At 44.6% G+C, this 53,977-nt stretch overlaps 2 protein-coding genes across 3 annotated transcripts; one reads left to right on the top strand and one right to left on the bottom strand.

Moving 5' to 3' along the window:
- The first annotated feature begins 949 nt into the window (after window positions 1-949).
- On the top strand, window positions 950-15,978 carry ZPBP2 (zona pellucida binding protein 2). The gene is made up of 8 exons (XM_025181832.2): window positions 950-1,195; window positions 1,870-1,950; window positions 4,023-4,148; window positions 6,081-6,242; window positions 7,792-8,010; window positions 11,556-11,641; window positions 13,110-13,287; window positions 15,348-15,978. The coding sequence occupies exons 1-8, from the start codon at window positions 1,099-1,101 to the stop codon at window positions 15,443-15,445; spliced, it is 1,047 nt and encodes a 348-aa protein (XP_025037617.2). The 5' UTR covers window positions 950-1,098; the 3' UTR covers window positions 15,446-15,978.
- An 8,641-nt stretch (window positions 15,979-24,619) lies between these two features.
- Window positions 24,620-52,097, bottom strand: LOC102454609 (gasdermin-D). Of its 2 annotated transcripts, none has more exons than XM_075911293.1 (11): window positions 51,939-52,097; window positions 49,316-49,582; window positions 47,520-47,694; window positions 46,367-46,535; window positions 44,006-44,108; window positions 42,048-42,095; window positions 38,494-38,526; window positions 36,784-36,923; window positions 34,324-34,501; window positions 33,173-33,246; window positions 24,620-27,712 (listed from the first exon to the last, which is right to left on the bottom strand). In XM_075911293.1, exons 2-11 carry the CDS (start codon window positions 49,527-49,529, stop codon window positions 27,482-27,484), a joined length of 1,365 nt encoding a protein of 454 aa, XP_075767408.1. In that variant the 5' UTR covers window positions 49,530-49,582; window positions 51,939-52,097; the 3' UTR covers window positions 24,620-27,481. The 2 variants fall into 2 exon arrangements, with proteins under 2 accessions (XP_075767408.1, XP_025037620.2); XM_025181835.2 differs by having other exon boundaries at window positions 51,995-52,092.
- Window positions 52,098-53,977: the final 1,880 nt, after the last annotated feature.

Below are 53,977 nucleotides of genomic sequence, written 5' to 3'. Positions count from 1 at the left end.
GAGGAATGGGGACAGAGACCAGGCCATGGTTTCTAAACACAGTTTTTGTGTTGTTTCTAGGGTTGCCAGGTGTCCGGTTTTGAACCGGACAGTCCAGTATTTGAGCTTTCTGTTCGGGAAAAAAATTGAGAATATATAAATGTCGGGTATTTTCTAAAGAAGATGTAATGTAAATTGTGATGTAAGGTCAAGTGTGTCTGGTATGTTTGTTGAAACCATCTGGCAATCCTAGTTGTTTCTAGCTGTGCGAAGCAGGGGCACACACCGGCTCTGGCAAGGTCCCTGAACATATTTCTAGCCTTTTGGCTAGCAGTGCCAACAGGACAAAAAGCACTGCACTGGGGTACTTGGAAATCACTCCTGGGCACAGTTAAAAGGAAGTGTGTAGGGATGTGGGGCACAGGGTGAGGGGGACGGTGACCTACGGGCGGGGCGGCCAGTCAATCCCAAGGAAGGAGTGCCTTGCTTGGGTGATCAGTTTTTGCAGGTTGCAACTTGGCTTGTGTGTGTATGGGGGGGAGGTGCAGCAAGGGACCCCCCCCCCCAGTTTTATTAAAGGGGGCAATGATACCCTAGCCAGGCAAAACTGTCACGGACCTCCCCCCCCCCCCATCCTCATCAGCCCTTCCACGGGGGCAGCTGAGGGAAGGAGGGAATGGAGGGGGGGGCGCCTCGCGGGAGAACTGAGGTATGGGAAAGAGCCGGCGGGAAAAAAAAGGCGGGAAAAGTGTTTGAGCCTCGCGCTGGGGACTAGACGGGCGGGGGAAAAAGGCGGGAAAAGCGTTTGAGCCTCGCGCTGGGGACGAGACGGGGGGGGGGGAAAGGCGGGAAAAGCGTTTGAACCTCGCGCTGGGGACGAGACGGGCGGGGGGGGGGGAGGGAGGGGAAAAAGGCGGGAAGAGCGTTTGAGCCTCGCGCGGCAGGCAAAAAAAAAAAAAAAAAGGGCGGTTGGGCTCGCGCTGCGGTCCCGACAAGCGGGAAAGAGGCGGTTGGGCTGGCTCGGCGGCGGTTGGAAGGCCGCGGGTGGGGGGAGGGGGGCGGCCAAGGGATGCGGAGGACCGTGCCCCGCCCCCTCTCTCTCCTGGGCAGGGAGCCGGGATGGCGGGGGCCGGCTGGGGGCGGGGCTCGCGGCCCTGCAGCGCCTCCCGCCTGGCCTTGGCGGTTGTGTTGAATGCCCTGTGGGCTTTGACCCAAGGTAGCCGGTGTCCTCAGGGGCCCGGCTCACCCCGGAGCAGGCCTGCTCGCTGTGGCCCTGACAGGGCCATTGTGCTCTCCCAGAGCCCCTTGTTCCCTGAGCCTTAGGGCCCCTCTGGCCAGGAGCCATCAAGGCTTTCATCTTCCTCAGGCCACCTCTGCTATCTCGTGGCCTGGCCCTTGAGGAAGCCACACACCCTCCAGGGGCAGCCCGGCGGCCTCCAGGGAAACCCTGGGGCAGGAGTCATGGGGGGGGGCGGCAAATACTGGCACAGCCGGCTTCGCCCCCATTGGGGATGAAGAATCCCGTTTCGTCAGTTAACCGATTAAACGTTATGTGTAACCCCTTCACCATTTAAACGGGAGCCCTGCGGGTGGGGAGTTGGGTAACCAATAAGCATCACCCGGGAACGGTTAACCGGTGACATTCCTAGCCGTGGGCAACAGGTAACGTAGGCAAGGGAAGGTATTGCCTTCCCAAGCTGCCTGGGCAGCAAGGATTGGGCATCCAGGCAGGGCGGGGCTTGGCTTTATCTGGAGGGGAGATTGCTGAAGGGGCGGGATCTCAGGCAAAAGGGGTGGGGCCTTGGGCTGAGAAACAAACTGAGTTCAGATTTGATTTGATTTGATTTTTTTTTTTCAAAAAAATTATGCCTTACTGTGTTTTCTGTACAGTGGAAGCGGCAGTTGATGAAGAACAATATTCTGTTAAATTAATTAAAAAGAATTACATTTATGGCAACACCAAACATCAAGGTGATTATTATTTTTATAGTTAAGAGCTCAGTAAGCATTTTAGTGCAATATTAATAAAACATAAAAAAAGGATATAAACAAATGTACGTATGTAAATGACTGTTGCTGTGTTATATCAAGAATATTAAATCTTATATAGAATATAATATAATTCTTCAAGTATATAAACAGGACATTAGATATAATATTAGATATTATATTATTAGACATAATAAAAAGGTAACTAAATTTTTATGTCAAATTATTACCAACAACTGGAACAATTCAATTACCATAATCTGAAAGCTGTCAACAAAGCATAACCACTGTGAAATAAAGGACACTGTAAATAGAAAAATATTCAAATTAAACCATTGCATGATTCAGTAGAAGGTGCACTTACACCTTTTTAAATTTTATATAAAAACTCATTGGCAAAATGTGCAAATTTGATAGTTCATTCCTCAGACTATATTGGAGAGTCTGTTTTCAGTAAGGACTGTTAACAACAGGTCTATATTAGACCCAGAAGTTAAGCTTAAGAAACACAACTCCAGCTATGTTAATAATGTGTCTGGAGTCCACATACCTAAAGCCAAGCTTGGTGCTGTCTCCACAGCAGGAGGTCGATGGGAACAAACACTTCCATTGGCTTCCCTTACTCCTCACAAATAGAGGAGTATTCTCACTGACTGCGGGTGACCTCAGTGTTTGATTTATTGGGTCCTTACTAGACCTACTAAATCGAATGCCAGAAGATTGATCTCCAGCACAATAAGTATAGATGTGGCCCAAGTCAGTTATTCAGAACTGTGTTTTGGCCTAGACTATAATGTTTTAAACTAAGTCACAGTAATTAAAGATGAAAAAGAACAGTTATGCATTTGTTATCAAAGAAGGGCATCTGCATTAGACATGGTTTTGGTGTGAATTCCTAAATTAAGGTCCTATTCTGCCAGACATGAAGGTGGGTTGGAAAACAAACTTCTTTTGAGGTAAGCAGTGTTTAAAAAGCCTTTGTGCCAAGGTTCAGAGAGTTCAAACTGCTTCCTGAATACCTGTTTGCTACTACATGGTGGCTATCTCAGAATGGCAGACTATTTGGGGATGAAGCATAGTCCTGCCTGGTGGGAGACAAGTGCAGTTACTGGCATAGTAGCGTTGATGGAAACCTGTTACACATCCAATAGCAGTGAAAAACATATTTATTCCATACCCAATGTAACAGATCTCATAAATTGTGTACTTAGGTATAGAGCAGGGTTATATCTTGTTCATCCTCATATGGCTCCAGTCTGAACGTGTTTTTTTCTTCTTTGTTCAGATACATTATGGGGCCAATCTGGTAAATGTTTGGTCAGCAGTTAATTGAACTGATAGATTTATTCTGCGTCTTTACAATTACTTACTAAAGTTACAGTGGAAATGGCTTTAGAAAAACTATGAAGAACTTTAATTTGTGTGGGAGGAGAGCCAAAGTCAATGGGAGCACAATTATTTATTTAGAAATTAAATAGATCGTTTTAGAAAAATACCGTTAAATCTTTATATTTTTCAGAGGCACAAAATCTTAAGTGCTGGCAGTGGTCAATTTATTGTATTTTAACAGTAGCCTTTATTGCATGAAAGTGCCAACCTTTATCAGGATACACTAGGAGACACCATGTGCTGCTGAAGCTACTGGTGATTCCTACAGTACTGTGTTCCCATGATGTAGAGCTGTGGTTCAACAAATACTTTTCCCTGAGCTGTTGCTATGGAAATTTGTAAGCATTCAATGACAGATTAAGAGTTTAGGTGCTTCTTTTTCTCTCACCATCTCATCTGTAAAATGGACATCTGATATTCTTTGGCTGTCAAAACTTTGGGATTCAGACCATGTTTTCCAGTATGTTTGGATAGTACAAATCACATTTTGGACAGTTCCACAGTACATAATAATAATACATAAAGACCATCTGGAGATTAATTTTACACTCAACTAATTTTGCAAGTTGGGCAAAAAAATATATAATATATATGTAAGTATAAACTGATATTTAGTAATTTCATTGTTTTAGCATTGTTGTTTAATTCATTCTCTTATATTGCAGTGAACATTTATGTTAAAGTGTATACAAATAGTCCATTCCTAGTATGCATGGATTTGGCACTTTCTCAAAAAGAAGTTATAGATCCAAGCTACTTATGGATTGGACCAGATGGAAAGAATCTCAAAGGCAAGTTGCTTTCTCTTTACTGCTTTATTTCCAGTCTTACAGGTTCCATGTCTATTCTGTCACCCACTAACCCACAGAATCTGATTTTTATGAATATTGCATAACTAGAAGCAATCCATATGTGATGGAAAACATGAAACATTCTTAGGCTTTCTTTTCTGTTTCTCTTCTCTTTTACAAAAAAAAATTAACTCAGTCACTAAAGGTTGAGTAGAATTCTGTATGTGCAAACTTTCTCAATATATAGAAGATTATCTATATCTATATTTTAGAGTACAAATGTGTGTCTCTGAGTCCATTAGTTCAAGAGCTCCTCCTAAACCCATGGTGTCCAGCCAGTTCTGAAGCAGTAGCCAAGGGGTCAGCAACCTATGGTACGCATGCCATATGTGGCACGCAAGCCAATTTTGAGTGGCACACAAGGGAGCACAACTCCCCCTCCTTCCTCCCTCTCCCTGCTCCTCCTCCCCTGCACACAGCAAGGAGCTTGCACTGCTGTTGGAGCCTTCCCCCTTCCTCTGCAGCAGGTTAGGCTGCACTGTGACCAGTGACAATGGAAGGAGGCAGCGCTGTGGCTGAGGTGGCTGGGGCTGAGGCAGCAGCTTCTCCGACATCCAGGACCAGCCTGAGACTGCATGGGTATGGCAGTGGTGCCTCCGGGGCCTACCTGAAACCACGTGGCCACGGCAGCAGCACCTCTGGCCTCCAGGGCCAGCCCAGGACGTGTGGCCGTGGCAGTGGCTCCTCTGGCAGCCAGGGCCGCCACCCAGGACAGCTGGGAAGTCATTACATGGCCATGGCCCCAGCTTCAGTCCTGGAGAAGAGCTGGAGCTTGGTTAGGGGTGTGTGGTAGCTGCTCCTGGGGCAGGCCGTGGAGCGGCTGCTGGGGCTGAACCTGGGGCTGCAGTGTGGCATGGGAGTGCCAGGGAGCTGCAGTGGCTGCTGCTACAGCGGGGGATCAGGCTGCCGTTCTTCTGCTATCATCACTAGCAGAGCAGCGTTGGAGACAGAGGCTTGTGAACTGCTTAAAATATCAAACTATGAGCCTGAGATTGGAGGACTCAGCAAGGGAAAGCAAGGCCAAGTATCACACTAAATGGTAAGATCTGCATCTGATTTTATTTATTAATGAAGGTACTAAAATGTAACTGAGACTATTAGGATATGTCTACACTGCCACCCTAGTTCGAACTAGGGTGGCTAATGTAGGCATTCGAAGTTGCAAATGAAGCCAGGGATTTAAATATCCCGGGCTTCATTTGCATCTTGCCGGGCGCCGCCATTTTTAAATCTCCCTTAGTGCGGACTCCGTGCCCGTGGCTACACGCGGCATGGAGTAGGTAGTTCGAATTAGGCTCTCTAATTCGAACTACCGGTACACCTCGTTCCACGAGGAGCCCGGGATATTTAAATCCCGGGCTTCATTTGCAACTTCGAATGCCTACATTAGTCACCCTAGTTCGAACTAAGGTGGCAGTGTAATCATACCCTTATTGATTTTAAAAGTATCAATCACACTCAGCCTTGTAAATAGCAGTGAATAAGTTAAATTTCTGCATGTCACTTCTGAAAGGTTGCCAACCCCTACAGTGGCCACTATAGTGGCTACTGCTGTAGCAAACTATAGCATTCAACAGGTCAAATAGCCACATTGTTCAAACCAACTAGCCACACTCAACCGGCCAAATAGCCACTTGTGGGTAGTGGCTAGCGTGTTGGACACTATGGTCCTAAACGGTAAGAGCTAGGGAAAATAAGCTTAGCAACAAGGCCAGAAGGGCATTAGATTCAGTCTATTTCAGACCAATACATATAAATACATTGATACAACGATGTAAAGGTAAATAATATATCTTATCTGTTAGCATACTACATAAATTATGTGTCAGTGTTTTTCAGTATTAATCAGATAGTTTCCTGTTTCCATTTTAGGACAAAGTTACATCAATCTCACTGAAACAGGAAAGTTGATGGTGAGAGGTTTTCAGGAGTCTATGTCTGGATCTTATACTTGCACTCTTTCTTATAAAACCATCAAAAGTGACATACAAGAAGAGAGAGAGAGATTTAAGACATACAAATTTATGGTATATGGTAAGACTGTACAAATTTGCTGATTAACTAGGGCATGTGACTTTTTTGAATATTGTTTTATTAAACACAATTAGCACCATACTCTACAATATAAATACATTTTCAAGCACCTTGATGATAAACATCTGGGCTACGTCTACACTGGCCCCTTTTCCGGAAGGGGCATGTTAATTTCAGAAGCCGTAATAGGGAAATCCGCGGGGGATTTAAATATCCCCCGCGGCATTTAAATAAAAATGTCCGCCGCTTTTTTCCGGCTTTTAAAAAAGCCGGAAAAGAGCGTCTACACTGGCCCCGATCCTCCGGAAAAAAAGCCCTTTTCCGGAGGATCTTATTCCTACTTAAGATCCTCCGGAAAAGGGCTTTTTTTCCGGAGGATCGGGGCCAGTGTAGACGCTCTTTTCCGGCTTTTTTAAAAGCCGGAAAAAAGCGGCGGACATTTTTATTTAAATGCCGCGGGGGATATTTAAATCCCCCGCGGATTTCCCTATTACGGCTTCTGAAATTAACATGCCCCTTCCGGAAAAGGGGCCAGTGTAGACGTAGCCCTTTAGTACAATAAGTCCGTTCAATTCAACTTTAATTTCAGTCATATCAATATAACTACCAAGAGTATGTGGTGACCATCCTTGAGAATTAAATAATCTTTATCTTTGGGGAAAATAGATATGTTCATTGCCTTCCTGCCATCCAGGTCAGAAAAGAGGCTCTGACATGGCTATGAACTTGTTTTAAAGAGGAGTCAAAGCTAGGATAATGTCCTGGTATAGAAAGAGTCTTCTAATCTTAGTTGATGACTATGAGTGGTGGAAGGATGACAGATTGTGCACTTCAACAATCCAATCATTCTCCCAAAACAATTTTTAAAAAATAAATAAAAGGAGAAAGAAACAGATGTAATTTATTTTTCCAATCAGATTTACAAACTTTCCACCCTAAAATGCAGATACATGAAATACTTTCTTTAACAACTTCTCATCACATTTCAGCTATGTTTACTTATTAAGCAAGTGCACAGGCTCAAAAATGGTCATGTTATTTCTGTAGCTGTTTTGACATATAACATTTCTCCATATTTGGTATTTAATGTATAGTTTTACAAAAATGTATACATAGGAAAATTCTTGTGTATATCAAACTAAATTAACAGTGTAACCCCATTTAAATCAGGGAAACTATAACAAGGATGAATTTGGCCCATTATGCTTAAGAAGTATAACAAATTAGTTTACTTCTAAAGTCTATTTAAGATATAAGGTACAAAGAATAGGACTACATAGGGCAGTGTTTCTTAAACTTTTTGAGACCATGGAACACCAAACAATAATATTTTTTATGCAGAACACCTATGAAAATTTTCTTTAAAAAAAATTTGCTGTCAGACAAAAAAAACAACAAAAACAAAGAAGAGGTCACAGCACACCTGCAAGTTGTTCATGGAACACCAGTGTTCCGCAGAACATAGTTTAAGAAACACTGACATAGAGAATATAGTATGTGTAGGACAAATGTATTGCATGTATTTATGTGCATACTTATTTTTCTTAAGCATATAGGGAACCTGACTATACATACCAGATATCTGTTCGGTTTACTACAAAAGAGTGCAGACTAGCAGCTAATGGTCAATTCTTTGAGGAGCTGAAGAAAATCTTGAACGATTTAATCTCTGATTTGACATGTCATGTCATAGAACCATCATATAAATGTCATGTCATCAAGATACCAAAACATGGCCTCCTGGATGAGCTATTTGTTACTTTTCAAGGTAATAGATTTAAGCATCTGTTTAAGAGGTAGTGTCATACTGATACCTTATTAACAAAAGAGCTAAATTAAGGACAATAGAAGTAACATTTGCAGTTATATCAGAGGCATACATTCCTTAACATGTTGATTCTCTGCTTTTATTCAGAGTATCTGTATTTTTTCTTGCTTTAGAGGGGTAGCCGAGTTAGTCTGTAACAGGAAAAACTTAAAAAACAAATAGTTTAGTAGCACCTTAAAGACTAACAAAACATGTAGATGGTATGAGCTTTCGTGGGCGCAACCCACTTCAGACATGTATTTTTTCTTGTTAGCCCACAGATGGAGCTATAATGCAGTTTATGAGTTAGTTGATTTATAGTACTGTAAATTTAACAATCCTACTGGAAAGGTTATTTTCAAGCAGAGGTGTAGTTTGTAAAGGGCTTTGGGAAATATAAGAATGGCATACTGAGTCAGACCAAAGTTCCATGTAGATCAGTATCCTGCCTTCTGATAGTAGCCAGTCCCAGGTGCTTCAGAGGGAATGAACGGAACAGGTAATCATGATGTGGTCCATCCCCTGTCACCCATTCTCAAAAGATCATTAGTTCAGACATAGATCATTTATGATTCTTCATTAATATTGTAATTTTACCAAATGATCAGATTTATTTTTCTTACTATTTTCTTCGTGTTATTCCTTGCCACATCCTTATTCAGGGTTGGCAACTTCTATAGTTTTTTTCAGAAATTCATTATTGTACATCTGGTTGACATGCAAATTGGTCTTTTTAATGTCCATTGATAACCAGTCCATATAACAAGTCTTTTGCCTTCCCCTTAGTTGTCTTCCATCCATAATCATTACAAGACCCAGACTATCAATATAATTCTCAGGTCTCCATTGGACATGTCTTACCAGCAGAGTCTAGCCTCCCTCAATTTATCTTCATTTGAGGTGGCCCACATTATGCCACTCACATATTCATTTTCTTTCCCATCATGGAGTGTGCAACTATTTTACTATCTCAATATCTGCATTTTCATGGTGGAGAGCCTACAGATTAATTTTCTTGTACTTTACCAAGTCCCTGTTCTGTGCATTTGGACTCTTTCAGTTGTTTAGGCTGTCTGCCTATAATTTCCTTTCTGGTATGTCCTCCTTCCTCAGTTATACCTTCAGTTTTGCTTACCTTCACTCTGAGTCCTACCTGCTCAAAACTGTGTTGCTACTGTTCAGAGTTGAATTGTAGGGTCTCACAAACTTTCACACATATCCCAGAGTATTCAACAAACAGCATGTTCTTAGTTCCTCTGTGAGTTTGCAATTGAAACAGTCTCCTGAGTTAACAGCTGTCCTTAAGCTTTTTTTTTTAAGCTTCAAATGTTATGACAGGTCCTTAGAACACTAAATGTATGTGTTCTTAAAACTTCTACAGTTACTCTCATCTTCCCTTCTTCCACTGTCATTTTGATGTAGATCTGATTCCAAGTTACTAAAAAAGCTAAGACTGACTATATATTGGAGTAAGCCCCACTGAAAAAAATATAGAATGGGGTTCCTTTGGGAAAGCTGAATTATGCTGAAGTAAAATAGGGAATAGTCTTATGCTAGTACCATTATGTGCTGTGAACATGATGTAAGAAAATAAGAAAAAGACTCTCTGTGGTAACTGGCAACTCTAGAGTCACTTTCAAGTGATGTTCCTGTGGGTGCTCCACTCAGGTGTTGGTGCGCCATCGCACCAGCAATCAGAGGTTTTTCCCATAGCAGTGCCTTCCCCGCAATGTGCATGTGCAGCCACTGCCTCATGCTGCTGTGTCCATTGTCTGCATGAGTGGTGTGGACCCCTCAGTTCCTTTTCTGCTGTCCTCTGCAGAAGACAGAACTCCTTAGCAGTGCATCCTTTTTCATAGAATCATAGAATCATAGGACTGGAAGGGACCTCGAGAGGTCATCGAGTCCAGCCCTCCACCCTCAAGGCAGGACCAAGCTCCGTCTACACCATCCCTTCAACAGACCAAAATTTACTTCATTTTACTCGTTTCTGTCATCTTTTACCTTCATTTCATATTTAGAATCCATTTATCAAAAAAATACAAACCTTCCCTTTTTTCTTCAACGTTTTTCCTGGCCTTTTTTTTCCCTATCATATTGGGTTCACCCCGATTTAAGAAGTGTGATTCCTGAAGGCATACAATGCCCGTATCAGATGGACACACTTCCTGCATTAGATGCCTGGGGGAGGGCAATGTCTCCCAGAAATGCTAACACTGCCAGAACATTACACTGAGAGCAAGGCGAGACAGGGAGATGTAACTGAAGAATATTCTGTGGGAGACATCCCTCCAGCCTGGGACAAAACCCACCACATATTGTACTCAAAAAAGTCTGCCTCTATGGAGCCCTCAGCTCCAAGGAAGAGGCCACTTTCATCTCTCCCCTGGGACTCCTGTAAGTCCAGGGCATCCCCGGCATGGTTACTGCCAGTGGTGCAACATCAGCCTGAACGACCCATTCGCCATTCAGCATCCTCTGGCACTGCTGAAAAGCAGAAGGTGGCACCACTGAAGCGTGCTGAATTGGAGCTGAAGCACAAATCATTCTCCTCGGTACCATTCCCTCAGGCAACACACCTGGCACCAAAGGCTAAGCTGGATAGGCCATTTCTTCTGGCACCAGTAGACAGTGCCACACCATTGCGGGCTTTGGTACCAGCATCCAAACAACAGTCAGCACTGGACATGGGATCCGACAAGTCCCTGGAGAAATCTGAGCTCCAGCACTGTGAGACACACACACAACCCTACAACACTCCCTGATATCAGAAATGAGTCACCTCTGCATTCCCCAACTCTCGGGAAACATAGCTTGCACTGGCACGGAGCAGAGGAAACTTCATTCTCCCCAACACCATCTTCTCCCTGCACTGATGTGGCACTGAACATGGAAGTATATTCTTCTCCCAACATTCTTCTCCCACCTACTCTGCATCGTCCTGGTGTTCCATCAGAAAGAAGACCATCCAGTAACCACCACAGTACCCATGATTCAATCACCCGTGGCTATATCCACCTCTCCTATCCTCCATGGGGACCCATGGTCGCAGTACCACCATCAACAACAACAACACAGCGCCTTCTACACCAGCTCATCTAGCCAGTCAATCGCCTTTACTTCTGATTATTCATTTCTCTTCATTTTTATTATTAAAAATTCAGTTAAGTGTCTTAGATCACAAGAATGGTTTTGAAATTGAAACAGTACCTTGATCACAGAAACAAATGGAATAAAATGACTATTCCTCACAAATTTAAGGCAAAATAGAGAGTGCCTCCGCTCTTGAGTTGTATTTGCAATGGGATACAATTAATATAGTATAAAAATAAGTAGCAGCAATAGTATGATAACTGGCATTTGCCTGGCAATTCTTTGTAAAAATAAATTTCTAAATGAAAGATACTAATTTTAAGATGCTTCATTGTTATGCATTCTTCAAGGTATATGTGAGGAGAAATTACGAAGCAGTTTTGCTTTTAACTTCTTTCTCCTTTTCTTTATAGTAAATCCTTTTGCTCCAGGGTGGGAAGCAGTTTGCCAACAGATTTCTTACGACTGTGAAGATGTAACCAACCAAAGAGTTCAGGAGGTAGGATTTTTTTAATGCAAGCATACTAATGAGGAAAGGAGTGGCTTTGAGAAAGTGTTTATAAAATATGAACCACGGAGTTAGTTAAAGGTGAAATTTCCTTTTCTCTGTACCAACCTTAGATAATTGGGATTAGAGCAAGCACAGCATGGAGAAAGAATCTATTTAATCAGTCCACAAGCAGACAATGGTGCTTTGGCACTGCTATTTTATATGGCTGTGTCTAGACTGCATCCCTTTTCCGTAAATGGGATGCAAATTAGACATATCGCAATTGCAAATGAAGCGGGGATTTAAATCCCCCCCGCTTCATTAGCATAAAAATGGCTGCCGCTTTTTTCCGGCTCGGAGCTTTGCCAGAAAAAAGCGCCAGTCTAGACGCGGATCTTTCGGAAAATAAAGCCTTTATCGGGATAAGGGATCTTTCCGAAAAGGCTTTATTTTCTGAAAGATCCGCATCTAGACTGGCGCTTTTTTCCAGCAAAGCTCCGAGCCGGAAAAAAGCGGCAGCCATTTTTATGCTAATGAAGCGGGGGCGATTTAAATCTCCGCTTCATTTGCAATTGCGATATGTCTAATTTGCATCCCTTTTAAGGAAAAGGGATGCAGTCTAATCACAGCCTATATGTTAGGGAATATTAGCCACTGCTGTTCCATGTTTCCTATGCAGATATTTTACCTCAGTGGATTCATATAAATGTGGCCATACCCAGTGATCCCTTATGTAACCAATTTGTGGAATGTCCTCCCTTTATGATATAGGATATGTAGATTTTCCACAGATATCCATGTATATGTGCCACTCTTAAGTAGTTTTCTTTGTATTCAGTGCAAACGGTCCACAATTGTACTCAGTGGATCAGTAAAGTTTAAGTGTTATAGAAGGCTTTTATAGTCTCTTCATGCTGCAGTGAAATTCACCGTTTGTATCTACAGATTTTGAGTGGTTGCAGTCCACCCTGTACAAAGAGCAGGAATGTGTATGTGATGTCTGTATTCTAAATAATTCAACTTAAGATAGAAAACTGTATTTAAATATCATATTTATCCAAAATTTGCTGAAGCCAATACTAATGTTTCTGATATATTTACTTTCTAAAATATGAAATTATTAAAATTAGCAGTACATGAACATGTACTATATTTTTATTTCAATTTTCCTAGAATGTCACCTTTGGATTATGATATGGTAGCTGTAATATAGTTTAAAGAAACAATCAAGTGTTCTGTTTTATATATATAGTTCATTTAGCTTTATAGTGATTGTTTATAACATACATTATATTTCATATTGGCCCTGATCCTAGGAAAGACTCTGTATCAGGATGCAGAGCAGTGAGTGCAGGATCAGGCCCATATTGCATGTCATATACATATTAGGACAAAATATATTTATTGGTATATCTAATCTATATAAAAACCAAAATCCCACATTCATAGTTATTATTTAATTGTTCCTAAATTTTAGGCAAGAGATCTCATTGAAGAATTTTTCCATAAACAAACATATGTTCTGAAACACGAATTTCGGAATGTACCTGCAATACACTATATAGACCACAGTTTTGAAGTTACTCGCATTGACAGCTGTCGACCAGGTTTTGGAAAAAATGATGACACCCACAATGACTGTGCTAGTTGCTGTGGTAATTATAGAACAATAAAGTATCTGTATTTTAGCAAGCAATATAAAGATTGTATAGTATCCCGGTTTACAGTTTTTCTGTGAGATATATATATATATATATATTGGTGAGAGAAGTAAGTGTACTGCTGTTTACATGTTGGAGGGGCATTAAGATTCTAGATTTTAAAGCTGGCAGAAATGGAAATAGCCTGGAAAAAGGTGCTGGTAAAATTTGATGTTTATCATACCGTAATACAGATGTGATGACACTGTCCCTCCAGGAAATATGGCCGACTTTCTCCTCTTGCTCTTAGATCAAGTATAGTATTCAGGGCATAGGATAAATAAGAAATGGTCATTTTCATAGTACTGCCATCTGTCTATATATTTTAGAAATCTGCATCTGTCTGTCTGTCCATCTGTGAGTCTTTTTGTTCAAGAACTCCTCCTAAACAGTAAGAGCTAGGACTACCAAATTTGGTATGCAGTTTCCTCTTATCCTAACTTAAAGCAAGGTCAGGGTTTCGTTGTGCCAAGAAAAAAGTGTTGGGAGTGGAACTGTTTTCTATAACATGAAACGGGAGGGGTACAGAGAGGAGGGATATGATACTGAAATTAGCCACTGGGGGCAGAGAGTGCAATGTGCAAGTTGCCACTGGGGACAGCCACACCACCAAAAGAATGGCCATCTGGGCTGGCACTCACTATTGTGCCGTCCAGCAGACTGGGTAAGTAGCCCTCCTGCCCCAAACCCTTCCCCCACCCCCAGCTGTTAGCCGCAGAGCTGGAGGTTGGTGGGAGAAAAGGCCCGTGGTGGCTAGAGGTGGGATGCAGAGAGAGAGAAGGCTCCTGGAGGCTGAAGGGGCTGGGGTCACACCCCCAGCCTCCTGCATTGCCCTTCTTACATCCCCAAGGCCGTGCCCTGGTTCCTGCACCCCCCCACACCACCAGCCCGCTGCCCTGAAGGACCCAGGCAATACCAGATACGCCTTCAGTTTTAAAATAAATGCTCAGGTGTTCTTGGAATTCTCCTGATTTTTCGGACTAGTTCTCCACTTTGTCAAGGTTGTCTTGTATTCTAATACTTGACCCAAAGAGCTGGTATCCCCTCCCGACCTGATGTCATCTGCAGATTTAATAAGCATATTCTCCCAAGTCATTAATGAGAATGTTCTACTATTTACACCTCCCCCATAATTGGATAGCAAACCATTGATAGCTACTGAATGAGTATGGTCTTTCAACCAGTTTTGCAGCCATCTTATTGTAATTTCATTGAGAATATATGTCTCTAGATTTCATATGAGAATGTCATATGGGACTGTATTGTTCTTTACTAAAATCAAGATATATCACATCTGTAGTTTCACTCCTATCTAGTAGGTTGGTATTGGTTTTTTAGAAAGCTTGTAATTTGAATAGGTTTTTTTTTTAATTTTGAGTTTACCTAAAGCTAAATATGTTTTATACCTTAAAAAGGTAAATGTAAATATATGTTTTATACCTAAAAATCAATAGTCAACCCTTTAAAAAATCTTTTCAGGAAAGTAAGACAGGAGTATTTACATGTCACTAGACATTTCCAAAAGCTACATCTTTTGCTTATGGCAACTGAAATTTGCAAGACAGCCACCTAGAGTCAATGTAAAACAAAGTTAAGCAAAGTTAATGTGTATTGATGGATCAGCCAAAGTGCTCATCACCTGGATTGAGCCCTTAATGTCTGATCTGACTTTTGGTTAGACTACTGTGCTATGAAGTGAAACTTAGTGTGTTGATCTCAGAGAAACTGAAAAAGGTATACTATAATACAAGTAGATTTATCCTACAGGGTATTGTTGGAATGGAGCATTAAATACTAAATGAAAAGTAACTAATATAAAATATATTAAAATTAAGCATGTAGTTTCCCTCCATATGTTCACTTAGCTCCATATTCAGCATAAAAAATATAACCTGGAGCTAGTATAGTAATCTGCTGAATGTCCCTTATATAAGCTTGAAAATTCTATAATGTGTATAATCCATCCCAAAGTGGAAGGCATCTGACTGAAATACTGTATGTTTGTTTGGTTGCAGTGGTTTGTGACCCTGGAACTTACAGTCCTAACAATGAAGTGAGATGTCGGATTTGTACAAGCATTCGAATCAAATACTATGGAGCAAAATCTTGCTAATAAACTTAAAATAGAAATTGGAAAACTGAAGAAAAGTTGTGAAAGCATTATTATTCTTTTGTGATGTCCCTTTTTTTTACCTCCAATCCTGGGGATATTTGTTGTTAAACAATAGTCAATCCTTCTAAGATCTATAAGCTTTACATTTTCTTTATTCAGGAGCCATCTGTGGATAGAGATTCTAAAAATGTCTAGTATAAAATGTTCATATAGGGGAGAGTAAATCAATGGAAAGCAAAAATGCAAAGAAAATTATGAGTATTGATATGTGTTTTTTGAAGAAAAGTCTCTGGTTTGTAATATTGACACTGATTGCAGGATAGCACTGTATTTTAAATACATGAAGGATTCATAAACAATTAATGGAGAAGTGATGTATATTGTAGTGGAATGATTGTAGAAGCATTATATTGTGTTATAATGCTTTAAGTAGAAGTCCATACATGTACGTTAATGCTTGCTAGAAATTACTCTTGTAGGCTAGAAATACATATTTAAACTCTATAATGTAAAAAATAAAACTGTTTATTGTATTTCCTTTTGCTTTTTGTCCCTTTTTGGAAAAAAACATGTTACAAGTTCTCTTTTTCAAGTCAGAGAGGTTGAAATCACTGATATTTATATACTTACTGATTGCGCTATGAAATATAATGCACCAATATTTATTACCCATGCAAGCTAAAAGAGCATATTGTTGGAACTCATTTATAAACCCCTTTAAACAGGGAATCTACAATGAAAACTATGGCAGATTCTGTGCAGCTAAAATATTAATTTATTATACTGAAAATTTCACAGTGGTATGCAGAAAGGGCTTCCAAACCATATCTAAGAAACTTAAAAAAAAATCCAGAAAGAACTGCCTGTTTTCATCAGCAGTTTGAAAAAGTCGCCTGGCAATCACAGTACAAAATTCAAGGAGAGATATCTACATTCTTCATTTTTCTGAGACAGACAAATTACGTTTTGTTAGACATTTAGTGGTCATGTCTTTTTGAGGAGATCCTAAAAAACAAAGTTTTCTGTAGATATTAAATATCCAGTCACACTTTTTGTGAGAGTAGGGTTTTGCCAAAAATAAAAGTGGTTATTTTCTTCTAACAAATTTGTTGTAGAAAGTTCCACCATATTTCTTTCTGTTATCAAAGTGAAATCTTAGCATTTATATCGTGCTTGAAATCTTTTCATTTCAGCCTACTCTGTCCAAAGTTAAGCAGAATGATGGTAAAAACACTAGTGGCTACTTGAGTTTTCACCATTGCCATAGTCAGTGGGAGTTGTATGGTAGTGCAACAAAATGTGGAAGTTAAAAAAAAAAGTTTAATGTAGAGTAGGCCAATGAATGCTGAATGGGCTCAGACTACAGTCTGCTTGGTTTTTTTTAAGAAAAGAGTAAATTCCAGATTACATATTTTAGGCAAGATATGCTAGCAAATTTCACAGTCCTGGAATCAGGAAACATAAGGGGCTGCATATATGATTTTTATGTTGTCTGCTTCTTCCATCAGACTTTTAGAAACTATAACCAAACAAAAGGCGTTGAGTATTTTGATCTCCATCTGCTTGCTTTGGTAGCTATTTCTTCTCTGTGTATCACATGTGACATGTGCTTGGGGGAGGGGTGGTCCCAGGTGCCATGCTGTATGAACAGAAGTTTATTCTCCTCACAGCCATCTTGAATGCTTCATGATTTTACTGCATCAGTAAACAAGACCAGGAACAAATTTTGAAAATATTAAGTGGAAGTATTTATTCCCAGAAGGAATCTAACCTTTCAAAAGTAAAGCAAATTTGGTAATCTGCAATGATATCTACAATGATAGAATTTCTTGCCTATAAATTAGAAACTGTGGTTAATATTGCACTATTGTAATACAAGTACTTTCAAGTAACATTGGTCTTTAGTAAGTTCATAATACAGGGCGTCCCCGGTATACATCCGTTCCACACTAACATCATTGACGCTTCTAGGAACTGATGCATTATCAGTCCTCCCGTTTCCCACTCTTAAGTCACACAATCCCCCCCTCCCTCCAATTTGTGCAAATGGAAGTCAGCTGTGGGAAAAAAATTCCCCGCTTTAAGTTGTTTTGCTATAAGTCCAAGGTTTTTGGAACATATCTTGAACTTATAGAAAAGATGGTCTGTACACAATTATATATACCTTGCAAGCCTGTGAAAAAGTTGGCCCGGTGTATTTCTTGAGTCCAAAGAGGGCTAGCTATCTCTCTATATATTTTAAAAACTTTTTGCTGCATCCCACCTGCCTCCTCCCTCCTTTCTCCCTCCCCTTTCCTCATTACTCGACAGCCTCACGGGGCCTGGAGAGGGCCCCCGTCCCCAGTGTTGGGAGGGACGGAAGCCGTGTGTCCCCCTGGCAGCTGGAGGGAGAGAGCCGGGCCGGCCTCAGCCCAACCACCCGGCGGCCAAGGGGAGAGCCGGGGCTGCCTATCCCCGGAGAGGAGGGTTGGTGAGTGTAGTGAGTGTAGCACTGCCCCCTCATGTTTATTTAAAATGATTTGGTTTGTAAACCAAGTAATCTTACTAGAAGCAGTTCTTTTTCTAAAACACATAAGAACAGTTTTCCTCTGACTTACTAAACAAAGTGACTACAAGGGGTCAGGAAGGTAGTTTTACATTTCGTTCAAAATACTGTGAACCTGATTAACCACTGCTTTGCACCTTTATGTAGTCATCTGCAGAAAATGGATGTGAAACACTATTCTGACTCAGTACTGTTCTACAGCAACCATGTGAATGTGTAAAGATGCAAGGCAATGGAAAACCAGGCCTAGCATCTCTTCTGCTGCACAAATACCGGTACTTCTCTTATTGTGCTCGGGCATTGGCTCAATATTAATTTAGGGAAAAGTGTGGCACCTACTGAACAACCACCATTTCTTACAGCATATAGAATTTCCTTGGTGGGCACCCATGCAAGAACTGGTTATGATTAACCCAGTTTAGTTTATGCACTTTGACAGTATTGCAGCAGGAAGTGGTATGGGTAGAAACCATATTTCATCCTTTTCATATTCATTATTTATTAAACACTGATGAATAAAATCTACTTTAACAAGAGAATTTAAATTGCCTGTAGGCAGATTGGACAGCTTGTGCACTGATCAGATTTATACAGATTAAAAGACAGGGCATTCTGAGACTGCACAGTACATTTCTTGGCCTAATTCATAGCAGAGTTTCTCAGAGAACTGCAGCATACATAAATTAGTTGGGAAAATGCAATAAATAGACATTAGTGAGGCAGTTATGTGCAGCAGTCTGTTTTTATTTTTTATTACTATTTCAATGGGGTCATAACTAGTTCTTGATTAGTCCCATGAGTTTTTCAAGTTAGCCTTAACAAAATTAAACATCACCACCACAGGTCAAATGTATCCCTGGTCTAATTGCATTGACTTCAGTAGAATTATATTATGCATTACTTTAGCCCATAAACTTTTTCTATATAATCTGTATAAAATAATGTGGCATAGAAGTACTTCACTTTGCTCCTCTGACCTTTTTTATATATTCACACTGCTCCCCCAGTCTAGTTACTTATGTGTGCAATTACTCTTTTATTTACACTAAATTTTTAAAATTCTTTCTCCTTCTTCCAAGTCACTGAGTTGTAACTTCAGATTCTTAGAAATTGCTATAATTTACTATAGACGCTGCTTATCGTTACTTTACGACCAAATTGGAGAATTAAGCTCAAAGCAGAGGAAAAGATTAGTGTCTGTGATGATACTTCTTACCTGACTGACTGGAGTGAGAAAAACTCCCTGGCCGTTGTGGCAGAGTTGGACAGAAGAGCCAGACAAGATAAGAAGAAAACTGCCAGATTTGAACTCCAGTTTAGGGAAATGGAAGAGCAGCAGAGATTGTACCTCTTGGGCGTTCAGTGTATAACTGGATGGGCCTATGGTGTGATTATGACATGGCAGATCTGTGTAATCAGGCTGATGTCTTACCCCAGCCCCAAAGCACCTTCATCAGTTACTGTATCCTTCTGTTCTCTCTTCATTCAGGTCATCAAGGGTGGCCTGGGGCTGGCCCAACCCAGCTGACTCAGGCTTGCAGGATTCAAGATAAGGGGTAGGGTTGCCAGATGTCCAGTACTGACCCGGACAGTCTGGTATTTTCACCTCCTTTCTGGTCAAAAAATTCAGAAAATACTGGACACCTAAAATGTCCAGTACAGCCGGTCCCCAAGTTGCAAATAGTCAACTTACGACCGTTTGCAGTTATGACCAAAGCTGTCATAAATGGCGGACCCTGAGTTATGAACACGATCCGCGCTTACGAACAGCACGGTCGTGTGTAACTCTATGGGGTCCAACTTACGAACGAACCGAGTTCCGACCAATTGCTTGGTCCGTAACCGGTTCATAAGTCGGGAAGAGGCTGTATTTTCTAGGTTTTTTCCTTGCCAGGAGGTGAAAATACCGAACACCTGTCAACCCTACGACATACTCAGCAACTGGGCCCAGCCCTCGCCCCCCACCAGACCTCCACCTCCAGACCCCTGCTTACCTGGTTCTGCAGGGAAGCTCCCTTCTGGCTAGACCAAGAAAACAAGATGGCCACCGGCAGCCTAAAGAACTGAGCAAGGGAAAGCAATGCCTTCCCTGGGTCTTAGTGCTCAACCCTTCCTCTTCCTGTCCCTATTCTGACTGTGCACGCACTTAAAGGGGCCATGCTGTTTATTTTATTTATGTATTTTTTTATTTCTTTATTTCTTAATAACTCTTGGGGTCCTTTTTTCTTTCTCAACAGCTTTGGTCTCCACCCCTTTTTTTCCCCTCAACAGAATTTTTTCCCCAGTGTTTTTTTTGGGGGTTGGAGGTGGTGTTTGGTATTTTTGGTTAAACCATCTGGCAACCCTAAGAAGAGGTACTTTAACTGTGGTATAGATATTTGGTCTTGTCTGCACCACAGTTAAGGGGTCCAGAGAGTCCAGAATCGTGCAAGGTGTGAGTGTCCTAGATTTTGGACTGCAGTCTGAGCCCATTCAACAGTAAAACAGCCCCTTAGCCTACATCCCACAAACCTAAATTAGCTGGCCTCGACCAGCAGCTGTGAGCTACAGTTTTTAGTTCTGTGGCACTTCTGATTGCCACCACATAGTAGTAGTTTTCATCAAACTAGAAGCAATGGGACTTTGTCGGAAGTTTTGATAACACTGCAGAATCCCAGGATTCTTGAGTGGCTACAATAATACTTTGAAAAGATCTAAACAATGAAGGATTTGGTTTAAAAAAATCACTCTTTAGTATATTGGTTAGTAAACAATGCAATGGGTTTTTGTAATACTGCAAAGATGTTCTGAATAACATAGTATATAAACAATATTATGGATAGCAAGCAAAATAGCATTCATCACTACTAGTGATAGAAAAATATGCAAAAGAAAAAGCTAAAATAAATTTTGACTTTTCCACATTTCATTATCAATTTGAAAATGGGCTATTTTTCCAAAAAGCTTACAATGATTTGTGATTTTTCTGTAATGGGACCCTTTTCCAGTTACAAGGAATCAGTTTTATGCCTCGTGAAACGAGGCTTACAGGATCTGCCAACGAAGGGTTCTGGGGTCGGCAGATCCCTGTCTAGACTGCCGTGCTGTGCCGACAATCAGCTTATCGGCACAGTATGGTGGCCATTTTGATTTAAATGAAGCAGCGATTATTTATATCGCAGCTTCATTTCCCTTTTTCGTGTAAACTAATCTACATGGCTCCGTCGATGGAGCCATGTAGATTAGACGTACTCAAAGATACCATTCTACAGAAGAAGGTGCTACACTAAAGTAATGTTAGAACTGGTCTAAAGTATACTTGGCAAGACAGCATACTGATCCTTGGCCCGTGGGATTAAAGATTCTTAATTGCATGAGTTCAGAGTGGGAAATGCTATCTTGCTTGCTTTATTAAATTAAAGCTATATGGAACAGAACATCTCCATTGACAGAAAACAGAATTTGAAGCTGAGCACAGCTGTTCTTTAACAAAGATAACAATCAGAACATATTATCACAGAGTTAGGCATTAGAAATGGAAAATACTAAATAGGTCATCCAGCCCATGCCTCTGCCATCTGATAAGATCACCTTCTCATGCAATTAAAATATAGTCAGATTTTATTTTTCAAAGCCTACAAGAAGACTGTCTTCTTTTGTTCATACAGTCTGTAACCCTTAGCTTCATCACCTCTCTCCTGTGGTCCCGTAGCAGGTTCTTTCCACTTCTGCTTTCTCTGGTAAAACTAGTTCAGAATCCAGTTCCCTTCCAACAGTCTGGAGTACTCCTTTGATACTAGTTTACTCCCATTGTACACTCATTCATGCCTATTCCTCTCAAACTTGCACTTTTCATTAAAGTCCTGGAGAATTTCCGGCCAAATTATGGCTAACCCAATCCCACAGACAGGAAAAGGAGCTAGGAGGGGAACTATGGGTATGTCTACACAGCAATATTATTTCAAAATAACTAGTGTTATTTTGAAATAATGTAGTCCGCATCTTCACAGAAGGCAGTTATTTCGAAATAATGTTGAAATACTGTCAAGCTAGAGGACTTCTTACCGACTCCTGCAACCCTCATTGTATGAGGAGTAAGGGAAGTCGGAGGAAGAGTGCACTATTTCGAAATAAGTGCTGTGTAGACGCTCACAATTTCGAAATAAGCTATTTCAAAATAAGCTACATAATTGACGTAGGTCAATTTGCATAGCTTATTTTGAGTTAAGCCCTGCTCTGAAGACACATCTTGTGAGGATAATTCTTATGCCTCTAACCAAGCTCCTAATAACCTAAACTTAACAGTGCAGATCCCCTGTGTTTGGTGGGACAATGAAGTATTTTAGGATGAAGCTTTGGGTTTAAGAAACAGTGTGTTTTAGCAATAATTCCCTTTGATACAGCAATGGTGATTGTGATAGAGAAGAGACAGTTATAATGCATATAAAGAGGATTCTTTATATGGAGTCTGCTGGACCAGTGGGGCCCATTCATTTCTCACTAGCTCCCTGGTTTCTGATCAAGCAAAATACTGACTTCAATGGGTTAAAGTTAAGCATGCGCTCAAGTGCTACGTCCTGTCACCACATAGTCTCCCTAAGTCCTGACATGGACTCTAAAGTCATGGAAGGAATTGCTGAATTACAGCATTTATGCATCATTCAAGGCTCAGACTACTCCTGCAACTACTAGATGTATTTGTGCAGTGTTTGAGAGTTCTGCAGTCTCATAATGGACAAGAAAATGGGGTAAAATTGTATCAAAAGCAACGTTAATGTGTTCCTATTTGGAAGAGTGGAGAAAATCAGAAAGCCAGACTAGCCCATAAAGTTTGGCTGAGGCTTGAAACCATTCTATTTGGAAAATTTTAAAAACCCTTTCCAGGATTGCTTGCCATTTTTATTTATGTACAGTACCTCTGTTTTTTTTAAAACCACCAGAATCTGGTTTTTCTTAGTATCAATCAGTTTATCTGAGCAATGGGGGAAAAAAGATTACAGCAAACTGTTAATTAGAAAGGAAGGGGTTTTTTTCTTTCTGATTTTTTGTTCAGGAAAAGATGCATGGGAAACAGAAAATGTAACATGGTATGTATTTAAATTACTTTGGGGGTTCTTGTTCATTAAAGTTCATTTCTGCTGCTCATAGGAAGTGTCACTGACAAAATTCTATGAACAGCATTATTCCCACTTTAACAAGTAACATCCCAAGATTAATGAGTCCTTTATACACAATGAAGAAATATGATTTATTATTGACAGCAGTGTCACTGTAAAATGGATTTTGCAAGATTAAATATATAAATAAGGATTGTTGATGACCTGCAGACCAGTTTTAATCACAATATAATTGGTGCCACCAGTTCTAATTATTTGAAATATTTTTAAACTTATGACAATTAAACAACTGGATATCCTTCGTTCCCTCTTCTGATTCTAACAATTTAAAGGTTCAAAATTTAGCAAAAAGTGATTATCTTTGCTAAATAATTATCAGGACTGTCTTTGAAAAATAGATTGCCTCTATCTCCTTTTCTAAAATATTAAAATATGCAAAAGCAAACATCAGTGTAGCCAAAAAAGTAGGCACCGTTGCTAAAAGAAAACCATTGTTGCGGAAAGAAAACATCCACAGCCAAGCTGCCCGGAAGCAAATAATGAAAAGTAGGCAAATGACCAATCAAATAAATACACCCATGAAGACTATCCTCCCCATGCTCCAAGAAATCATAGAATTGAGTGAATTCCATATACCCAGGCTCCCAAGCCATAGTGGAATAAACTGAGTCAGAAATGCAATCTTTATTGGCTAGCTTAGATGAAATGTCTATCTCTTTCCAGGAGCAGTTAAGATTTCCTCTTTGGTTCAGAAAGGCCACATCCTGCTTCGTAGGCCTTGAAAAAGTTATAGATCATTAGTGGTTTTCTACTGAAAAAGCCATTGCTCCTGAGATAGATACTAGTAGGATTGGCTAGGGCTTGTGGAGTTCTGAGAACATGACTCTTGAGGAGTGAGTGGGCAGACATTTTTTGGTGGAAGGGGAGCAGCACAATAAACTGTCTAGAGCAGTCTTGATTTCTGGCTTTATATTTCCCTGAGAGAAAACAACCCTGAATATTTACATTTCAGTGCTTTTTTCATACATCTTGCAGAATTCCTGTTTCCTTACAAAATCTTAAGCTCAGTAATGCACTAAAATTGTTTTATTTTCACTTTTAGAATGAGTCTTTTCAGGTTGTGGTACTGGTAGAAATACTCTGTTTCACTGTACAGCTGTAAAACCAACCTCTTTAAGGGGGGATTTGAAAGGAGCTATATAGGGTTCCCAGGTGTCCAGTACTGACCCAGACAGTCCGATATTTTCGCCTCCTGTCCGGTAAAAAAATTGCGAAAATACTGGACACCTAAAATGTCTGGTATTTTCTGATTTCTTTCCCCTGCCACGAGGCGAAAATACTGGACATTTGGTAACCCTACACACACTCAGCAACTGGGCCCAGTCCCTGTCCCCGGACCTCCTGCTTACCTGGTTCCGCAGGGAAGCTGTCTTCTGGCTCCGATCAAGAAAACAAGATGGCTGCTGGCAAAAAGCCTAAAGACTTTTCTTAACGGGGCCATGCTGTTTTAATGATGTTTTATTTATTTGTTTGTTTGTTTTTGCTTTTGCTTTTGCTTAATAACTCTCGGGGTCCTTTTTTTTTCTCAACAACTTTGGTCTCCCCCTTTTTTTTCCCTCAGCAGAATTTTTTCCCCAGTGTTTTTCTTGGGGGAGGAGGTGTTCAGTATTTTTCGTTAAGCCATCTGGCAACTCTAGCCATAATAAAGGTAGTCCCTAAAAACACAACTCTGGGGCCAGATAGAAACATGAATTGTGTAGCTGGAGTCAAGGTACCTTGCACTGATTTTCTGAGGCAGCCTTATAGTGGGAGATTGATGGGAGAAACACTCCCACTGACTTCCCTTACTCCTCACAACAGCAAGGAGTACCAGCGCTGACAGTAGCACCCTTAGCATTCAATTTAGCAAGTCTTTACTAGACCCACTAAATCGAACCCTGGAAGATCAGGTGAAAGAGTAAGCCAAGGGCTTTCCATCTAAGTGGCTCCTGCTTATCCCAGAGAGCTATGCAGATCATGGACAATCCATTGGTTAATGGGAATGGAGCCCCCAACTTCTTTTGCAGAGGAGAATCGCCATCTGCGTTCCTCCAGCTTGTAGTATTTCCTTTCCTTGTGAAGGTTTTCCCTTTAAATAAAGACCTTAAGTAAGGATTTCAGGGTCTGGCACTATATGCAGTAGTGATCAAACTTCATTGATTTTGACCCATAGGAAGAATATGAACCAGGAGGATTGCAAGTGCAGTGGTTAACTCACAGCCAGCTATGTCATGATTTTTTATTTCTTTCCAATAATACATTCTCCCTCAGCCACAGCACAAAATTGCTTTCCATTGGGTGTGCCAAACTGATTACCCACGCATCTGAGATAAAAAGAATTCTTTAGAAGTTAATAACCAAGATTTAATTGTGTGATGAAAGGCTACATTCAGAGGTCATGCTGCTAATTCTCTTGTCACTGATTCCAACAGATAAATGTACAATCCAATTGCACGTGAAACTACAGAGAAATATTATATTAAAATTGATTGACATATTTCCTGGTTCAAAAAATGTGTTTATTATATCGCCTGTGGTTGATGATTTTACATTAGAATTAAGTTCACCCGTATGTTTGACAACTTCTTATATTTCAGTACACACAGTACTAATCATGTCTGGTTTTAGATTTGGCTCAACTGCCAATCCTTACCTAAATTACAAAGAATGGAGTAAATACAAAATTAGAGACATTTATAAGTGATAAAACATTGTCTGACTTAAGTGCTTTGAATGCTCCACTCTGAAAATTACTGACATCAAATATATATTTCTGGAAAACAATGGGTAAGAAAGTTGATGATGCTTAAAATATTTTTTTAAACCCTTAAACAATACTTGCTAAATAATTTAGCTAATCATACTGAGTACACAAATAGCACCCAGAGTGAAGTGTATGGTATAAATGCTGAGAGAAAGATGTATATAGTATATATAGTGGGTGAGCTACAAAAGAAATATTTACTTTGCTGGTTACAGGTTGAATCTCTCTAGTCTGGCACTCTTTCGTCCAGCAACATCTGAGGTCCGGCCTGATTTTACATAGCCGGAGGTCCACTTATCATGGGTGTGGCCAAGTTTCCCACAGTCTCGTAAAGCTTTTTTACATCCACCAGTCCTGGCTCTCAGTTTTCTGTGCTGTCATTTATTTCTAATTTACCCCTCAGTGTCTTCTAAGAGCCCAGTCATCAGTGGACATGCTGGTAATGCTGCTAGACAAAACTGACTTCCTGTTGGGTCGGCAAATTCTCTGGTTTGGCACCTGACAGGTCCGAAAGGTGGCAGACTAGAGAAGTTCAATAAAGGGGGCTGAGCTACCTGTCTGGTCTTTCATACCACACTTATTACAATGCTATCCGAATTCCTTAGGAATTCTAGAAGTAAACATAAAGGATATTGCGCTTGTTGAATTTGTCTCTAAAATATTCATTGTTGAATGACTTGAGTGCCACAGAACACATACTCTTCAGACTGCCTGAAGCATCACCACCAAAACCCTGTGTTGATCCAACAGTCACAATAATAACTGCAATATATACCCCCTCCCCTTTCCTATAAACATACCTGATCTAATCATTGCATCCATTTTTTTATGCTCCTCCCGTCTCCTTAAAGCTCTGATTCTCGTTTTCCATTGTACACTGTGGAGTGAGGATAATTCATGCCAGCTTGAAGCTGGTTTAAGTTGTGCACCAGTTATACTGCTCCACCGGCTCATTTCTGCTGGGTTTGGTACCACGCTCTTTTCCTGTGGCCACAGTCAAATTTACATTGACCTCACCACCTCTTTCTGCACATGGTGACAGACTTGCCGGGGCTCAGATGGTTTGCCATGGGATCTCATTTGCTGCACATTTGTGCAGGAGCATTCCAGGCAGGAATTTGGGATGCACTTTGCCCATATTTGGGAGCACATGGGGCATTTTGTCCCTTTTCTCACTGCACATCGGGAGGAACAACAGTCCTTGCAATCTAACACAGTAAAGTCACATTGAGATGAGGGAAATGGTTCCTTTCTATATCTAGTGTACTTTATATCCAATTTCTAGATCTTTGTCCTATAGACCTGCAGTAGCCAGAGCTATTTTGTGCCATCCATATGTAAGCAGCATTCCCCACTGAAATCAAAGGTGAGTTCTGCATAGACATGGATGACAAATATAGCCCGTAGGAGCCACTTTCTTTTCCTCTTGAGTACCCAAAAGAGACTCTTAGCTTCCAGCCACTTCTGGGCAGATATTTCAAGCAACTCTAATGAATATCATGCTTTTTTAGAATGATGGTTGGTAACTGTTCACTGATCCACTTTTTTTTTTTTTTTTTTTTAGTTTTTACATCCTTCCAGTTAAACTAGTATCACTCACTTAGAGTCCAGAAAGCATATAAGGCTGCGTAAAGAGCAGTCAGGTTTGGCTGGGCCGCCTTATTCCACAGGCAGGTGAGAGAGGGTTTGTCTGTCTGTGGAATCAGTCCACAGGCATGCAACATTTCAGCAATCATGTTCTTTTCTTCTTCTGTCAGAGAGCCGGCCAGGCTGAAGATGCTTTCTTCGTCATCGGAAAGAATCCACTCCATGATGCCATCCATCTTTGGGGGGGGGGGGGGGGAGGAAGCGTGAAAGAAAGGGTAAGGGAAGACAGTAAAAATGACTAGAAAAGGCAAATGAAAAACCTGTGATGTCGGTGCATAAGCCGGTGCATCTGCTTACTGACCTAAAGCTGCTTGGCTGGTTTGGAGCATAGGCACGCGCAGAGCGTGTGCCAGGTGTGCCCAGGCACACCCTAATGTCACAAAAAAAGTGGCTTTGTGTTTTAATTTAATCGCATGACATGCTCTTTTAAATAAAATTTAGTTGTTAATTTAAAAAAAATAAGTTTAGTTAAGGTTTAGTTTCTTTAGTTTGTTTGATGAATAAAAATAATGTCCTTTATGATTGAGTATTCAATAAATGTTCGCCATTAAACAAAATAAAAAACAAAATTCCCTGGGTGCACACCCTAATGAAATGTGCTGCACATGCCTATGGTTTGGAGGCTGTAATTGTATGAAATATGCAGAGAAAAGAGAGCAGAAGCAGTTATAGTGACCTTTAGGGAGCAACGGGCCGCAGTTTTCAAAAATGATCAGTGATTTTTGAGTGCCCGGTTTTAAATCCCTCAGGCTATGTCTATACTGCAGGCTTCTTGCACAAGAAGCTTTTTGCAGAAGAGATCTTCTGCAAAAACTTCTTTGCGATGCGCTTTTGCGCAAGGGAGCATCCAGAATGCATGGACGCTCTCTCGAAAGAAAGTGCTGATTGCTATTCACAGAATAGCCACCAGCGCACCTGTGCTTTTTTCGATTGGCTCTTTTTGCGCAAAAAACCTCTGTTGCCCGTCCATACACACCTTTTTGCACAAGAACTCTTGTGCAAAAAGGAGTTATTCCTCGTAGAAAGAGGAATACCTACACTGCAAAAAAAAACCTGTTCTTTTTATTTACTGTAAATGTACTTGTGCAAAAACATGCTTGAGGTGTGGACGCTCTGCGGGTTTTTGCACAAAAACCCTGTAGTGTAGAAATAGCCTTAGGGCACACCTACAATGCAGGGCAAAACTCAATTAAGCTACACAACTTCAGCTACATCAATTGTGTAGCTGAAGTTGAACTAGCTGAATTTGACTTTTGGCGCTGTCTACACAGCAGGAAGTCAAAGGAAGAACACTCTTCCTTCAACTTCCCTTACTCCTTGTGAAATGAGGGTTACAGGAGTTGGAGTAAGAAGTCTTCCAGCTCACCATTATTTTGAAAAAATGGCTTGCTGTGTGGACATTCTCTTTGTTATTTCGTAATTACGTCAGTTATTCCAAAATAACACTGCTTTGTAGATGTACCCCTAGAGGGCTTGGTTTTCTGAGGGTGAGTACTTGGCACTTTCTGAAAATTGGGACCATTTAAGATGTTTCAGGCTGAGCAACCAAAAGCACTAGTTGCTTTTGGAAATCTATCAAATCTCTTGGACAACATTCACTAGAATATTGGTTTTCGTGAAAAGTATGTGAGAATTCCTTTAGCTAAAGGCATGCGATGTAAAGTGTCATTTCATACATAACAGTATTTTTTTCCCCTAGTGAGTCCAATTTTTTTCCTTTTGTCAGACCTGAGGAAATGCTGCACTCCTTACATACATTTCAGTAGGAGGTTTATCTGACTAAGGATGGTAAGACTTCCCTCGTGCAGGTATTATAGGACATACAAGCCCCTGCGACTGTAATAGTGCTGCATAAGGTGTAAGTCAGGACAGAATTTAGTGCTATGTTTTAATGGAACTGAATATTAACTCACAGTCTCCTAGTCCCATGGAGCATTGGCTGCATCTTAGTTAGCTTCTGAAGTTCGTGTGCAGACCCTTTTATCAGGAGTCCCCATACAATGTACAATATTATTTCTCATCACCATTTCCTACAACACTTGATGGATTAGTGAAAGGTGCCACAGGATGTAAACTGCATTTTTAGGGAGCGCTGGAGAATATTCTAGCCTATTTAATACCGCTCTGGCACTGGGATACTGTACTCAGTTTAAAAGTTATCATAGATTTTTATTAGATTTCTAAGACAACTCTGTCCTCCTGTAATACCATCTCAGCTAGTTACTACAATATCAATGTATTATATCGGAGGACTAGCTCACTCTAATCATTATTATGGGTGTCTGTGGAGTTCAGTGATCTATTTTAAAATATTTTTGGCAACTTTATATTTCCAGCTAACCTAAAAATGAGAAAGGTTCAGGGTTACTGGTTCTCAACCTTTCCCATACAGCAACCTCATATCACAACAGAAAAGTTTTAGGTTTCCCAACTAGCCATAAAGAACAGGAAGGTGGCGCTGCAAATCTTAATTCAACCTTCCCCTGTAGCGTAGACCTGGCTTTGGGCTTCTTCAAAAATCCCTCCCCTATACAATAGTGAACTGTGGAAATAGTCAAGTTTCTACTAAGCAGGTAATTACACCACAAATAGCACCATCACATGGTCTCCTTCTGTCCAGTGTCAGCAGAAAGGCCAAAGACAGAATGGGTTATTTTTCCTAAGTTGGTACTTCCCAAAGCATAATTCATAGATTCATAGGCAGGGGCGGATAAGGGTTTTGCGGGGCCCAGGGCAGCACAATTTCGCAGGACCCTCCCTTTGACACAGCGCATGCGCCATGGCACCATGGCGCATGCGCGGGGCCTCTTGAAGCCTGGGGCAGCTGCCCCACTCGCCCTGCCCTATATCCGCCGCTGTTTATAAGTTCCAAGACCAGAAGGGACACTGTGATGATTCTAGTTTGACTTCTTGTGTAACACACGTCATAGAACTTCCCCCAAAATAGTTCCCAGAGCAGATCTTTTAGAAAACCGCAAATTGTGATTTAAAAATTGAGAGGGAGGGAGAATCTGCCATAACCTTGAGTAAGCTGTTCTAATGGGTAATTACTCCTTTGTTTCAAATCTGAATTTGAACTTTCAGCTCCTGGACCATGTTAGACCTCTGTCTGCTTGATTGACAAGATGTTATTAAATATTTGTTCCCCATATACCACGTATGGGTTGTCATCAAGCCATTCTTTAACCTCTTTATTAAGATAAATTGATTGAGCTTCTTGAATCTCTAGCATCTTTTCTTTGAACCCTCCCCAATTTATCAACATCCTTGAATTGTGGACACCAGAACTGGACACAGTGTTCCAGCAGCTCACACCTGTACCAAATACAGAGAAAAAATAACCTCTCTATTCCTGCCCAAGATTCTGCTGTTTGTGCATCCATCTTAATATGGCGGCGGGGGCCCGCCAGCTGCTATCCCTTCCAGACTGGATCCAGCCTGCAGGCCAGTATTTGCCCACCCCTGTCTTAGCCCTTTTTTGTCATAGCATCACTCTGGGAGCTCATATGCAGCTGATTCCCCACCATGACCCATCAAATCATTTTTAGAGTCACTGCTTCCCAAGATATAATCCCCCACTCTGTATATTTGACCTCCTTTCTTGGTTCCTAGATGTACACAATTACATTTAGCCATACAGTCATATTGTGTGCTTGAGTCCAGCTTCCCAAACTCTGGATCAATGACCAGAATAATGGTGAGTCTGGAGTGTGGGGAAGGTTGTGGAGTCACTGTACTGTCTCCCTGTCCATCTAGCTACTTGGATCTTTGATATTTCTAAGGTGTGAACTTTCTGGGAATTAATTAAAAGTTTCAGCCTCCAGGACTGTTTATCAGATGCTTTTTGCCAGCACTAAATTAACCCCAAGGAACACTAAACAGAAGCTAGCTGGCAGTCCTAGTGTGAAAGATGGTATCACAGGCAGCACTGATAAACATTTTCTAACCAAGCTAAGGACAGCCAACACGTTTATACTCCGCTGCGTGTGCTACGCTTGCGCACACTAGGTATTTGCTCTTGTTCCCTTAAGTAACAAGCTCACTACAGATTTGCAGGCGCTCACTACAGATGTGAAGGAGCATAAATTGAGAATGTTCTCGGTCCATCACTTTTTACTGCAGATATGTCTGCAACAGAATAGTGGTGTATATAAGGAACCATCCCTAGCAGAAGATACATGGAGACAGATCTCAGAGTGGGTAGATTAAATCTTTTCCTTATACCTGAAATACTGTGACAGAGGCTACAATTAGCAAGAGTCTATAACCTGTACTGGAAAATATTGAGGGAAGAGATCTTTGAGCTCCAGTTACTGTTATTGGAGACGTAATGCGCCTTGAATTAGTCAGACAGATAGACGGATGATAGCAGCTGGTCACTGAATTACGAGCAAGTTACGTTCCAAACATCTGGTCGTAACTCGATTTGTTCATAAGTTGGAAATACATGCTTTTACATACAGCCGCACTGTTCGTAATTGCGGATGGTGTGTTTGTAAGACGGAGACCAGCTGTACTATCTTCTGGCTATCTGACACTGTTGTAAGATCTGGGAACAGGAAATGCCTGAGTTCATAGTGCCTTCCAAGCCATGATATAAACGTAGCAAGAGAGCGAGAGCGAGAGAGAGTATGTGTTTGGAAAGGAAAAAATGGAAGCAACTGGGTGTCATATAATTGTGACTTGGCTAACATTCATGGTAAACATTGCTGGTTGTCATTGGGGGTTGGGGGTACAGAGGAGTGTTTTAGTGGGGATGGAGGCAACGGTTTGGTGGATCCTGACCCATCATAGCTATGAGGGAAGAATTGGGCTTGTTTAGTTTAGAAAAGAGAAGACTGAGAGGGGACATGATAGCGGTTTTCAAGTACCTAAAAGTGTTACAAGGAGGAGGGAGAAAAATTGTTCTCCTGGCCTCTGAGGACAGGACAAGAAGCAATGGGGTTAAACTGCAGCAAGGGAGGTTTAGGTTGGACATTAGGAAAGATGTCCTACCTGTCAGGGTGGTTAAACACTGGAATAAGTTGCCTAGGGAGATTGTGGAATCTCCATCCCTGGAGATATTTAAGAGCAGGTTGGATAGACACCTGTCAAGGATGGTAGATGATGCTTGGTCCTGCTATGAAAGCAGGGGACTAGACACAATGACCTCTCAAGGTCTCTTCCAATTCTAGTGTTCTATGATTCTATAGTCGCAATCCACATCTTAGTCCATATTTTCCTGCAAGGATAAAGTGGAGAGGAAGGGCCTGACTTTCAAGTGCTCAGTTCCCATTTTCAAAGGGGGCTGAGTTCGTGGAAAATCTGGCAGCACAAAATGAACAATGGGACCTTTTTCTCACTAAAACAATTTACCCCCTGTAGGTATTTGATCGGCAGCTAAAAAAAATCTTCTAGATATTGCTCCATACACCAGGCAACTATGAGGACATAGGAAGAGCAGTCTAAATGGCTTGGTATGGTTGTTCTGCAGTTTATGTTGACTATAAAAGAAGCTCATATAACACCTTGGTGAATCTCACAAGTACCATGCCTGCCAAGTGTCACACTGCCGGCTCTCTTGAGCTGTATTAATCAGCATTATTGCAGTGTTAACTGGTGAATCTTCAAAGATAAGACATGTGGGAGATTCTTACCAGCTCAAGCTGCTTGGCCACCATGTTCTTCTCCAGGCAGGTCCTAAGCAGGGGCAGCACTCCAAAATCCAGATCTATGAACATTAAATCAGAACCTCAGGGAGAGTCAGCAAAAAAAAAAAAAAAAAAAAAGCTCTGCATGGAATACTTTAGAGAGGAGCTGGTATCCCGGTTGGAAGTTCTGGGCACATGCTAAACATTCATTCATGTTATTCATGCTTTTAAAATGTATCTTCTTTTCTTGGTTGTTCTGGGCAGGGGGAAAACACCAAATTAACAGCTCTAGGGAGAGAGTCCTTTGTTGCTAGAGCAGGGAGAGCGCAAAGGATGACAGGGTGCGAGCTTTTTGCACAGCTCCCTGCTCAGTGTCCAATATCCATTCAGTTCTTGTTACGATTGAATGGCGGAGTGAGTGATGTAAATTCCACATACCCAGTCTCCTGAGCTATATTGGGCTAAGCCGAGTGTGGTGTAGTGTCAGTACCTTGCTGGTGGCTATGCTTGGGCAGTGGGTTGTGGAAGACCCCCCACTGGCGACTGTCTGTAAGCACTGCCCAGCAAGAGGGGCCTCAGGACAGTGGAAGTCTTGAGGTCTCTTCCAGTTGTATGATTTTATGAAAGCCAGCTGCTTCCAACCTATGAAAGCCTAGTTTCCTGGGATAAAGGTAGTCACTGCTCCCTGTAGAGTTGATACTTCTAGTTAGATTCCATGGCAGCCTATAGGATGGAGTTATTGCAAGATGGATTTGAATATCCTGCATGTGCTTTTGAGCATATCCCAGAAACTCAGCCAGATTTGTGTGCTATTTCAATATAGACAGTATATTTGAACAGCAGTAATATCAGTTGTCTGAAGGAATGAGAAGGAGAAGCATCTCAAGTTGGGTTCTCTCAAGTTCTCAGTAGGAGAGACAGTTCTGATTTTGAGTGGACAGAAGGCCAATAGAAATGCTACATCCCACACAAAAAAAATCAAGCCTGAAAACCCAGATGAGCGGGTGGGTATATGGTTAGTTAGAGCCAACACATGAAACTACAGAACTCTGTGTGGAAAGGCTAATTCTTCATGGGTCCGGACAGTCATTCATGCTTTCCCCCAAGTTTTTCAAGCAACTTTGGGGCTGCTTCTGCATTGATGGAAGTCTCCTTACCTTCTAAAGAAGAACACAGGAAGTGCACCGATCGCCATAATGAATGGGCTTCTTCTCCCTCACCCTCATTAAAAACTCCTAAATTGTGAAGCAACTTTTCTATCTGAGGCTGGAGAGTTTCATCCAACGAGTCTAGCATTGAGGGCTTCGGTTGACCTCCTGCCAAGGAAAGCTCCAGCTGGTGATGAAAGGAAGAAGAGAAGATAGAGAAAAAAAAAGAGGAAGGCTGTCAGTCAAAGCTGTGTGTCTCTGTGCCCCTGAAGGCTCCCAATTCAATCCACCAGCAAGACTGAGATGGTCACATTTTCAAAGAAACTGACCTCTTCTTACACTCAGGCAGTCATCACAGGCAACAGGTGGTGTAAACTTCCCACAGTCAGGCTATGTCTAGACTGCAGGCTTCTTTCGAAAGATCGCGTCTAGACTGCAGGCGGATCTTTCGAAAGAAAAATCCGCTTTTTCGAAAGAGAGCACCCAGCGAGTCTGGATGCTCTCTTTCGAAGACTGCCTCTTTACATTGAAGAACGCCTTCCTTCGAAAGAGGAACTTTCGAAAGAAGGCGTTCTTCCTCGTGAAACGAGGTTTACCGCCATCGAAAGAAAAGCCGCGTTCTTTCGAAATAATTTCGAAAGAACGCGGCTTGAGTCTGGACGCAGGGGAAGTTTTTTCGGGAAAAGGCTACTTTTCCCGAAAAAAACCCCTGAGTCTGGACACGGCCTCAGTGTCTCCGCCAATGTGCCTCAAAACTGACCAGGAGAAGAAGACAGTTATCCCTCCAGGACCCTTTCCGTCCTTGACTTCTGCTCTGAGACTGACAAACGGTGCCCATTACGGGGATACGTGTCTGCTTAGCACTCAGCTGAGACCAGCGGGCAAATGGAAACACCTCTTAACTGGGTGAGGCGCAAACCGGTGACCTAAAGGTGAAAGGTTGCACTCTAATCCCTGGACCACCCAGCACCAAAGTGAATACCGTGGTTTAAAAAAATATTTCACCCTGATTCTCATTTTCATTCAGGCTCCTTTATGTTCCTTTAATTTACACCACCTTTAAGACATACGTATAGTGCCAGAGTGGCATGTAAAGCAATCTAAGTGCAAATGCAAACCAGGCTCTGTATTATAAACTCTTCCTTTGGTTGCCCACCACTGTTGTGTGGCCTGGTTTACACTAAAAAATGTTAGATTAATTTAACTATGTTGCTCAGGGCTGTGAAAAATGTTGCTCCTAACCCCCAGTGTAGGGGCAGCTAAGAATTTTTCCATTGACCTAGTTACCGCTTCTTTGATAGGTGGATTCACTAACTACGAGAACAGAAAAACTCCTTCTGTCCATCCAGGAAGTGTCTATGGTTCTACGGCAGCGCCGTGTCATCCTAGCAGCTGCTCAGCTGAAGTAACTGTCGTGTAGATATGCCCTTCGATGTTCCCTCCCAGCCTTCTCACCCCCGTTTGGGATTTTCCACGTAGCTGCATGATCTAGCCCAATGTTTCTCAACCAGTGGTACCAGTACCCTTAGGGGTACTTGAGAGAAGTCTGGGGAGGTACGTCCACACAACTGAAATTTGGAGAAAACTGAATTTTTGTTTTACATTTTACCGCGCTTTACTATTTTTGCACTTTTTACACCCAAAAATTTCATCGCCCCCCCAGCTAGGATTAAATTGTTTAAACAAATGTGTTGCAATGGTAGAAAAAAAATTGGTGTGTCTGAAAACTGTAGGTACTGTGGGTACTTATACTTTTTTTAAGGGGGTACTTTATAAAAAAAGGTTGAGAAACACTGATCTAGCCCAGAGGTCCTCAAAATGTAGGGGGGTCCCCCCCGAGAGGGGTGCAAGAGGATCTTCCAAGATGGTGCAGTGGGACTGGACCAGTTCACCGGGGACGGGGAGGGAGCATCACCCAGCCCCTCTTCATGCTCAGGCCCCGCCCCTAGTTGTGTCCCCAACTCCCGACCTCATACCTGGCCCTGTCGTCAGCCTGTGTGCGGCCCCGCTCTCACCTTGCACCAGCCTTGGCCTCAGCACTATGGCTGGGAGCAGAGCCAGACCTGGCCATGGACTGGGCTGCCGGCCCCCACCAAAGCTTGGCTGCAGCTCTGCTCCTGTCCCCTCCTCCTACCTTGGTTCCGCTCCCGATCCACCCCCCAGCTGCGGCCCTAACCTCAGCCGCCTTACCCCGTGTATGGCCCCCCCAAACTGCGTCCCTGCTCCTGGCACCAGAGGGGTGCAGACAGGGCTATGGAGGAGAACAACCATCAGAAGTTTGAGGTCTGCTGATCACGCTTATAGCTCTGTTCCATCTGTGGTGGGCTACAAAGCTCTGTAGTGGTCAAGGAGTTGGAGTGATGAATGCATCTCTAATCTCTATTTAAGTGGCACTTTGCACACACCCATTTCACACAGGCACTCAATGTGTGGGTTGACTTAATATGAACGTGTAAAACGAGCACATACCGCCGTTTTAGCAGTCGATATCAGGTCACCATCCTGCAGCAGGCTCTCAAACGTTCCCAGCAGTCTGCTCCTGAAATCCTGGCTCAGATACCTCAGCTGCTCACATTCTTTGGTGACTGTGCCCTTCACATTTTGAAATGCTGATGGTGGTAAAAAGCAACATGTCTAGCCAACCCCTTCATCTCACGAGTCAATAAGCAATGATACCGAGTCTGACTGGGGGGTGGTGCATGCAGACATGAACGTGGGCTAGCGATAATGTAACGCCGACAGGCGGAACCGAACTGGGGACTTTTGGAGCTTAGTGTGAGCTAAAAGCCAGCTGGCTCCCAGCTAAGGCTGTAGAGCAGACTCATTCTTCTCTTTGTAAGTGGTCTCAGTGCCAGGGCAGGCATGTGGGTCACATTCAGGCAACAGAGGGGAGTCGAGCAATGATATTGTCATTGAAGTGATATTGACCTATTTGGGGGGGCGGGGGGGAATAAAACTAAAAGCAAAACACAGTGAAATAAAAATAACTGAGTGTGACAGGGCAGCACCCGCGCCCCACACGAGCCCGGTGCCGTTCCCGGCGTGTTGGGGGGAAGCGGCGGTCCCACGCCGGCTCTGGCCCTGCTCTGCCACGTGCAGGGGTGGGCCCCGGGATGTGGGTGGGCAGGGACTGTCCGAGCATCCCCAGCGGGGCAGGGAAGCTGCGGAGCCGGCGAACCGCCGTGGCACAGGGCAGCACAGGCGCACCCTCGGAGGGGGCGGAGCAAGCAGGGGGGGGCGTCGGGAGGAGCCGAGGAGGTCCCCACCTCCGATTCACGAAATGTAGCGGTGGCAGGACGCTTAAAAGGAGCGCCGTCACCAGTGACGGGGGGAGGAGACCTAGGTACAGAGAGCCCAAGAGGGCTGGCCGGCACGGAGGCACGGACCCCGAGGAGCGGAGAGTGGCGGAGCCGGAGGGAGACAACCGCTGGGAGGCTTGGCGGAGGCATCACGAGCTGACCCTAAGGAGGCCCCCGGACAAGGCCGACACAGCGACTCGGCATGGGAGGTAGGAAGCGACCCAGGGCAGGGTATTGAGCCCCGAGGGTTGGTGTGTTGCAGGGTGGAGCTCTCCCCCCACCAACCGGAACTGGGGCGCCGAGCCCCAGTCCTTAGGGCCCTGGGTCGGGGCTCGGAGTGAGGGCGAGCCCGAGCCCCGCTACCTCTCCTCGCCAGGCCGGCACCACACAGGGGTGGGCAACTTTCAACGGACCAACCCTGCTGGACTCAGGGCGGGGGGGGGGGGTTGATAGGGAGCACAGTAGGTGGGGTTTTTGGGCACAGGACGGGTAGCGGGGCGGGGCCTGCGCGCCCCTGGGGGGGCATTGGCCTCGCGCCCCTCAGCACGGAGCCAATAGTCAAATACTGCACAGTGCTATGTACCTGAGATTCTGGAGACAGGCCTTCTGGGTTCTATTCCCAGCTCTCTTAAGGACAGCGGTGAAAGTAATTTACACTGGGCCAAATTTTGGAAAATCCCCCTCTTTTGGAAGATCCCTTCTTCCTCATGGAAAGAGGAAGACAGGGCTTCCAAAAGAGCACGTTTGCACTTCCGCAAAAAAAAAAGCGGAAGAGCAACTGCGTTCCCTGGAAGCAGCAGAGTATCCCGGAAAACCCCTGCAGTGCAGACATACCCTGAGCAGAAAATATGGAGAAAGGGACTAAGCGCACGCTGCTTACCGGTGAGCAACGACGCTGCCACTTGATGGGACCCTGAAATGAGAAAAACACCAGTTTTATCAGTGTCCTAACATTAAATTGAAACAGACTTCAGAGGAGTACGTCCTTCTCTGGGGCCCTTTCTCAAGGCCATCAGAGAACTTGACAAGCAACCATTAACGGAGTTTCACAACCCCCGAAGAGCTAGAACCAGTCATGTTATACAGGGGTGAAAGTAGGGGACATGCCCTGGTGCACAGCTCCAGCAAGCGTTGGCTGAGCTGCCGCAAAAGCTGTCAGGGAGCTATTGAAAGAGCAGGGCCCCAGGTTGCAATAGAACAAGACCTGTAAAAAATTTAAGTTCCTTTCATCCCTAGTTATACCTGAGTTCACCACAATCCATAGGGGTTAAGCGGTTCAATGACAGAACCAGGAAGGGTATGTCTACGCTACAGCACTAGTTCGAACTAAGCTAATTCGAACTAGTGCATCTAGACCTAAAAACTAGTTCGAATTAGCATTTTGCTAATTCGAACTAGCATGTCCACATTGAGTGGACCCTGAACCGAGGATAAGAATGGCCGGAAGCAGTGCCGGCAGGGCATCAGATTAGGACTTAAGAACGTGGAGCTGCTGTCTCAGGCTAGCCAAGGGCTGTGCTTAAAGGGACCCGACCCCCACCCCGGACAGACAGTTCTCAGGGGTTCCCCGCTTGCAAAGCAGTCCTGGCTTGGAGTGCCCTGAGTGCCTACACTTGGCACATCACAGCAGTTGGCCATCAGCCCGGCTGCACTTGCCGCAGGCTGCCATCCGGGGGGTCAATTGGGGGGCTGCAGGAGAGTTTCCACCCTGAGGAGCCCGCAGAGCCACCCCAGTCCTCCTCATCGGGGGCTCGTACCCCATTCCTCCCTCACCTCCTTCCACTTACCCGTCCCTAGCCCCCCTTCCTGATGTACAAAATAAAGGACACGTGTGGTCAAAAATAGAAACTCTTTACTTAACAAAAATCGGGGAGACTGGGAAAAGGAGATGGGAGAGGGGAGCGCAACTAAAATGATCAGGGGTTTGGAACAAGTCCCATATGAAGAGAGGCTAAAGAGACTGGGACTTTTCAGCTTAGAAAAGAGGAGACTGAGGGGGGATATGATAGAGGTCTATAAAAGCATGAGTGGTGTGGAGAGGGTGCATAAACAAAAGTTCTTCATTAGTTCACATAATAGAAGGACAAGAGGACACCAAATGAAATGAATGGGTAGCAGGCTTCAAACTAATAACAGAAAGTTGTTCTTCACAAAGCAAAGAGTCAACCTGTGGAACTCCTTGCTGCAGGAGGCTGTGAAGGCTACAACTAGAACAGAGTTTAAAGAGAAGTTAGATAAATTCATGGAGGTTGGGTCCATGGAGTGGTATTAGCCAGGGGGTAGAAATGGTGTCCCTGGCCTCTGTTTGTGGAAGGCTGGAGATGGATGGCACGAGACAAATGGCTTGGTCATTGTCTTCGGTCCATCCCCTCCAGGGTACCTAGTGTTGGCCGCTGTCGGCAGACAGGCTACTGGGCTAGATGGACCTTTGGTCTGACCCAGTATGGCCATTCTTATGTTCTAAGCTCAGGGCTCAGGGTCAGGGGTCTCACTGGACCACCTTGATTTTCATGCAAACCTGCTCCTGAGTGGCCAGGCTGGCAGCTCTCCTGCCCTAGACGGCTACTTTCCTGTGCCTAGTGCAGAGGTCGTGGACGTTGGAGGCTTCCCCCCAAACCTCGATGAGGTCCACGATGTCCGCACTAGACCAGGCGGGCGCCCGCCTCTTGCGGCCCCGGGCAGGCTCCTGGGAGCCACCAGCCTGGTCCCGGGAAGAGGCGGAGGGCTGGGTGGCATCGGGTGGCTGGCTCGAGCCGTGCCAGGTGCAGGGTCTGCTGGCTGGGTGCTGGCAGACTTGCACCTGGCACGGGCACCGTAGCCAGACCGTGCCCCTTTAAGGGCTCCAGGGCCGGGAGGGGGGCAGACAAGTTTCCCTGGTGGTGCCCAGAGTGACCACCAGGGCAAGCTGGGGAGGGCTAGCCTCCCACTAGTTCGAATTAAGTGGCTACACAGCCCTTAATTCGAACTAGGCGTTAGTCCTCGTAGAATGAGGTTTACCTAGTTCGAATTAAGCGCTCCGCTAGTTCGAATTAAGTTCGAACTAGCGGTTTGTATGTGTAGCGCCTATTAAAGTTAATTCGAACTAACGTCTGTTAGTTCGAATTAACTTTGTAGTGTAGACATACCCGAACAGAGTCCAAGCGGGCCTGATTCCCCTTCCTTTTCACAAACGACTAGACCTGCCTTCTATTGATAGTTCAGATATGTGCCAGACAGCTTTATCCTACAGCTGTATCCCGTGGGTTCTTCACCCACAGCATATCTACTCACACAGTGGTTGTCAAACTTTTATTTCTCATGACCCAGCTGAAGAAAATTGTGGACGCCCACAACCCCACATAATTCAAAGTATGGGCTCTGGGGAGGGGTTGAGGTGAGAGCCTGAGCTTTGTGGGGGGGTCAGGTTGGAGGCAGGAGGGGCTGACTTTGAGTGTCAGTGGGACAGTGAGGGGGCTAAGGCAGCTTCTTGCCTCTCCTGGCCCCACAGACCATGCTGCGCCCCAGAAGCAGCCGCAGCAGGTTCCCAGCCAACGTGAGTGCAGAGCTAGTGCTCAGGACAGGGGCAGTGCATGGAGCCCTGTGCGCTCTCCCCTTGCCCCCTTTCCCACCTAGGATCTGGGCCTGCTGCCGGCCACTTCTGGGGTGCAACACATTCTGCAGTGCCAGGACAGGCAGGGAGCTGCCTTAGCCCCCCACTGCTCACCTGACCTCCCTGCAGCAACAAGCCCCGTGCCCAACATTCCAGCCCCCAGTGCTGGGGCACAACCTGTCGTTTGAAACCCACTGGTCTGATTATTTACTTCCACCCATTGGTGCTGTCATATGAGAGTCCAGCTAGCATTCTTTCAACCAGAGTGAGGGTATATCTACACTACCCCCCTAGTTCGAACTAGGGGGGGTAATGTAGTCATACGGAGTTGCAAATGAAGCCCGGGATTTGAATTTCCCGGGCTTCATTTGCATAAAGCCGGTCGGTGCCATTTTTAAATGCCAGCTAGGTCGGACCCCGTGCCACGCGGCTACACGCGGCACGGACTAGCTAGTTTGGATTAGGCTTCCTAATCCAAATTAGCTGTACACCTCGTTCCACGACAGGAACTACTAGTTCGAACTAGGGGGGTAGTGTAGACATACCCTGACTTTCTACAATCCCCTCTCGGTCTCCACTCCAAATTATTTCCTTCTTCCTGTCCCAGGAACATCTTTTGGAGCGAGTCACAGCTGGCCAAGCATCCTACCTGAATTTCTGCCTCAACAGAATCCCCCTCCTGACCCATTTGGATTTCAGCTCTGATGAGACATGCCTGAGATGGGCAGCGGAGAGCCAGCTAGCTGAGAGGGAGAGGCGGGGAAGAGAAATGATAGCAAGGAAAAGCACGCCGAAGGATAGACGTCAGATGTCGCTAGAGTAGGACCATACAATGAATTGCTTACCGTCCTGAACGAATGAAGATTCACTGGTTTGTAAAATCTTATGGGCAGCTGGGGAAGGAAACAGCAATTATTATTAATGCTACTTTGATCTTCTCAGTTAGGATCTCGAAGTGCTTTCCAGTCACTCAACATATGCGTAATCCTGGCTAATTTTATTATCCGCATGTCAACAGATCAGTAAGTGACTTGCCCACAGTCACAGCAAAACAGTGTCATTCAAATCAGGAGTCCTAGTCACGGTAGCATCTGAAGCCAGTGGATATTTTACCGTTATCTTCTTGTTAGAGTTGAGGGTTGAATGTCCAATGTGTGCTAAAAGTATGATTCCCAGAAGCGCTGGATAGGGATTGGTCTCTGTTTCCTGGCCCCACTTACATAATATGGGTCAGGATTACGCAAGTTTATAGCACTTTCATTTGGATTTTTCCATCCATGTGCAGAATAAATTTTTAACATGCACCGAGGCATGTGTGAATGTGCACCATCAGGAGAAACAAAAAAACCTAGCTGTGGGCGCTGTACTAATAATCTGGGCCAGGGCCAGACAGAGGCATGGGCGAGCCGGGTAGCTGCCCAAGGCGCAAACTATCCCTTACAGCTACCATCAGGCGCCGTGCGCCCAGCACCTGCAGTGCCGGCCCGCCCATCCGCATTCCTGCGGCGCTGGCCAGCAACTCCTTTCCCCCCATAGCCATGGGGCCCTACACGGCCCGGCGTGCGCGCCAACAGCAACAACCGAGCCGGACTGGGCCGCGCTTCCACCATGCGCCCCGGGGGCGGGCCCCAGGCTGCGCGTCAGCGGCCGTAGCCGGGCCGTGCATGTGCCGTGCACCCCGGGGGCGGGCCCGCTCCCCACAGCCAGGCCCGCGCATGTGCCGGGCACCCGGAGGCAGCGCCACACACCCCTGCCCAGGGCGCCAGAATGCCTCGGGCCGGCCCTGATCTGGGCAGCATGTAAATCTCTCCTGTGTGGCTGCAGAAGCACACAGCTTAGGGGGAACACTGGATAGGGTTCCCTCTACGCTGTGCGCTTGTGCGGCTGCTCAGGAAAAATTCCAGTGCTGCCCAGCTGATTAGCAGAGCACATGCAGCCAGGTTTGTGTTTCTCCTGGTGGTGCACATTTACACATGCCTCGGTGCACATTAAAAATTTATTCTGCACGTGGATGGAAAAGACTAGTGCAGTGGTTCTCAAAGTGTGGTCCATGGACCACTAGTGGGCCACAATTGTCTTGCAAGTGGTCTGCAGGCTTGGGGCTCCCACCCCACCTCCTGCACTGGGGAGCCTGTGTTGGCACTCCAGCCCCGCTCCCTCTCACATGGTTGGAGCCCCAGTGCCAGCTTCCCGCTACTGGAGCCCTGAGCCTTGGGGGCCAGATCCAGCTCTCAAGGGGAGGTAGCGGCTCTGTGCACGGCCACTCCCCATTTCTCCCAGCTGGGAGAACAGCAGTGCAGGAAACAGCTCACCTGGAGGCTTTCCCCGCTGCACCCATTGGCCAGAATCATGGCCAATGAGAGCAGCGGGGGTGTGGCTTCGGAGGCATGGAGCCAGATAAGCACCCTCCTCCCCCTCACACATCCCCTTCTGCCGAGATTCTGCACTCCCCTCCCCGACCTTGACCCCCAGCCCACTCCTGCACCCTACTTCCCACCCAGACCCTGCACCCCTCCAGCTCCTCCTGCATCCATTTTGTCATCATGGGCAGTTGGCTGGTGGCCCATGGAATGGTCTGCATTGAGCAGGGTGGGCCTCAGGCCAGAAAGTTTGAGACCCGCAGGAGTAGAGGGTGTGCTGGATGCAATTGCCATGTTTCATCTACGATGGTCATGAGGAAAGAGAAAACTCACCCTCGTCTGCGCTGCGGAAAGCTAGAGGAATTAAACCGCATTAAAGTTGCACCCAATACCCCCCGCTGCCCAGGACTTACTGGTGTCCATGCTTAGCTTAGCTCACTTACGGTGAATTCCTTCCATCTGGATAGGCAGGCGCTGGACCACATATGCCAGAACCGTACCCTGAGGAATCCACATTGTCTTCTTTTTAATGCTCTTGCCCCGGCCCTGTGGAGTCAAACATAGCCCCATGTCTCTGATAAGAATCCTAAAGGTCAATACATCCTCCAGGGGCACTTGACAAGCATTGATTCTTGGCAGCATCTATGGGGGGGGAGAAGAGGGGCAGTTCCCCAGAGACAGGCTGGCTATTAGACAAGGTTGCTTAGGTTCAGGTTGCTCAGGAGAAAGGAACGTGCTGCCAGAAACAGCAGCCTGGGATGGGTCCGATTACAGTCGAGCAAAATGCCATGTCTGTCTCATCTCTTCGCTCCCCCGTCCTCGAAATCTTCCTGTGGGTGAAAGTGTGGCCAGGGTAGAGCTCCAAACCTTTGGACATGATGGGCACCAGCAGCAGCCTCTCAGACTGGGCTCCTCCACTGCTGGTGTGCCTCAAACCGCTGCTACTAAGACCGTCTCCGGGCAGGAAGGGAGTTCCCACTCGAGCTTGGCTTTGAAGACTGCCGACGAGCGGGCCAGGGAGACCCCGTTGTGGGGTTGGTCTCATACCTGTCCACTGAGGACTGGAGCGAGAAGCCTGCTTTTCTCTCCCCCGCCATTATGTCTTTTCCCGCTCCCTGAAAGCTCTTGCTGCATTTGTATCTGCTGCGGAGCACTAGATCTGTGACCTCCAGATGGGAAATTCAACCACAGCATGATGTCCACACAGAGCACAGCCACCAACGGCGGCGAGTGCAAAGTTGTGCTAACACCAGCATTCCCTGTAAGCTGAGTGCTTGAGTGGCCACCCAGGGGAGAGTCAAATGCCACCCAGCTGATTAGCAGAGCGCCTACCGCTGGCAGCGTGGGTTTCTATTGGTGGTGCACATGCCTCAGTGCACATACCAAAATTTATTCCACACATGGATGGGAAAAAAAATTGAGGAAACAGTGACTGACACCCACCCGTGAAGTTCCTCTTTTGCTGTGTCGCTTCTGTGCGAGCGTGTTGGGGGTGTGGGCCAGGTCGGATTAAGACATGGGGAGGCCCTACACTATGTCAAAGTTAGAAGGCTCCATGGCATGACCCAAAAAATGTGTAGTGTTCTACCAGAAAGGACAATGCAAATAGAAAACATTGGCATCTCTACTGATGCATAAGCGAGGGTGCAACTAAAAACAAGTCATTTTTTGGACTTAGAGGCCCCTCCTCATCTCAGGTCCTAAACTGCAGCTTACTTAGCTTGTGCATAAATCTGACAGGGTGCGGGGAGGCCAGCTACTTCCTCTGCACTGCAGGTGCGTGACTAATGCAAGAGGCTGTTCCTAGATATGGGCACCTCTGGCCGGCACGTCGAAGTAGAAGTAAAATAGATGCATTTATTTTTACTGTGGTTTAATTTGTTTATTTCGCTCGTTCCGTGCCTTACGAGGTAATCCCCATCCCACACTTTTTGCAAGCTGATAAGAACACCCTGGTCTATACCAGTGGTCACCAACCAGTAGATCGGGGTCTACCGGTAGATCTTTGAGCCCCTGAAAGGGGATCCTGACAGGTTTGGCCAAGAGGCTATTGAGGACTGGCACTTCAGCTGCCCCTCCCCCCACTACTGTGCATCTCCTGCCCTTTGTCTTGGAGCTGTCCCCTCAGTAGCCTTCTGCTTCCTGGGAGAGAGAAAAGGGGCGCTCATGTCAAGGTGCCCCCTCTCCCACTCTGTATCCTATTGCCGCAGAGCAGGGACGGGACACAACAGGACTTGGGATGGTGTTTCCTGGCTGCTTTTGGAAGTGGGGCAGGGCCAGAACAGGGGTGAGCCTGCCTTAACCCCACTGCACCACCACCCAGGAGCCACCTGCGGTAATCAGGGCCCAGCTGGAGCCCACATCCCAAAATCCTACCCCAGGTATGAATCCCCTCCTGTACCCCAAGCTCCTGCCCTACCCCTATTTACCCTGTATCCAAATGCCCTCCCAGAACCTGCACCTAGAACCCCCTCTGGTACTCCAACTGCCTGCCCCAGGCTCAGCTCAGAGTCCCTCTGACACTCCAAATCCCTTACTCCAAAACCAGAGCCAGCACCCTCTGCCCCAGCCTGGTGACAGGAAGGAAGAATGGGGAAGGGAGGAAGGTCGGAGGGAGCAGGGGTAGGGCCTCAAAAAAGGGGCACAAAGGAGGCGGAGCCGGGCTATTTGGGTGGGAGGTAGATCTTGGATTGCACTTCAATTCAAAAAGTGATCTCATGCTTAAAAAGGTTGGAGACATCCCTGGTCTATACCATGGCTCCGACCACCGCCGCGTCAGAGACTGGAATGACAAACGCACAAACCTGTATTCCACATACGTCCCCTACTTGGACCATGACTTTGACTTTGCCCTTTGCCATCGTCTCAATGAGCAGTGCTTCCTTTATATCAAAAGCCTCGGTCACAACAAACAGCTGCCTCTGATGGGAGCCTGCCAACTCCTTTATGAAGTCGTGCGACGTGTCGATTTTCCTGCAGAGGACACAGGAACAGTGAAACATCATCTGCTCTTACTGCAAGGCCGTTATGGTCCAACTTTCTTCCGGACTGTAGCTGCCAAACACCTTTTGATTTTTCCCCCAAAGTCTTTTAAGAACCCCAAACTAGGGGTGATGGGTGGAATAGCCTTTCCTTCCCCTCACTACTTCATTCACTAATTAAGCCTAATTTTTGACATACTATTTCATTCATTAATTAAGCCTAATTTTTGACACACCAATTTGGGTTTATTGCTTTCTAGACTCACCCTTTCCTTGTTTAAGAACATCAGAATGGCCACACTGGGTCAGACCAAAAGTCCTTCTAGCCCAGTGTCCTGCCTTCTGACAGTGGCTGATGCCAGGTGCTCCCAGAAGGAATGAACAGAACAGGGAATCATCAAGTGATCCCTCCCCGTCACCCATTCCCAGCTTCTAACAAACAGAGGCTAAGGACACCGTTCCTAATAGCCATTGATGAATATCCTCCATGAATTTATCTAATCTTGTTTTGAACCTCATTAAAGTCCTGGTCTTCACAACATCCTCTAGCAAGGAGTTCCACAGGTTGATCATTGTTGCATAAAGAAATCCTTCCTTTTGTTTGTTTTAAACCTGCTACCTATCGATTTCATTTGGTGACTCCTAGTTCTAATGTTATGAGAACAAGTAACTTTTCCTTATTCACTTTCTCCATGATTCTATAGACCACTATCATATCCTGCCTTAGTTTACCATGTTTAATATTTGCATCCTCCTTGAATTATACTAATAGGCTGTTTTGTTTGTAATAATCTAATCTCCTTGTCTCCCTTTTGAGCCCTTTCCTATCAACATTTGTTACAATAGGTTATTGTGGCCTTTTATAGGTTATTGTGCAAGCCCTGTTATTGCAACAGTGTCTGGTTGTGGGAAGCAGATCTCAAGGCTGCAAACGCAAGCCCCTCTCAGAAGAGAGCAAATAAAACTCTGTACTCACCACTGCCCCTTTTTAACCACCTGGGCTCTTCTCACTGAGACCGTGGAAACTGAAAATGAGCTCTTCCCTGAGCCACCACAGTCCACATCGGTGGGCGCTGACTTAAGGCTGAGCATTGCTTCTGCTTTCTGGTCCAGGGTCTCAGAGTATTGCAATAGATCTTCATATTGCACCTCTGGGGAAACAAAAATTAATCAGGTTTTGTTTATTACGGAAACTCTTGGTTTACCTCATATCCATACCAGTGACTTCCCACCAACCCTCAATATACCCAGCAAAAACACTAAGGAGTCCAGTGGCACTTTAAAGGCTAACAATTTTATTAGGGTAAAGAGCATAAGCGTTCGTGAGCCAGACCTCATTTCCTCAGGTGCTGAAGAGAAAAAGAAAGAGAGGAAGTGGGGCGTAGGGGGGAATACAGAGATGGGACTGTGGCTCATCTTCAACAGTGGTGAGAAGAACAAACAATCCTGTGGCACTTTAGGACTAACAAATATATTAGATCATGAGCTTTCGTGGGTAAAACCCACTTCATCAGATGGGTTGGAGTGGAAATAACAGAATCTAGGGTATATGCCACAACTCTTTCTTCCTTTCTTCCTTCCTTCCTTCCACTGGACTCCTTGTTTTTGCTGAAACAGACTAACAAGGCTCTGCCTCTGAAACAAAAACTCTGCTGTTTTAGGCAAATGGAAACTAGTCTCTTCCCAAAAAAGTTGGCGCGTCCCCCGCATACACTGCACCAAAATCCAGGTTGGGATTTCTGAGGTTATGTCTACGCTACAAGGATATTTCAAAATAAGTTATTTCAGAATAATAACTCCCAAAATAACTGTTTCGAAATAACACATCCACACTACAGGGAAGCCTCGAAATTAGTCCGAGGCAGGATCCCTTAACGTGGAGGCCCTACCTCGATTTAAAGCCCCAGGAAGCACTGGGGAGTAATTATTTGAATGGCCCTAAGGAGGAGTTATTTCAAAATAGCCACCATGGCGCGTCCACAGTACAGCTATTTCAAAATATCTGTTTAGAAACAGGCGTTATTCCTCATGAAACAAGGGTTTATTATTCCGGAAGAAGAAGCCGGTTATTTCTAAATAATTGCAAAACAACGGGCCTGCTGTGTGCATGCTCCCCTTGTTATTTCGAAATAACGTGAGGTATTTTGAAATAATGCTGTGGTGTAGACAGGCCCGGAGTCTCCTGTGAGATTTAGTGGTGAGTCAGTAAGCCTGGAAAAGTAGGATCTCCTTAGGGCTAATCCTGGCTCTGAAACTGACATACTGTGAGATGTTGTGCTTGTTTTATTTTATTTTATTTAAATATTTTTACCCCGCCTTTCTTTTTAAAATATTCAAGGTGGCTTACAAGAGCAAACAAACAAACACAATACAAATATATATAAAAATTTAAAATATGAGAATTTTAAATATGAGACCTCAGAGGGACATAACCAGCTAAAAACATAGAGAGGAGGAACACACATACAGACTCAAATATTAATAAAAGCACGAGTAAAAAGGGTGGCTTTAGCCTGACACCGAAACAACGCTAGCGTGTGCGTGTTTCCTTGTGGCTTAATTTATCCATCAGAGTAAACCATATAAAGATATTTCCCTCGTGTGTCTCCCCGGAGGGAGGTGAGGGTTTTAATGAACTACTGTTCGTAAAGCATATGGGATCCTTAAATGGAAAATGCTGGGGGGGGGGAAGGGGCGTGATTCTTAATCGACCCTTTCCCAAAAGAACTGGAGATGACTCGGCAGCCCTTTTAGACTGAATTCACGTCATACCTGCGTCCATGCTTGTTCCTTCTTTGAGCACGTCCTCCAGGGTGTAGGGGGTGACAAGATATTTTATGGACTGAAACGACCGCCACCGGGACTGTTCCCTCGTGACCAGGCACAAGGGCCTGTAACGACTGGCACCAGCCAAGCTGGATACAGGAATGAGCCTCCTGTCAGAATCCAGCTCTTGTGTGAGCTTCTTGGCCACCTGTTGAAACATGTCCAGCCCCGCGGCGCCAAATCTGGCTAGAGATGAGGACGTAGCTGGTGGGTCTGTGGGAGGCAAAAGATTAGAATACAGGAAGTGAACAATAATAAATCCTGCTCATCTCTCCTCAGTGGTAGATGGCAAAGCACTTTTCAAAGGAGGCAGATATTAGCTATTGTCTGAATCAGCGAAGGGCGACCAAGACTAGTGAGTGAGCTGCTTGATTGCCAGTAGAGGGGCCACCGGCAGCCCGTGGCCCACTGGGGTTCCACCGGCAGCCCGTGGCCCACTGGGGTTCCACCGGCAGGCCATGCATCCCCCTATCTGCCCCTCCTCCACGCGCCTCTCAAGCACTGGAGCCCCGCACTTCCTTCTCCCCCTCCCTCCCTGAGCTTGCATAGCTACGAACAGCTGAGTCGCGGGGTTCCAGCTCTGGGAGCGAGAGGGAGAAAGTGCAGGGCTGCAGTGCCCCATTGCACGAGAGGCGCATGAGGGAGGGGGACAGACAGGGGATCCACGGGCCGCAGGTTGCCCGTCACTGGCTTGTATTATGGCAGGCCCTAAAGGCACCAGCTGTGCTCAAGACTCCATTGTGCTAGGCGTCGAATGTACATATCGTAAGGGCTTGTCTTCACAACAGGGCTAGGTCTCTGCTCAGCGAGACTCACCCACCAGGGGGAATATGGAGGAGCCGTGGGGCTGGAGAGGGGTGGACGGGCACATTAGGGAGAGGACAGAGAGAGAGGAAGGCGGTAAAGGGCCAATAGGTGGGCAGCAAAGGTATCACCACCAGCCTTGCATACTCGCCTTGTCTGTCAGCCCCTGGGACTCACCCACCACTCACCAGCGCCAGGGGGTGGCGAGCAAGGACCTGCCCAGCAGGACTGATGGGGCGGGGAGAGAGAGGAAATACAGGACAATTTACCCATTTAAAAAAAAAAAAAAAAAGTCAGGACGCCTGCAAGAGGGGTTAACCATGGGACTTCCCTTTTAAATCGGGACAGCTGGTCACCCTAAGCAAACCACAAGAAGACAATCTGAGACATCTTCCACAACACAGGCAGTTCCTGCAGCCTTCCCGTTAGACATTCAGCAGCCTGAACAGAAGCATGAAATGCTGATTTTGAACCAGGAGTCACTTCCCATCTGACTTCTCCTCTCCTCCCTCTTGGGGATTGGCAGCAATTCCAATGAAATAAGGACAGGCTCTTGTTCCTCGTGTGTAGTTTTAACCTCAAGCTCTACGTTTCTCTTTTCGCCTTGTCCAATAGCATCTACAATAGTCCCCAACACACCTGGAGGTTTCTGTCTTCTCTCGGGGGCTCCCTGATGTTCGGTCGTGGCCTCCCAGCCTTTGATTTTTTTGTTCTGATTCCCGTGAAGTTCACCTGGCTCTCTGCTGTTCTTGTTCAGAGCTCAGATTTAATCACGTTTTTCAGTCTCGCTTCACCCAGCTATTCAGGATTCACGAGTCAAGCCCCCAAAATAATGAGATGGTCTTAAAAAATCATTTTAAATGATAATGCATGTTGGGTTCTTTTTTCTTTGTGTTCCCTCCTTCCCCCCGAGACTCTACAGAGCACTCAGGCTACATTTTTAAGCTTTAAAGAACAACCCCAGAAATGTTTTTAATGTAAATACGGAGGGTTTTCATTCAATTGCTTAACTCCAGGAACTGCAGCCTTAAAAAAAACACACACACCAAATACAAAGAGAGTTGTTCTCCCTGCTGTGTGAAGAGCGAGACCTCAGTCTTTTCCTATAAAAATTGGGGTTTAGGCTGGATTAGCCAGACAAGTCATGCACACCCTGGTCTTTTCTGAGTCCGTAGCAGATTTTCCTTTTTGTCCTCCTCCTGCAAAACGTGCCTGCTCAGGAGAAGCCCAGGACTGGAATAGGATGGAATAACCAGGGCCCAGAGTGGAATATCAAGCAGCTGCAGGCCAGGCCTGCTGATGGGGGGAAGGAAAAGGGGAGGGGGGCAAAGGAGATAAATGCCCTGGTGCCCAGTGATTTAAAGGGGCCCAGAGTTCCCAGCTGCTGCTACTGGAGCCCTGGGCCCTTTAAATCACCACCAGAGCACCACATGTTCCAGGCAGCTCTGAGGGCTGGCAAGGGGGAGGGCAGTGATATGCCCCAGGCAGCTGTCAGCACCCCTGGCTTCAATGAGATGCATTGGTAGGGCTGCCCAGATGGACTCCAGGACTGGACTAGCCAGGAAGAATTGGGTCTGGATTGAGGAGCCCCAGCAGAGAGCTGGACAGAGAGCCCAGGACTAGCATAGCAGGGGGGAGTGTGGGAAAGAGTCAGGCCGGAGATGCATCGACAGGGAGGGATGCAGCTCCCAGGGCTGAAAGAACTGCTGTTGGAAATGGGAATGAAAAAGAGATTTCTGTAGCACGTTTTAAAACCCTGGCTTACCTGGGCTCCCGCGCTTCCCTTGTCCTAAATGTGGAGAAAGTTTCCAGTCCTGTTACCTGTGCGGAGAGAGGATGTGTGTGACCCCGGACTGTACAATACGTTCCCACCAGCGACCGTCCGTCACTGAACTTGGAACCACCAAGCAGTGACTTTTCTGACATTCTCAGCAGAGCTTACCCATAAAGGGAAGTGAGTTTGCTGACACCGAGTTGCTTCACTGGCTATTTTTGCGCCATGATTGTGGCCTTTTATTGTATTGTCAGTGAATTTGTCAATGTGATATTGCACCACCAGAGGTTCAGTTTTGGTTGCTTCCATTTCAAGCTTCACAGCGAAAATTGCCTCTGCTGCTTGCTTTACATTTAGAGTCTCTGTGTATGCACAAAGAGCAACGGTAGCAACCATACGTACATTCAAAGATGCAAGGGATGCCTGTTTTACAAGGTTTATTAAAGTTACTATTAAACGTCTGCTCTGTCTTGCATGGCGTGATCGTCAGGAGACGGCTGTTTCCTGTTAAGAGTCTCCTCTAGGGAGCTCTGTTTTCCCGCTCTGGGCACCAATCTTTTTTATAATGTACTTCTGATTATACCTCATTAGCATGTACTCCCATTGTGCATCCTGCATGGGCGTGTGTTAGAAAGATGTGATTACTGAATATCTCGTAAGCAAAAGTTACTCTTGCTGATATTGTTTTAGCAATACTACATATTGGTACATCTTTTCCTGTAATGTTAGGCCATTCAGTTATTCTTTGATCACTTATGTCAACATTTTTTTTGCTCTGCGACCTAAAATAGCTAAACGAAGATCTCAAAGGCCTCAGTCTACAGTTTTGCATTTCAACCCTACTCACTTAGCTATCTAATACATGGTTATACCTTGTAACGACTGATCATTTTTATACTTCTGTAATATTGAAATTTAACTCTATTTAGCATACAATGATTATCTGTAACCTAGCAAGTTAGTTAATTATGATATCACACAATAAATGAACAATAAACTAAACTCATTGACTACATGATTCAGAAACTTAGCAAATTTCTATTGGAGCTGCACAGTTGGGTTAAGTTGGTGGGGGGAATTTTGGAGGGGGAGGAGAGTTTTGGTGATAGTCTGCAAAGATGAGGAGAGGACAGAGTGGTTAAATACACCTGGGGAATAATGGAGAAGAGACTGGGAAGGAGAAATGGATGGGACTGTTGTTAAATCAAATATCTTTTTATTACCACCACTATAGAATCATAGAACTGGAAGGAATCTTGAGAGGTCTTCAAGTCCAGTCCCCTGCCCTCACAGCAGGACCAAGCACTGTCTAGATCATCCCTGACAGCTGTCTGTCTAACCTGCTCTTCCAAACTCCCTCCCAACTTAACCCAGTTGTGCAGCTTCAATGAAATTTGCTAAGTTTTTGAGTCACGTAGACAATGAGTTTAATTTATGGTTCATTTATTGTGTGATATTATAATTAACTAACATGCTAGGTTAAAGATAATCATCTTTATCTTTAAAGATAAAGCCTTTATTGAGCCTATTTATGGAGCCTGGATTCTTTTATTTTTCCACAAATGAGCTAGTATGGTTGTGCTTTTCCAGAGCTAACCAATGGCTCTGTGAATAAAACAGGGTCCCTTTTATGGAAGACAGTGTAGAATCAAATACGTCTTTTCGCTTTCCAACAGGGAACAATGAGTTAATGTGCAAAGCACTGGAACACGGTTAGGGGCAGCTAACAGGATTCCCTTGTGGTGGGCAGTGTTCCCTTAAGGAGGGGAAAGTTGCACACTGAGCCCTGGGTCTACACTAGGGAGTTATTTCGAAACAACAAGCGGAGCGTCCACCCTACCAAGACCGTTATTTCGAAATAAGAACTCCCGCTTTCCACAAGGAATAACACTGATTTCCAAATAGTTGTTTCGAAACAGCGGCAGTGTGGATGCTCGGCTGCTGCTATTTCGAAATAACTGCTCCCTAAAGTCATTCAGAGGAATTACTCCCCAGTGATTCCTGGGGATCTCAGTCGACGTAGCGCGTCC

This window comes from Pelodiscus sinensis, chromosome 29 (assembly GCF_049634645.1).
Source record: "Pelodiscus sinensis isolate JC-2024 chromosome 29, ASM4963464v1, whole genome shotgun sequence".
Taxonomy (NCBI): domain Eukaryota; kingdom Metazoa; phylum Chordata; order Testudines; family Trionychidae; genus Pelodiscus; species Pelodiscus sinensis.
This window is presented reverse-complemented; position numbering and strand designations above follow the sequence as displayed.

What these genes read in the sequence shown, in the direction of transcription:
- ZPBP2 (XM_025181832.2), top strand. Translation starts at nt 1,099, where the DNA reads ATGGCGGGGGCCGGCTGGGGGCGGGGCTCGCGGCCCTGCAGCGCCTCC. An exon ending in CCTGTGGGCTTTGACCCAAG is followed by an intron (nt 1,196 to 1,869) that starts GTAGCCGGTGTC and finishes TTTTCTGTACAG; the next exon opens with TGGAAGCGGCAGTTGATGAA. An exon ending in ATACAAATTTATGGTATATG is followed by an intron (nt 6,243 to 7,791) that starts GTAAGACTGTAC and finishes ATTTTTCTTAAG; the next exon opens with CATATAGGGAACCTGACTAT.
- LOC102454609 (XM_075911293.1), bottom strand. Translation starts at nt 49,529, where the DNA reads ATGTTTCAACAGGTGGCCAAGAAGCTCACACAAGAGCTGGATTCTGAC. An exon ending in AGGAACAAGCATGGACGCAG is followed by an intron (nt 47,695 to 49,315) that starts GTATGACGTGAA and finishes TTGTTTCCCCAG; the next exon opens with AGGTGCAATATGAAGATCTA. An exon ending in GGCAGCGTCGTTGCTCACCG is followed by an intron (nt 36,924 to 38,493) that starts GTAAGCAGCGTG and finishes TACCACCATCAG; the next exon opens with CATTTCAAAATGTGAAGGGC.